The sequence below is a fragment of the Sciurus carolinensis genome, chromosome 3, assembly GCF_902686445.1.
Source record: "Sciurus carolinensis chromosome 3, mSciCar1.2, whole genome shotgun sequence".
NCBI classification, from domain to species: domain Eukaryota; kingdom Metazoa; phylum Chordata; class Mammalia; order Rodentia; family Sciuridae; genus Sciurus; species Sciurus carolinensis.
In genome coordinates this window covers 182,618,459-182,690,547 of record NC_062215.1, presented here as the reverse complement: position 1 = coordinate 182,690,547, position 72,089 = coordinate 182,618,459, and the positions used below count along the sequence as shown (strand labels likewise).

Here is a 72,089-nt window from a genome sequence, read left to right as displayed (position 1 = left end):
CCTGCCTCCCACATTTCGTTCTAATATGTCATTGGTCCATCAGTCAGTCTGTAATAATTCTCCTCCACGATTGGTTCCTCCCTGTGAAATTCCAAAATCTGAGAAGAAACCATGCGCCATGCTCTCTTTTCTTTCCTTTTCCCCAAGCGGATGTGAATCATCTGCATAAAATAAAAGTTCCTCGTGTGAGACCTGTGTCTGCGGAGCGTTTTTCTGGGAGCTATCCAAACCATAACTGCCCCTAACAATAATAGCACACATTAATGGGAATAATGTCCCAGGCCCTGGATTGGTCTCCTGCGACATCTGCTCCGCTTGATGCATCAGATTCTTCATATCTCCCCATGTTATGGCATGATGTCTTCTGGAGCGTGGGCATCTTGTTCATTATATCAGTCCCGGTGTGGATCGAGCATCTTCACCCTCAATCTTCAACTGCTCCATCTGTCTTGTTGGCGGTGTTGTCTGCTTTTGTTGTTGTGGCTGGTCTGACATTTCTTGCCAGTACCCAGATGGGCAGTGTTGCCGATTCTGGAAAGACACAAGCAAAACCTCGACCTTGGGTTGGAAGAGGAGGAGGACCGTTCCATTCATTTGTCAAGGGATCCTTCCGTCTGGCCAATGGTAATGGTGATGGAGATGACAGAAGTGATCCCCAGTGTTTATAGGCAGGGGATATTCCATGTGAATTGAAAGTTAAAAAATTTAGGGTAAATAGGGAAGATATTAATATTTCTCCAGGGGAGGATGAGTTCCCCCTTTCCTTTTGTATCTGAGCTTTTAAAGAATGATTTGAACGTTCTATGATTGCCTGTCCTCGCGGGTTATGAGGAATACCAGTAAGATGACGAATGTTCCATGATATACAAAATTGTTTAAATTGAGAACTAACAAAACATGGCCCGTTACCTGTCTTTAAGGACCAAGGTATTCCCATTATCAAGAATGCTTGCTTTAATGCCTGAATGGCATGTTTTGTTTTCTCACCACTAAAGCAGTAGCATAAGTGTAACTCAAATATGTATCTATAATTACATGAACAGATTTTAATTTTTCAAAAGAAGGTACATGAGTGACGCCCATTTGCCATGACTTATTTGGTTGTAGACCTCTAGGATTTTCACCTTGAAATTGAAGAGGTCCTAAAAGCAACAAGGGTGCACATTTAGCACATGTTCGGAACAAATGTTTGCATGAGGAAATAGTTAGATCTGGATATAAACGATGTAGAGACTGAGCAGACATGTGAAATCTAGCATGTAGCTCTTTTACTTGTTGAATTGGAAAAGAATCTATGTACATTATCAATTTATCAATAATTTCATTGCCTTTAGTTAGAGGTCCTGGTAAGTTAGTATGAGATCTTATATATTGAATAAACCAAGGATTAGTTCGATTTTCTATTAGAAGCTTTAATGTGTCCATTGCCTGATCTAGCGGGCACAAAGAAGGTCTAAAAGTAGAGTATGGGAGAATTTTGCCACTCGAGTTTCATAAGCGCTCTCAGAAAAGAGATTAAAAGATTCTGGCAAACCTCAAAAGCCTTAATGATTCCTAATAACTCCCCTAATCATGGCGATTCAATAACGTTTTCCTTTATTACTCTTCATTTTTTGTAGGTCATATGATTAATATTCCCCAAAAAGTTTTATTTGCATCTGTAAAAATTACTGTGGCTTCGGCAAAGGTTTAGACTGAGGAAAAACTTGTTGAGTATCAATAGATAAAATGTTCAAAGTTTGAAGACGTTTGTCTTTAGGCAAATGGTTATCTATTTCTCTAGTAAATCCTTCCATCAATATTTGAAAATTTAAATTGTTATAGAGCTTCCTCATGTAAGGCACCGCAACAGCACCAGGCAAGCTACAGCCATGAGGTCTTTAGAGACCCCCAATATAGCTCTCCATACTCTTTCTTAAATGTTATCTTTTATAAGTTTAAAATTATCATTACAGTTTACTTTGGAGAACAGCAGCTTGATAAAAGCATTTTTTTTTCAAATTTTCTGCTTAGAAGACTTGTATACCTGGAAAATATGAACACATTTCATATACAAATAATGACCATTCCAAATACTTAAATACTTTATATTAACCAAATTCAGTTTTTAAAGAAAACTTTAGACTTTGTAACATAGTACAATACTCTAACAGTTTTTGTTTAACCATAATTGTATAAATCCCAACTTTTAAGACTAATTGCTCTAAAGAATATAACTTAACAGACGCAATGTTAAGAGTAAATTAGTGTTTTTGAAGAAATTCTTGTCATTTTAACATATAGATTAAACTTTGGTTTATATCAATATATTAGCATTTGACCTTAGGAAAAACCTCAAATAGCTTTAACTGATTGTCTCACATGCATATAACAAACTTAGTTACATGCAAACTTGTTGAAATTTGCCTTTACTTACACACAGACTTTCTTAGCACTTACTTAAACTCTCATGTTTACCACATAAGCATTTTTTTACCCAGAAACATTTTCTTTTCCCTTCTACTGAACATATTTCCATACTTAGAACCTTTTCTCTTTCATATCTGTTGACCCCATTTGTTCACATTTTGAAACAACCCTTATACAAAATTTTTGAATTTAGATATATTTCTCCACTTTAATAATATGAAATACTTTGTTATGTGCAGTATTCTAATTAAAACACAGTTGAAATTTTTGAACTCCTTTGTACATGGAATTGTACCTGTTAGGACTTAAGTCTTAGTTATCTTTGTGATGACACAAAGCAATTTTTTAAGAAGTTAGCATTTTAACTCTGTAAATTAATTAGATGCCTCTAAAAGTAAACCCATATATGTCAAATTTAATTTACTTGTTCTGTAAAAAACAAGATATTAGACAAGTGTACTGAACAATATTTGCTGTCTCCTTCCTGTTGAAGAAAAATCCTGTTGAAGAAAAGTCCTAGAAACAATTGGTATTAGACATTTTAAACATCAACATTTTATTAGTTTGACCACCTAGAGACTTGTGAGTTAATTTTAAAGACATTTTACTTTTTTTTTTGTTTACCCAATTTAAATTGAACCTTTTAAATCACGTGAATTAAAAGTATTTGTATCCATTTTTTAAATTTTAATTTTATGCGCACTTATTATTCATGTCAATTTTGTCAGGTACATACATAGACAACACATTAGACAATACGATATTCACATAACACAAAAGCGAAGGCCTTCTAACATTTATCTCCATTGCAATGTAACAGATGTTCAAAAATAACTCTAGAGTTGGATAAAAATATAACTGATCAAAAAATCATTAACCTAGGTATGTAGGATCAAAATTGTGAGCTCAAAAAATATACCATTTAAGAAAAACAAAACGAAACGATCCTAGAAAAAAATAACAATGACCATCAATTATAGCATAACAGTGAGGAAGAGGAAGATGGAGAGAAGGGGTGAGAGGGAGGGAGAGGGGAGAGACAGTGAGTTAGTTCTGTGTCACAGCCCAGGAGAAGTTTAAAATGGACACTTTTTTTCCCCTTCAGTCTCAGGTTGGTCCCCCGCTGAGGCTGCTGCGGTTTACATTCCAATGCAGGCTTCAGCAAGGCCAGGCAGGGGAAATTGCCTAGGATCTTTTAACCCTTTATCCTGGTTGAGAAATCAGGTTAGGTTTGGATGCAGAAATCATGAAACATTATCTCCCACTACTTTTGAGGAACAGAGCTGCTATATCATACTCCTTACTGCGACGTGCTGTTGGGCTGTTGGGCTGGTTAGGGTTATTTAGGGTGGGGAGGGGGCCATGAAGAATGTGGCTATGCAGGTTTCTCCACCTAGGTCTATTGCTGAGGAATGTCCTGTTCTCCAGGTACTTGCTGAGAACAAAGAGGAGTAGCTGGAGGGGGCTATCTTTTACTATCTCCGCGTGGTCCCCCACCATCTTCCCCAGGCTGAACTACAGGTTTTGTTTTACTTTCTTCTAAAATCCAACAGAGTAAACTTTCTGGATCTACATTATCTGTCAGAACTCCCTTTAAACAGGCATAAATTGCTGTCATTATAAGATAAAACAATGCTGGTGGGACTAAACCTTCTCTCACTTCTGCCTTCCTAGCAACATATAAAACTTTTCTCCAAACTTCAGGTTCCCAACATTAGCTGCAGAAACCCAAGGAACTGTCCTTTGAACCTTTTCCCAACGTGCTAATTGCTCCTTTTCCGACACCTTAACTCGCCTGCTTTGAAAGCATTCGCTTGAGGCTCCTTCTTTGAAGGAGGTAAATTGCCCATTATGGAGGGTCCCTCACCCGACCTGAAGTACACAGCAAAGAAGAATGTCATCAAATCCCTGTCTCGGGCGCCACTTGTAGATGTTCTGAGACGGGTTTGCTGAGGGTGAGGAAGACGATGCCTACTCTTACCCAGCACGCTTACCCAGGCATCAGAGATGGAGCTCTGAAGGCGTGGATCTAATTTTATTTAGGGATGCACAGGACATATATAGGCACATTATCCAATCAGGTTAACATGCTTGTTAAAGTATAACAGAGTCAGCCTATAGGTGAACTATATGTCAAGGGTCCAGGTAGTGTAAACAAACCAAGTGTGCCTAAGAAATTCTGCCCAGCAACAGGTCTGAGGCACAGGACTGGGGGAATGGCAAGCTCCTGCACACAGCATGAGGCAAGGCAGCGTGGGTGAGCTCACATCACAGCTTTCTGTGATGCATGTCAGAACGAGGCCTCCCCTCAGTTCAAACTCAGCCTCAACAGCTACAAAAACCATCATTCCACGGCGAGTCTTTACCATTACCTAGTTTCTCTGTTCAGACTGTTTGGTTTACTTTGACCATGGTGTCAGTGAATGCTGTCAGATAAGCTTAAGGAATGTTCCCTACAGAAGGATGGGTGGATGCATGAGGAAGGGTGGGTGGATGCATGAGGAAGGGTGGGTGGATGCATGAGGAAGGATGGGTGGATGCATGAGGAAGGATGGGTGGATGCATGAGGAAGGGTGGGTGGAGACATGAGGAAGGGTGGGTGGAGACATGAGGAAGGATGGGTGGATGCATGAGGAAGGATGGGTGGATGCATGAGGAAGGGTGGGTGGAGACATGAGGAATGATGGGTGGAGACATGAGGAAGGGTGGGTGAAGACATGAGGAAGGGTGGGTGAAGACATGAGGAAGGGTGGGTGGAGACATGAGGAAGGGTGGGTGGAGACATGAGGAAGGGTGGGTGGATGCATGAGGAAGGATGGGTGGATGCATGAGGAAGGATGGGTGGATGCATGAGGAAGGGTGGGTGGAGACATGAGGAAGGGTGGGTGGAGACATGAGGAAGGATGGGTGGATGCATGAGGAAGGATGGGTGGATGCATGAGGAAGGGTGGGTGGAGGCATGAGGAATGATGGGTGGAGACATGAGGAAGGGTGGGTGAAGACATGAGGAAGGGTGGGTGAAGACATGAGGAAGGGTGGGTGGAGACATGAGGAAGGGTGGGTGAAGACATGAGGAAGGGTGGGTGGAGACATGAGGAAGGATGGATGGAGACATGAGGAATGGTGGGTGGAGACATGAGGAAGGGTGGGTGGAGACATGAGGAAGGATGGGTGGATGCATGAGGAAGGATGGGTGGATGCATGAGGAAGGGTGGGTGGAGACATGAGGAATGATGGGTGGAGACATGAGGAAGGGTGGGTGAAGACATGAGGAAGGGTGGGTGAAGACATGAGGAAGGGTGGGTGGAGACATGAGGAAGGGTGGGTGGAGACATGAGGAAGGGAGGGTGGATGCATGAGGAAGGATGGGTGGAGACATGAGGAAGGGTGGGTGGAGACATGAGGAAGGATGGGTGGAGACATGAGGAAGGATGGATGGAGGCATGAGGAAGGATGGGTGGAGACATGAGGAATGATGGGTGGAGACATGAGGAAGGGTGGGTGGAGACATGAGGAAGGATGGGTGGATGCATGAGGAAGGATGGGTGGATGCATGAGGAAGGGTGGGTGGAGACATGAGGAATGATGGGTGGAGACATGAGGAAGGGTGGGTGAAGACATGAGGAAGGATGGGTGAAGACATGAGGAAGGGTGGGTGGAGACATGAGGAAGGGTGGGTGAAGACATGAGGAAGGGTGGGTGGAGACATGAGGAAGGATGGATGGAGACATGAGGAATGGTGGGTGGAGACATGAGGAAGGGTGGGTGGAGACATGAGGAAGGATGGATGGAGACATGAGGAAGGATGGGTGGAGGCATGAGGAAGGATGGGTGGAGACATGAGGAAGGGTGGGTGGAGACATGAGGAAGGATGGGTGGAGACATGAGGAAGGGTGGGTGGAGACATGAGGAAGGATGGGTGGAGACATGAGGAAGGATGGATGGAGGCATGAGGAAGGGTGGGTGGAGACATGAGGAAGGATGGGTGGATATCGCGTCCCCTGCCCGCAGAGAAACACAAAACCGGATCAGGGCAAGTTCTTTATTTTCTGCAGTCTGCTTCTTCTGGCTGGCCAGCAGCCGCGGGCCGCTCTTGCAAGCGCCTTACATTACATACAACAACCAATCAGCTTATAGATCACGAGGGGAAAGCATGGACAGTAATGGAGCACAATAGTGTGGATATAGCAATCATGCAGTGTCCACGAGGACCCATGGCCAATCACATTAACTTCCTCAAAATACGCCACTTGTTGGCAGAGAGTATTAGTCTGCTGGAGGTACCTGGTTTTGTTCTCAGCACTTCCTTGGCACCTTGCCAGGCGCCATCTTGGCCACGCCGAAGGGCTGGGGGTCCGCGGCACCCCGACAGCTCCCCCTTTTTTATTTATTAAAAGAATGCTGGCTTGGGATCGTGCCTGTCTTAGGCGGAGTGGTCAACCATCGTCCTTACCCGTCATCGGATAACTGCAGAGCATGCTACAGCTCCTGTCTTAGGTCGGTACGCGGTTACCTCCTTCCTTACCCGTCATTGACTACCGATCCAGCATGCTCAGCCAGACTTGAGGAGAGCTGCCAGCCTCTAAGGCCATCATGGCTTGATGGAAAATGATGCGATCTCTGGCATGAACTTGGCGTATATGCATAATAAAGCGTGTGAGGAAGATAATTGCAATAATCATAAACACACACAATGCTCCCATTCCTGCCCATTGCTTTACAAAACTGAAGGAAGAAGATAACCAATTTTGCATTTCAGATATAGGGGCTACATTAACTCTAGTAGAATTAAGGCTAACAATTTGTGATCTAAGAATGGCAGTAAGATTATCAAATTTATAAGACCAATTGGCACGTAGCTGAGTAGATATGATTTTAGACAAATTTGCTGCATAACTAAGATTATGATAAGCTACAGGTGTAATGCACAGTCCCGGCAGATGATAAATACACCCCACGCTTAACAGTTCTTGTAAAAGGTCCATTTGTTCTTGAAGTAAGTCCACACGCTGGTTCACCAAAAGTAGTCCTGCTTTTAGGTGTTGATCCACTGTTTGTTGAGTAGACAGAGCAGTAGCTGTCTGCTGGACCACTTCATTAAGCTTAGTTGGTGACTGTACTGATGTCGTCAAGGCTACAGCTGCTGCAGTGGCTGCTGCCGCTGATGCAACTATGGCGGTAATGACTGCCGTGGTGATTCCAAAGTCCCTCTTATTTCTGGAAAGCAATACTGGCAATTCATCATCTGTAACAGAGACTGGGACTGGTAGGAAGGTAGGAACACACATTAAGTCTGCCAGCAGGAACCTAGAAGCATTTTAACATTGAGAGATAGCACAAATCTGAAGTACAATTGAGAGAAGCAGTTGTTTTGTTACATAGTTGAACTGTTCCTCCTAAGAGACTAAAAAGAGGTTGTAAGTTAGTTTATTCCGTGGAAACACACAAACTGAGTCGCAGCTCCAGTAAAGCACCGGGTTACCCTTATTACCCAGAGTTAAAAAACCCCAAACAAAGAGACAAAGAGAAAGTTTATCTTTAGGGGACCTGAAGGTCTCCTCTATTCCCCCTTTTTGTTTATCATGGATAGAATCTTATATCCATTTGTCCATCCTGCCTCGGTTATCAGTTTGCTTAATCATTTGGTACTGTTGAGTAAGGACCATAGTTTGGATTGTTTAAAGGGAATAATACAGACTTCTCCCGGCAGGGAGAAAGCTGATATTTCGAAAGTCCCGAGAAGTGAGCGCACCCTACATCCCCTATAGGCAGGTAAATTTGGTAATCAATGGGCTCCGGAGATCCTTGACATTTGCAAAGGCAGATGGCTTCATGGCTTCATTTCCTCGAATTGACCCGATTCCCTATTTCTACACTAACTACCTGTCCTTAATTCTGGCTTCATTCTCCGCTTTAGCTATAGGAACTCCCAACTGCTTCAAGGAAAAGGGGGCGTCGGTCGTTCTGGCTGCTTCGAAGCTGAAAGGGGGCAGTGAGGGGCAAGCAGTTTGGAGTTCCTTTTTTAAAAATCGGGTCAATCGAGGGGTCCGAGGTAGAAGTCTGGTTGGGGAGGAGCAGGTTGTAAAGTCATCTGGGGGTGGGTGCTTCTATGATAGAAGAACAAAAAGACATGAGTACTGAAATGAAATTAGTACAAAGTAAATGTTGCAGCATCTGGAACATGCCACTGAGTATCATGAAAATGACAGAAGTCAATCTTTCACCAGGAGGTGGAAGAACTGAGAAATTGTTCCCATAACTAGACCTAGCAAAGGCTGGAAAGGACAAGGCCTTTATTTGGGAACTTTAACATAGTCCAGGTTATCAGGAATGTAAACACAACATTTAACTCTTAATGTCATAGATATCCCAAAAAATATAGTTAAGCTACTTAAGTCATCTGATTGTGTAAAATATCCCTTTATTGGTATAACCTGTGTTTAGTAGAGAGCTCTATATTTCTGTTACTTAGGGCTAGGTAATCATACGAGCAAACATAGATTAAGTCTACCTGTGTAGCTTAGGAAGATCTGCAGGCCTTAAACTGACTAAAAACTTCTGACTCTGGCAGTTTCTCTTGATTGTTATCAGGCACATTTGCTGAAGAATCTTTCTTTCATTTGTAGCTTCCAGTCTTTATTCTAGTGGACTAACATAAGTGTACATCTTAAGTTACATTTAATTATTATTTCTCTTAAATGCCCAAGAATGGCTATATTTTGGTTTTTACTGTTTTGCTGGGTGTCCAGGATCCTCTAGTCTCAACAATCTCCTTGATCAGGAGGTTGTGTGACCCAGAGTTGCAGCACTCCTTAGAGAAGTCCTCTTATTCCCTGGGTTCAGGCTGACTGAGGGCAAAAGATCCAAATACTGGCCTATCTTGCCTTCTGTATTTAATTCTAATCTCTAAGTTTGATCTTAATCATCCAGCAAGCCAGTTTTACCAGTCATAGAGTGAGAGTACTGGGCTTTAACTTTAATGTTCATAACTTTACAGTTATTTACCCTTTTATCTAACTGGAGTCTGTATTAGTTCTGGAAGTTACCACTATCTGTTCTATAGGTGATGGCTTATTATCATAAGTTACCTAGGTTGCGTGTTTTTGAAGCAGCTACTTTTGTAAAACATTAACAGGTAACAGTTTTACAAAATGAAATTAGCAAGAGTAAAAATATATTCTGCTTGTATAATAGCTATCTTGAATTTTGACTGAGAACCACATTATATTTCCTATTTGAGATCATAGTAATTTTACAACAAAAACCGATCTTTTGATTATAACTTTAAATAAGCTGAAGTCTGACTTATTTTGGAGTCACTCTAACATGCAGTAAGGTGGGAAGCAGAGCCTTATCTCAGGTAAGGCGTGACTCTTTATAGATCTTAAGTGTTCTAATTCTGATGTTGATCTTTGCTTCTTCCTTAAATATCATTAAGTAGTTTACATATACTGTTTCCTGAGTCTATACAAACTTTATAATTAACACAATTTAACATTGTATCTAAAACATGAATCAAAGAAAGGCTGAGAGAGCTTTTAACTTCCCTTTTGTGTGTCAAAGTGGCAAAATATTTTTATGTTTCACAAAATTAACCTTTAAACAAGTCAGGCTCTAATGTTTAGAAATACATTTACATTTGAAATTTTTTATCTCAGTGTAAAATATAACCAATTTACATATACCCTATTGATAACAGGTCCTCTAATAGAACACTAAATGATAGAAATTAATCCCCAATGAAATTTACTCTTTATAAGCTTAAAATTACCATTACAGACAAGTTTATCTGGAGAATAGCAGCTTGATAAATTTCCTGCTTTAAAACTTGTATACCTGAAAAATATGAACACATTTAATATACAACTAGAAACCATTTCACAATTACCTTGACACCCTTTTTCTTACCAAATTTAGTTTTTAAAGAAAAATTTAGACTCTGTAACACAGTATAATACTTTAACAGTTGTTTAACCATAATTGTATACACCCCAATTTTTAAGACTAATTGTTCTAAAGAATAAAACTTAAGAGTCACAAAGTTAAGAGTAAATTAGTGTTTCTAAGAAATCCTTGCCATGTTACCATGTCATTTTACCATATAGATTAAACTTTGGCTTATATTAGAACATTAGTATTTTACCTTAGGAAAAACCTTAAATAGCTTTAGCTGTTTTACATACATACAACCAACTTAGTTATACACAGACTTGTTGAAACTTGCCCTTTACTTACACACAGACTTTCTTACCCAGAAACATTTCCTTTTCCTTTTTATTAAATACATTTTAAACCCAGAACCTTTTATTTTGTCTTTTCTATCTGTTGACCCCTTTTTGTTCACATTCTGAAACAACTCTTATGAAATTTTTGAATTTAGATAAATCACTCTATTTTAATAAGATTAAATATTTTGTTGTTCATAGTACTCTTAATTGAAACACAGGTGAAACTTTTGGGACCCTTTATATATAGAATTCCACTTGTTAGGACATAACTTCTAATAACCTTGTTTTTAGTTTAGTGATGACACAAAGCAAGTTTAAACCCTTTTTATTTACCAACGTATGAAAACACCAATAATGTTTAAGTATGTTACCCCATGTACTTTAAGAAGTTAAAAGTACTTGATGTTATTTAACAATTAGCATTTTAACTTTGTAAATTAACCAGACGTCTCTACAAACACATTTGAGTAATCCCATACATGTTAACTCCAATTTATTTATTTTATAAAAACCAAGATATCAGACAAGTGTCCTGAACAGGATCCGTTGCCTCTTTCCTGCTGAAGAAAAGTCCTAAAAGCAATTGATATTAGACATTGTTTAACATTAACATTTCATTAGTTTGACCACCTGGAGACTTGCAAGTTATTTTCAAAGATATTTTACTTTTATTAGTTTACCCAATTTAAATTGAACCTTTTTAAATCACGTGAATAAAAGTATTTGGATCCATTTTTAAATTTTAATTTTAAGAGCGCTCAGTTTTGACAAAACGTGACATTAGACAGCACGACATACAGATAACATAAAATCAAAGGCCTTGTAACTTTATAGGTAAATGTTCATTGCAATGAAACAGATGTTTAAAAACTTCAGTTGAATAAAAATAGAACTGATCAAAAAGAAAAAAAATCATTAACCTAGGTATGTAGGATCAAAATTATGAGCTCAAAAATACAGCATTAAAGAAAAACAAAACAAACAAAGAATCCTAGAAAATAAGTTAGTTAAGTTTAAAACGGACACCTTTTTTTTTTTTTTTTCTTCAGGTTACCCCTCCTCCTTCCCGCTGAGACTGCTGTAATTTATATTCCATTGTAGGCTTTGACAAGGCCAGGCAGGGGGGAGGGAGGATCACCCAGGACTTTTTAACCCTTTTTTTACCTGGTTGAGAAATCAGATTAGGTTTGAATGCAGAAAATCATGAAACAATTATCTCTCAATACTTGTGGGGACTATGGCTACTATATTATGTTCCCACTCTTTCTGAAGTCTGAGAACATGATCGTTCCTCTTTAATTTCTTCTAAGATCTGACTTCCTTCTTCTAAAGGCCCCTTTAAATCCCTAAAAGGGTTTTTTGATTTACCTTGCTGCATCAAACAAGATTTAACAAGTGACCATATTGCCAGAGTTCCCACTGGCAAAGGCTCACGTCTCTCCGCGTTGTGCAGATCCTCTCCTAGCTGTTCCCACTGAGGAAGATTTAATAATCCCTCGTCTAAAAACCACGGAGAGACTTTCTCTACAGTATCTAGGAACTTGAAGGCCGTGTTTGCCTTCAATGGTGTTCCGTGATTTTTTAAAAGTTCTCTAAGAGGCCGTTGCATTCTAATCTTAGACAGATCCGTTCCCATGACTACGAGGTAGTTTACTAGTTTAAACACACAAACAAAAGACAGGCGCGCGCACGCACACACGCTCACTCACACACGCACACAGTTTGGTACCACTTGAATCGTCCCTCCCACGGGGAACCTTTTATGATGAATCGTCCCTCCTCTGGGGAACCTCCTGTGATGAATTGTCCCTCCTCTGGGGAACCTCTTATGATGAATTGTCCCTCCGCTGGGGAACCTCCTGTGATGAATTGTCGCTGCTCCGCGAACCTCGAGATGTCTCACCTTTTGAACTCTCAGACTAATTTTTCTTGATTTGAGAACTTATGTGAACTTACCCTTATATTTTTTCTCGTTCCCGGGTGTTTCGGCACCATCTATCGCGTCCCCTGCCCGCAGAGAAACACGAAACCGGATCAGGGCAAGTTCTTTATTTTCTGCAGTCTGCTTCTTCTGGCTGGCCAGCAGCCGCGGGCCGCTCTTGCAAGCGCTTTACATTACATACAACAACCAATCAGCTTATAGATCACGAGGGGAAAGCATGGACAGTAATGGAGCACAATAGTGTGGATATAGCAATCATGCAGTGTCCACGAGGACCCATGGCCAATCACATTAACTTCCTCAAAATACGCCACTTGTTGGCAGAGAGTATTAGTCTGCTGGAGGTACCTGGTTTTGTTCTCAGCACTTCCTTGGCACCTTGCCAGGCGCCATCTTGGCCACGCCGAAGGGCTGGGGGTCCGCGGCACCCCGACAGGTGGAGACATGAGGAAGGATGGATGGAGGCATGAGGAAGGGTGGGTGGAGACATGAGGAAGGGTGGGTGGAGACATGAGGAAGGATGGGTGGAGACATGAGGAAGGGTGGGTGGAGACATGAGGAAGGGTGGGTGGAGACATGAGGAATGATGGGTGGAGACATGAGGAAGGGTGGGTGAAGACATGAGGAAGGATGGGTGGAGACATGAGGAAGGATGGATGGAGGCATGAGGAAGGGTGGGTGGAGACATGAGGAATGATGGGTGGAGACATGAGGAAGGGTGGGTGAAGACATGAGGAAGGATGGGTGGAGACATGAGGAAGGATGGATGGAGTCATGAGGAAGGGTGGGTGGAGACATGAGGAAGGGTGGGTGGAGACATGAGGAAGGATGGGTGGAGACATGAGGAAGGGTGGGTGGAGACATGAGGAAGGGTGGGTGGAGACATGAGGAAGGATGGATGGAGACATGAGGAATGGTGGGTGGAGACATGAGGAAGGATGGGTGGAGACATGAGGAAGGGTGGGTGGAGACATGAGGAAGGATGGGTGGAGACATGAGGAAGGATGGATGGAGGCATGAGGAAGGGTGGGTGAAGACATGAGGAAGGGTGGGTGGAGACATGAGGAAGGATGGGTGGAGACATGAGGAAGGGTGGGTGGAGACATGAGGAAGGGTGGGTGAAGACATGAGGAAGGGTGGGTGGAGACATGAGGAAGGATGGGTGGAGACATGAGGAAGGATGGATGGAGGCATGAGGAAGGATGGGTGGATGCATGAGGAAGGGTGGATGGAGACATGAGGAAGGATGGGTGGAGACATGAGGAAGGATGGGTGGAGGCATGAGGAAGGATGGGTGGAGACATGAGGAAGGATGGGTGGAGACATGAGGAAGGATGGGTGGAGACATGAGGAAGGGTGGGTGGAGACATGAGGAAGGATGGATGGAGACATGAGGAAGGATGGATGGAGGCATGAGGAAGGATGGGTGGAGACATGAGGAAGGATGGGTGGAGGCATGAGGAAGGATGGGTGGAGACATGAGGAAGGATGACTGGAGGCATGAGGAAGGATGGGTGGATGCATGAGGAAGGGTGGATGGAGACATGAGGAAGGATGGGTGGAGACATGAGGAAGGATGGGTGGAGGCATGAGGAAGGATGGGTGGAGACATGAGGAAGGATGGGTGGAGACATGAGGAAGGATGGGTGGAGGCATGAGGAAGGATGGGTGGACGCATGAGGAAGGATGGGTGGAGACATGAGGAAGGATGGGTGGAGACATGAGGAAGGATGGGTGCATACATGAGGAAGCGTGGGTGGATGCTTGAAGTATGAATTGGTGGACTAAATGATCAGTGAATGGATGCAGGGATCGTTGATATATAGATGGACAAGCCATGGCCAAGTGATGAGACTAGTAACATTGGACTTGATGTCATGGGCACGTGAAGTTGCAGCGGCCAGGAAATAGAAATTGTAGAAACCTGCATGTTCTGAGGCTGATTGGTGTCAATATTAAATGCAGTCAATATATTCTCAGAAGAAACAAGGAAAGTATTTTTTAAACAGAAAAAAATTAAGATTCCAAGTATACTTAAGGAATGACAATTCCTAGGATCCTTAGAACTGAAACATATTCATAAAGTCAAGTGTTTTTAAACACAACTTTTCATTTCCCATGCGACTTAAGTGTGTTATTGACATCTTAAAATAACTTGCTGAAGAGAACTCTTTGTGGAGGATCTGCCACGGAATGGACCTGTCTGGACCCGGGGATGTATAACAGCTCCAGTGAGAGGTACTGTGTAAGTCTTGTTGGATCAGGGAAGGGGGTGCCACGTCTGCACATATAGAGATTATTTGATGATTTAACACAGGTATGCACCTGTGAAACCGAAAACTGGAACAAGAATACCTCACCCATCCGAGCCTTTCGGTCTGTGCCTCCTGCCCTTCCTGCCTCCGGGGGAATGTGGATCCTGCTTTCTTTCACCATACCTTGATTCTCACCTTCTAGAGTTGTATATAGATGAACTCACACAGTATGGATGAGGGGTCTGGATCTTTTCACTAAGTGTGATTATTTAAACACTTTCCAGAGGTGAGGCTTAGCACCTTACATTGCAGACACCGATGGCTTGTTCTTTTGTATTCGTGAGTATATTTAATCATGTGGAGGGACCACAGCTATCCATTCATTTACTGATGGAAAGATGGATTGTGTCCAATTTTTGACTAATAAACAGAATGCCTATATACATCTTGCAAGGACAAACATTTTCATTTGTTTCTGTACGTTTCTGTAGAATGACAGGATCATACAGTAGGTGAACGTTCAGCTTTTACAGAAACTGTTTGGAGACCAGGAATCCATAGCACGTGCAGCCATGTCTGTAAGGCCTGGCTCACCTGAGTGTGGAGGCTGAGCACCCTGGAGACCTGGCGTCTCAGGCCCCTGGCCTCGCTCTGTCAAGCTGAAGGCCTGAGAGGCAGAAGCACCAGGATCCCAGGGCAGGGAGGGGAGTGGCAGTCCAGGCGGAGGGAGGGGCTCCCCGTCCCCTGCCTCACTCCACGCAGGACCCGGGTCGTGTGGGTGCCTGGTATTTTGTTCACCAATTTGAACGTCGCTCTCCTCCGGAAACACCCTCACAGACACGCCCAGAACCTCTTTAGCCTAGTCAGGTGGACACGTAAAACCAGCCATCACACTGCCAGACCATTCACCAAGGCGGCACTGCTGGGCCCGCAGGAACCAGCATGGCCGTTGCCTGCATCCTCGCCAGCACTGACCCAGCCCGAGCTTCCCTCCAGGACATGGTGCCAGGTGCCTGCAATGACCAGGGCCAGCCCCTCACTGGGCCTCCATGCTGTGTGAGCTCCTTCCAAGGCGTTTGTGAACCTGCTAGAACTGGGACCATCCCCCACTCTCCAGCTTACACTGCCCACCACGATCACATGCCGTGAGATCAGTATTGTTTTCAGGGAGGAGACTTGCGTCCACCCCGTCACTTGCTTTGGTTTGATGCAGAAGTCCCACTTTTCAGACCCATTACGATCTCCGAAATCTGTCTTATAGTTTGCATCTTTGATTCAGCACAGACCCCACAGCCTGTCTTGTTCAGTAAGATCCATCCGTAGCTCCTTTTCTCTGCAGACTTCAAGTTTTCCTCTAAGTTGGTATTGCAACATTGATAGAAAATGGAAACGGTTCCAAATCATATATCCTGCGCCCCTGCACCTCTCTCTCTCTCTCTCTTTCTCTTCTTGGTACCAGGGACTGAACCCAAGGGGTGCTTCACCACTGAGCAACATTCCATGCCCTTTTGTAATTATTTTTTTTTTATTTTGAGACAGGGTCTCACTAAGTTGTTTAGGGCCTCACTATGTTGTTGAGGCTGCTTTGAATTTGTGATCCTCCTGTCTCAGCCTCCCACGCTGCTGGGATTACTGGCTGGATGAGAGGCGTGTCCTTCCGCGGCCCCAGTACTGCACCCCGCCTGCTGAGGGAGGCATCCGCTGCGGCAGGAGCAGCGACAGCTCCCTTGTGGCTTGTCTGCAGCCCCAGGCAGCCGCTGTGCCCGAGTCCACGCGGAAGCCGCTTTCTGCAGACACCAGCAGCCGGCCCTGGTGCCCAGGGTGAGCACGGAGCTGGTCCTTCAAGGTGACGCTGCCTGGACCTTCGCCCTGGCCGCTCTCACGGCTCGCTCAGCTGGGCTGGACCAGGGGATGCTGGTACTTTGTGCACCAATTCGAACATCGCTCTCCTCCGGAAACACCCTCACAGACACCTCTTTAGCCATAGGGCCATGAGACCCCATGCCCCCTTCCTTTATAGGTGACACAGCTATGCTTCTCCTACTTTTCCAGCGTGAAGCTCAGCTGTTGAGCCCTCCATAACCAGTCTTGTGACTCTCCAGACACCAATGGGGTGTCCTGCAACTCAACTGCAGGGAATCAACGCAGACCCGCAGGTGGGTCCTCGCTACCTGCACGTCCTCTGACCAGGTCCACATGCGGGTTCTGCTGGTGCTGGGACGGTTCGCAGAACTCAGGGGAGTGCTGTGCTTGCTCTTGCTGAGTTATGAAGGGACGACTCAGGAAGGACAGGGGGAGCGGATGCGCAGGTCCAGGTGTGTGTGTGTGTGTGTGTGTGTGTGTGTGTGTATGCAATGGCTGTACCCGGGCGCTCAGGGCAGGGTCCTCACAGCCCCTGCCTGCGCTGGCCCGGAGGTCTCCAATGCCCGCTGTTCAGGGAGTTTGTGAGGTTCCATTACGTGGTCATGGTTGGCAAATCACTGCTGGTGACTGAATGAAGCCTCCAGACCCTCTTCCCTGCCCAGGGGCCCTGGCCCTCAAATCACAACCTGGTCTCCTGGTGACCAGCCCGGTCCTGAAGTGTCCAGGGACCACCCAGGACCACTGTTTCATTAGCACACTAGGGACATTGCACAGGTCTTAGGAGCTACAGGCCAGGAACTGGGGACAAAGCACAAGCCTAGGTCTCTGTTGTGCATCTCGTCGCAGAAGCCCTGATGTGGTCTGGGTGAGGACATCTTCCGCAGGACTCTTCCCGCATGGCTCCTGTGGATCCTGTGCATTGAGACCGTTAAAGCTGGAGAGAGGTGAAGGGGCAAGCGTGCGGTGGCCAGGTGTGCTCGGCGTCTCTCCTGTCTGCAGAACCTCACTGCACGGTCTCTGCCTGCTGTGGGGTCCTGATGGCCGCCTTCCTTTCTACCCTCAGCAAAAACTAGTGCTGGCTAAGGAGCATGCGGGCTGCTGGTGACCCTTACCAGGGTGGGAAGAGCGTGGAAGTGCCCTCGCCAGGTCTGAGGGAGCGTGGCCCAGTTGGCACCTTGATTTCAGGGTTCTCACCTCCAGACGGTGGGTCAATACATCTGTCTTAAGACACACAGTCGTAGAACTGTTACGCAGCCCTAGGCTGACGCATGGCTGAGTCTGCACTAAAGATACTAAAGACCGTTTTTCCCAATCCATCTTGCTAACCACATCGGCATTCAAAAGACTACCCCAGATTTGGAGATGAAGAGGAATCATGGAGAAATAATGGTACAGTTTGGATCTGAAGTGTCCGCCAATATACTGGAGGCTTGGTCCTTATTGTGATGTGACTGGGAAGTGGTGGGGCTTTTGGGTGGCAGCACGCATGCCCTGGGAGGGGATTATGGGACCCCAGTCTCTTCTTTCTCTTCCACCTTCCAGCCATGAGGTGAACAGTTTTGGCCCACCATTTCCTTCTGCCTTGATGTATTATGCCAAAGCAATGGGCCAGCTGATCGTGGACTGAACCCTCTGAAACTGTGAGCCAGAATGAGCTTTTCTCTTTAAAAGTTGATCACTTTAGGCATTTTTTATAGTGATGGGGAGCTGACTAACACAATACTGACTTTGATCTGGGTAAGGAGCCAAGGAACATAGGTGGGGCATCTGGAGGGCTGAGCTGGAAGATCACAGGGGAGCCAGGAGCTGAGGATTGACTTAATCTTGAGTACCCAGCTCCCTGGAGTCTGGACCCTTTGTGACCATGCCCTGGGGACATTTCAGTCTGACAGCCCTGCTGTCTCCTCAGGGATGAGCATCACATCTGAGGCCCCCAGCAAAGTCAATGCCCCATGCCTCGGGCATGGCCCCGTCTCACACACTAGTGCTCAGTGTCTGAGGGAAACCGCAGCACATTCCAGTCCTGCTTCTGCTGGGAGGAAAGGCCTGATTACAGTCCCCTCCAGCAGCCCAGGAAGGGGTGTGATGGCAGGGAAGGAAGGGGCCTTCCAAGAACCCTGGCTGCAGGGGTGGCCCCTTGATCTTCCCTGGGCTGGGCTGGCTATCAACGGAGTGTGTGGATTTTATTAAGAATATCAGTCACTTCATTTATTTATGAAAAACTTTTTTAAAAGTTTGCTTTCTTTTTGCATTTTTGTTGCCTGTAGGAGGAGGGTGAGGATCTTGATTCCACTGGAGGAAGAGTATGCATTCCTTCTTTGAATTGTATGTTGAGTATACCCGCACCTCACATGCACACGCAAACACATGTACCCACAGTGTGCGTTACATACACACCCATCTGGTTTTCACCTCTAAGGCTCCAGAGGTTGGAGGGAACCAGGAGAGGAGCCAGGAGAGGCCAAGCCTGGAGCCAGGAGTGTGGCAGCAAAGGGGAAAGAAGCTGCCTCACTGCCCAGGAGACCAGGACCCAACTCTGATCCAACTTTGCCTCAAACTCCACATTTCTCTCCCTGAACCCAACTAATGATTCTCCAATAATTTAACTAGAGTGATCCCAACTGTATGAGTTGGAAATAAGAGTTCCCTGAGGCCTTCCTGGACTCTTCTGTTTTCAGTGACAAGGTGTGAATAAAGTACATGGCTCGGGCTTCTCATCGTGTGGACACAAAATTTATTAGAATGGGAGGCCAAAAGAACATGGAAGAGGTCAGCATGGGAAAAAAACCATGAGTGAACATCCCCGGAACACTTGAGGAATCTTTCACTGATTTTCTACTTCATGTCTTGTCAAGAAAGTGGAGAATTTGTTTAATCAGCTATTTACACTCTCAGGCATTACGTGGTGTCAGTATCCTTCCTCTCAGGACCCCTCAGAGCTGGGCTGTGCAGATGTGTACTGGCTACATTTGTCTTCCTCTGGCTGTTGAAATGTGGCTTTATTGCTAATGACCTACTCACCCTTCCTGAAAACATAGGGCTTCTCCCCTGTGTGTGTCCTCTGGTGCCGGATGAGGTGTGACTTCTGTGTAAAGCCTCGCCCACACTCCCTGCATACATAGGGCTTCTCCCCAGTGTGTGTCCTCTGGTGCTGGATGAGGTGTGACTTACAGCTGAAGCCTCGCCCACACTCCCTGCATACATAGGGCTTCTCCCCTGTGTGTGTCCTCTGGTGCTGGATGAGGACTGACTTACAGCTGAAGCCTCGCCCACACTCCCTGCATACATAGGGCTTCTCCCCTGTGTGTGTCCTCTGGTGCTGGATGAGGTGTGACTTACAGCTGAAGCCTCGCCCACACTCCCTGCATACATAGGGCTTCTCCCCTGTGTGTGTCCTCTGGTGCTGGATGAGGACTGACTTACGGCTGAAGCCTCGCCCACACTCCCTGCATACATAGGGCTTCTCCCCTGTGTGTGTCCTCTGGTGCTGGATGAGGACTGACTTACAGCTGAAGCCTCGCCCACACTCCCTGCATACATAGGGCTTCTCCCCTGTGTGTGTCCTCTGGTGCTTGATGAGGTCTGACTTCTGTGTAAAGCCTTGCCCACACTCCCTGCATACATAGGGCTTCTCCCCTGTGTGTGTCCTCTGGTGCTGGATGAGGACTGACTTACGGCTGAAGCCTCGCCCACACTCCCTGCATACATAGGGCTTCTCCCCTGTGTGTGTCCTCTGGTGCTGGATGAGGTGTGACTTACAGCTGAAGCCTCGCCCACACTCCCTGCATACATAGGGCTTCTCCCCTGTGTGTGTCCTCTGGTGCTGGATGAGGTGTGACTTACAGCTGAAGCCTCGCCCACACTCCCTGCATACATAGGGCTTCTCCCCTGTGTGTGTCCTCTGGTGCTGGATGAGGTCTGACTTCTGTGTAAAGCCTCGCCCACACTCCCTGCATACATAGGGCTTCTCCCCTGTGTGTGTCCTCTGGTGCTGGATGAGGTGTGACTTACGGCTGAAGCCTCGCCCACACTCCCTGCATACATAGGGCTTCTCCCCTGTGTGTGTCCTCTGGTGCTGGATGAGGTGTGACTTACAGCTGAAGCCTCGCCCACACTCCCTGCATACATAGGGCTTCTCCCCTGTGTGTGTCCTCTGGTGTCGGATGAGGTGTGACTTACAGCTGAAGCCTCGCCCACACTCCCTGCATACATAGGGCTTCTCCCCTGTGTGTGTCCTCTGGTGCTGGATGAGGTGTGACTTACAGCTGAAGCCTCGCCCACACTCCCTGCATACATAGGGCTTCTCCCCTGTGTGTGTCCTCTGGTGCTTGATGAGGTCTGACTTACAGCTGAAGCCTCGCCCACACTCCCTGCATACATAGGGCTTCTCCCCTGTGTGTGTCCTCTGGTGCTTGATGAGGTCTGACTTCTGTGTAAAGCCTCGCCCACACTCCCTGCATACATAGGGCTTCTCCCCTGTGTGTGTCCTCTGGTGCCGGATGAGGACTGACTTATGGCTGAAGCCTCGCCCACACTCCCTGCATACATAGGGCTTCTCCCCTGTGTGTGTCCTCTGGTGCTGGATGAAATTTGAGACATCACCGAAGCCTTGCCCATACTTTCCATTTTTGACTCTTGCAGTTCCTGAGATTTCTACCCCCACAAATATTTTGCCTTTGTCCTTTGGATTCATTTCCTGGCCTGCTTTGAGGGCATCCTTCATCATTCTTTCACTCTCCTCTGATCTCTCCATTTGTCCTTTGGGTGAGCTGGAAAAGGCCCTTGAAATCCCCTTCTGCCTTGTCTTTTTATGTCTGGGTTTTGAACTTCCTTTGACTTCTTGACCTCCAGTTTCGTCATTCCAGCTGTGTGGATCAGGATGATGCTGTTCTTGAAGAGGATCCCTTGGATAGGAATCCTCTAGTTTGAGGTTTTTTCTTGCAGATGTTCCTGGGAAGATCTGAGAGGGGTGACTGCGATCCACATGTTGACTGAGGAATTTCTGACTGGAGAAGGCCAGAGAGCATGAGGGACAAGGATGGATCTCTGACTTTGGTTTTGCTGAAAGAGGAAGTCATTGGTCAGGGCAGATGTAGACAAGCTGTCTGAGCTGACTGCTTTGCTGTGTGGCAAGGTCTGCATCATTACTCACTCCTCATGTGCTAAGAACACATGGTCTCCTACCACGTCTTCCCTTATAGTATTTTTCTATTCCATTTTTATTCACTATATGCTTGGAAATTCAGAAAAACCATGTCAAGGGTCTTTTCTGCCTGTCAGCTAGACCAGGACCTTCCAGTAGCATCAGGGGCAGCTTCTCTCCTGGAGAGATGGCGCTGCGGTGACCACGCCCCACATGCCACTACTATCTTATGAGACATGCCAGTCTCCCCGGTCATCCTTTGCCACACCCACACCCTTGTATATAGATCCCTGCACACCTTTCCTGATATTCTATCTGCAGCAATTTCATTCTCTTCAGAAATAACACTTGAAGAATTAAGTGGAACTTTCCTCAGTGACTTTTCCTATAAGGGGAAAAGGATCTGTTTATTGTTGGAGTCCTTTTATCCTGGAGATCTGCCACTGTGGGAGTCCATGTAGAGTTGTGTCAATCAGTCTGAATTTGAGCCATCCAATCAAAAAAAGATGTAATGGAGGACTGTTATGTGCCTGACTCTCCATGAGGAGCAGGTTCATGCTGGATGAGACACTGAGGCCCAGGACCCACTGACTAAGGGACTCTGACTCTTGCTGCACAATAGCCATGATGCTCCACAAATCATTAAATGAAAATATGCCCTTCCTCAAACCTTACAGCAAGTGTTCATCTTTGACCTGTTTAATTCAATCTTAGCCCATTACAAACATAAGAAGTCCTGTTTCAAAATAGAGCCTAATCAGTCGTCTTCCCTCTCTGACTCCCACCTTCTCCAGCCTCCCACCCTCCTGCCTGAAGACTGAAGTAGCCTCTGAAGGCATTCACACTGCCCTCGTGAGTCAACCACAGCATTATCTTAGAACAGAGAACCATCTTACAATACCGCAGTGGTCACCATCTCCGGGGGCTTGGCACAGGTCATGGGCTCCAAGTTCCTAGGCCTGTGCTTCCTTCACCTGAGTGGTCTCAGCCAGTCACCAAATGCCAAACCTTTCCTGCCTTGGGCCATTGCAGGGCCTGCTCCTTCTGTGTGAATCCTTTGTCCACAGGTATTTGCACTTCTCAAATGTCACCGCCTGGGAGAACCCTTCCCTGACTGTATCTGCTATGCTACCCTCCCCTCACGTGGATTCCTAAGCACTTTCCGTGGGTTAGTTTTCTTCAAATGACTTGCAAGAGAATGTGTTTCTCTAATCCATGTGTCTGCTGCCTGAGAGCAGTCATTCTCACCGTCTGGTTCCATTTGTATTTTCAGTTCTGGGCACAGAGCAGGCTCTCACGACCACAAGCTGACATAATGAATGAGTGGCAACACAAGCACGTAATTTACAGATCTGAAGGAAGCCAAAAGGAAACAACTGAAAGGACCAGGAGACACTGGCAGTGAGAGAGCACGCAGGTGCTTGAGAACGTGCTTAGTCTCTAAGCCTTTGAGCACACCATGGCCTTGTATGTTACATGCATAAAGCACTTGAACAATAAAAATGATATTTTAAAATAAAGATGGTTCCTAAGAGTCAAAGGCATATGAGAGGGATCTTTGATTTCTGAATACCTGTTTGAGATTTTACTGGCTTTAGACTGCACGTGACTCTACTTGAGAGTTGGAATATGAAAATTCTCAGGGGGAATGATTTCTCTCCTTTGTTCAAGGAACCACAGTGGTGCCACCTTTCCCTGCTGAGAGCTCCTTCTTCCACCTGCTGCCCCACTTGATGCCCAGCTCCTGGCCGTACTCGTCCCCGTACCACACCAGCAGCTCACAGCCAGGTCTGACAACCTTGCAGGTTCGGTAGAAGATCTGCCTGTGGTACTGAAAGGCTACCAGGTTCTGCTCCTCGTCATCCCGGGCACAGTTCACATACCTGGCATTGAGGCAGGAAAGGAAAGGAAATGCCAGGTGGTCAGCGGCTCTCCCTGTCGGGTCTGTGTCCAGCCCTTCACCGGGAGGGCACCACCTCTGTACTCTGGTGATGTCACCCCATCCACCTCCTCAGGAACCTTCTGTTCTCGCCCACGTCTCTTTCTCAAGGTCATAAGCTCCAGTCCTGCTCACAGTGCTCACCTGGCCTAGAAGTCTTTCCCCTCACCTAAACCAGTTTCCAGGCTTCCCTCCATCTTGATGGACACACTACGCAGTGACCTGCAGCTTCTCTGAATGCTCACGGCTTTCTGGCTTACACCACAGAACCTGGTGCTGGTCAGGTGCTCTGACTCTAGGGTAAGCCCATCGTCTCTGGAGACAGAGGCCTGTCCTCGGCCTGCCCCAGGTTCCCATAGGAACTCAGAGTCTCTCTGTGTCAGTGATAACAGACAGTGACACTATTCATACGCTCTATCCTCTGGTAAAACAAGAGCCTGCATGGTAAAGGGACCCTGGGCCCTGCAGGCCCACCTCTTATCAGGCTCAGACCCAGTGTTAATGTCTGAGTCATCAAGATTTCTTGCCTTGCAGATTTAAGGTCCCTTGCAGGTTGTTCTGGCACTGTGAACTTTTCAAAATAAAACAGTATCAAAAACAAAACAGAAAATCCCAGGAAAAGCACAGTTAAATATTCCTATGATAAAATGCCTCATGTTTGTTTGCAGTATGTCCACACATAGACATGGGTATGTTCAAGTAACAAAGTCCATTTTTTGAACTGGAACACAGTAAGTGCTTAATAACTGTTGAACAAAGTATTAATGCAGTGTTTCCAATGAATCTAAGCTACTCGGGCTTCATTTCAGTGTCCCAATTTTGTCTTGCATGGAGCTTTGTGTTTTGATAAAAAATAAATTATGGTATTTATATTTTATTCTTTTGTCCCGAATGTTCATGATTTGAGAGAACAACGTGTAGTAAACTGAGGCGCAGAGGCATGAGAACCACCAAGTGGGCCTGAGGAGGAGAGGAGTGGCCCTCAGCAGGCCCAGAACCTCCCGGCCTTACCTCATCCAGTTGGCCTGAGATTCATCCTTCCCATCCACATACTCATAGCAGTTTCTCCCCTTGGTGATCTGGGTTTCAGGAAAACAAGTTAAAGCTCCAGGAAGTGATAACCCACACAATCATGCCACTCTGTTCTTGGAGGCTGCACAGACCCGGCCATGCCTTGGGACCACCCAGCACACTGCCCAGCCACCATCCACACAGCCATGAGCTGTCCAGACAGGGCAGAGGCCCCACAGGGTGGAGGCACGCAGCTGTCTCCGCACTGCTTTGCTCCCACTCACCCTCTCATCTGAGGGCTTCCATGTTCATGCAAAGACCATTAAGCACACAGAGCTAACCAGGCTGCCCTGTGCCCGTCCTCGCAAGTCACACCACAGCAGGAGACGGGGACGGGAGGCGCTCTCACCAGCCAGGAGTACCCGCTGTTGGCTGCCTCTTCATCCTCTGTGATCTGGCCCCTGTAGGGGCCAAAGTGCAGACCCAGTGGCAGACTGGATGCCTCATTCCATACACCTAGCCCAGCTTCCGGGATGCTCGAAGGTCCAATTCTCAGCCCGGGGGGCAGGCTGAGGGCTGAGTGGTTGGAATGGCCCTTCTCTATTACATTGTCCTTTACGAAGGTAGGGGGCCCATGAGCAGCACAGCTGTCGATGAAGAAGTTCTGGCACTTATCACAATCTGAGATGAGAGCAGCAGCTGTTAGGAGAGGCACCTGTACATTCCTGGATATAAAGAGCTTCAGAAAGAGCCCAGCACCACGCTCTCCCCCTCAGGCCTGCACTCGGGGTCAGCAGAGGAAGGGAGGTTGTGGGGCTGAGTGGCAGGGCGGGTCGCTGCACCAGGACTCAGCAGCTTCTGCGCAAGCGGGCCGAGGGGGCACTTACAGAGGTAGTCGTCATCCTGGGGCTCGCTGACCTCTTCGTAGGCACGGTCCTTCCTTTCTCGCAGGCTGTACATCTTCACTTCGACCTCCTTTCTCCTGAGTTCTAAGTTGAGAACAGTAGGTGAGTGAAGTTGGGAATTTTTCCCTGTTTCTCCAGGAAATGTGGTCTCTCCTACCATCAAATCATCCTTTCTTTCCACATACTCTGTCCCCACTTAACTACTGGTACAGAGAAACCAAGGTTCCACACTCACACTGACTACAGATGCCTACACCAATTTTAATGTCTAGCTGTTCCCAATTTCATATTTAATTTCTACTTGCCAAACTTTCTACCTATAAAAGGGTTCATTCAATGTATGCACTCATTCACAAAATATCAGTAGAGGGCACATTGCACAAAGGCGAGGACGCAACACTAAGGAAGTGTGGTCCCACGGTGGATTTACTGGACCCCTTGCATTTATCAGCAGCTTTACTGAATGCTTTCAAGCAACATATGAATTATGTACCCTTATCCTCATTTTTCAGATTAGCACTTAGAATCTTAGAAGGTTTATAAGACAGAAGCAAGGTCCCAGTGTCTCCATGTGAACACTAACCCACACACTAGACTTCAGAGTCAATGTTCATACATGCTGCTGAATACTGTACCCGATGTCCGGTCCCTCAGCCTAGTCCAACCTAACTCCTGGCCTCTCCAAAGTCTGCCTCACATATCCAGACCATCCATCACATCAACCTTTCTAGAGGACCTGGAAAGACTAAAGTCCCCATATTATTTTCTCTTACCCAATTTTTGTCTGGAGTGCTGTCCAGAGGTAGTTACTTCTCTGTGAGGGGACACTGGTTTCTGGACATGTTCTGAGCCACTTGTGTTCAGTAAATTTGTTGTTCCTGACAATTCTTTCAAATTAGATTCATTACTTAACAGCACCCCAGGCATTCCCTTCAACGAGAGTCACATATGAAAACACAACACACGTTTCTTTAGTTCTTTAGGTCTTGTGACATGTTTTCTTATGTATGACTTTGGTTAATGCTTCAGTAACCTTGGGACTCCCTGAGGTGTCTGCATACTGAGTGTTTGAATACTGAGGGGAAATGAAGAGCCTACGTAGGCTGTGACTCTGGACTGGTCCCATGTCCCCAGGCCCTTTCCCTTCAGCTTCCTCTCAGATCCATACACATGAGACTGATGAAGGGAGAGTACCTGGGAAGACCAGCTGGAGAACCACCATGGTCTGTGAATGAAGGGCTAAGGTTGTAGAGAAAAAGAGGTCATCATTGAAATCTGTCATTAAGATAACATCAAAGGGCCTGGGATTTCTGAGAAAGGCCAGTGTGGACCAGTCTCTCCCAGAGCTCATATGCAAAGGCAGCAGGCTGAACAAATGCTTCCAGACAACACGAGGGTCATCTAACCAGAGCCCAGAGGAAGGTACCAGCTCCCGCCCACAGAGCAAGCATCTGAAATCAGTTCCAAAAGATACTTTTCTACCAAATAGTGTGTGACCCATATGGAGTCCCCAGTCATTTTCTCATTTATTGTTTCTCAAACATCAAACCTGAAAGTTCTCAGGCCTGGGAGCTGCTTCTTTTGAAAAGATGGGTCTCCTTCTGCATCTGGGCTTCCCCAGTATGAATTCCCTGCATATCTGTAAGCTTTCTTTAGAGAGCCTTAGCACATCTCTCATTAGGCATAGCAGAGAGCTGAGGTTGGAATCAGTCAGAGCAAAGAGGTGAAGAGAGGATCAAGACAGCACAAAATTTACAATGCTATCAAAGTTCTGATGAGCTTTAAAACCATTCTGAGAAGGAGTTTGGATCAGCCTGCACCCCCTCCAGCTGCGGTCTCAGGCATATGGGATCACATATTCCTGTACTTCAGTCTCCTCATCTGTGAAGTAGGTATGGATTTTATACCACTTCATAGGGTTGTGGGGAGGTTCAAGTGGTTTATTCACATGAAATGCTTAAATATAGTCTGAAACATAGTGAAAACAAAACAAGTGTCAACAATTACTGTTACTGTTCTTATTATCTTTTAAAATGATGATGGTGAGGAACACTGTCATGTGATCAGGGAAGGGTGTTTTGTGTTTTCTTCTCTTACCTGTGTTTGCATCTGTGAGGAACATTTTCTGGCCAACAGGATTTAGGAAACACTCACCTTCTGGTGTTTATTTTGTTCTATTCTGGAGGCCACCCAAGGAGGTTTGACTAAAAGGCAATGAGAAATCAGTGTTTTTGTTGGAAAACATTTCCAAACTCTGGAGATTCTGATGAGGGACAGAAAACACTACACCAAGGATGATCCAAAGATGATATGCAAATGGTTCTGAAGTTTCATTCAAGACTTTCCTTCTACTAGGGACATCATCAACTTTTTTGAATTTTTTTTTTTTTTTTTTTTTTTGGTACCAGGATTGAACCCAGGGGAACTTAACCAATGAGCCACATCACCAGCCCTTTTTATTTTTTATTTTGAAACAGGGTCTTGCTAAGTTGCTTAGGTTCTCACTAAGTTGCTGAGACTGGCTTTGAACTTGCAATCCTCCTGCCTCTGCCTCCTGAGCCACTGGGATTGGAGGCATGTGTCACCATGCCTGGCTCTTTGCATGTCTTTAAAAATATGCAAATCTCATCTGATTTATCCTATGTTCATAAATATCTGATATTTAAAAAAATTGGACTTTTATGACAAAAAAGAAGAGCCTAAGTAGAATTCAAGGATATGGAACCTACAAATATGAAGATACAACTGTATAACAAGCCAGGAATTGAAGGAAATCACCTCCACATGAAAGGTCACATAAGATGTCACCGTTTAGATGAGGGCAGTCCCAAAAAGCTCAAGTGTGAGACAATGCAAGAAGGCTTAGATATCAGTCATTCAAGTCTAGGTTTCACTCTCCTGCTTCAGAGTCCCAGTTTGCTATGCTGTGCAGTGGCTGAAGATCCCTAGGGACAAAGACTGGCTCCTGATCACCAGAAAATGGATCTGTTGACATTCAGAGATGTGACCATTGATTTCACTGAAGAGGAGTGGGAATACCTTCAGCCAGCTCAACAAAACTTATATAGAGATGTGATGTTTGAGAATTACAGAAACTTGGTCTTCCTGACAATAACTTGTCAGGGTACCCAAGAATTTTCACCAGACCACAGCATAAGACAAAAACTGATTAAGAAAAAAATATGGAAATTGTGACCTTGACAATTTACAACAGAGGAAAATATGGAAAACTTTAAATGAGAGTGAACATCACAAATCATATTATCAGAAGGCAGACCTAATTCACTGGAAGAGAATTTATACTGGAGAGAAGCCCTACAAAAGTATAGCATATGACAAAGGTTTTAATGCAAAATCACACCTCATTTGCCATCAGAGTGTTCATATGGGAGAGAAACTCTACCAATGTAAAGAATGTGGCAGAAGTTTTAATCAGAGATCACATCTTACTCAACACCAGAGAATTCATACTGGAGAGAAGCCCTACAAATGTAAAGTATGTGGCAAAAGTTTTAATCGGAGATCATGCCTTACTCAACACCAGAGAATTCATACTGAGAGAAACCCTACAAGGTACAACATGCCAACAAGCCATTTGTAGAAATCAGACCTTATTATTCATCAGAGAATTCATACTGGAGAGAAGTCCTACAAATGTAAAGAATGTGGCAAAGCTTTTAATCAGAAATCACACCTTAGTCCAACACCAGAGAATTCATACTGGAGAGAAGCCCTATGAATGTAAAGAATGTGGCAAAGCTTTTATTCAGAGGGCAGGCCTTGCCTCAACACCAGAGAGTTCATACTGGACAGAAACCCTACCAATGTAAAGAATGTGGCAAAGCTTTTAATCAGAGATCACATTTTACTGGACATTAGAAAATTTATTCTGGAGAGAAGTCATACAAACGTAAAGTGAGTCAAAGCCTTTAATTCACAATCAAGTCTTATTCAACACCATGGAATTCATAGTGGAGAGAAAACCTACAAATGTACAGAATATGACAAAGCTTTTATTGAACATCATACCTTATTCAACATGAGTAAATTGCATGCTGGTGAGAAGTCTTAAGAATGTGCAGGCTGTTACATAAGTTTTAATAAAAAAGGATGCCAAATCCATCACCAGAAAAATCATAGTGTAGAGAAGCTCTGCAAATGCAAAAATGTGACAAAACTTCTAATGGAAAAGTTTCCTTTCTCACTAGCAGAGAAATTATACTGGAAAGAAGTCCTATAAATAAAAATAATGTGGCAAACAAACAAACAAAAAAAAAAAAAAAGAAGGCTTAGCGGTGAAATGACTGATGTACATATTGACCCACTGATAGGGATTGGTGGAGAGGTAATTGCAGGTGGGTGGGGTGTGGCTGGAGGAGGTCGTTCACTGGGGTGTGCCTTTGGGTTTATATTTTAATCCCTGGTGAGCAGAGAGCTCTCTCTCTCTCTCATCGTCATCCGTCTCTCTCTCTCTCTCGCTCTCTCTCTCTCTCTCTCTCTCCTTCCTGGTGGCCATTCATGAGCCACTTTCCTCCACCACACATTTCTGCCATGATTTTTACTTCACCTTGGGGCCGGAATATGGAGTTGGCCATCTATGGACTGGGACCTCTGAAACCATGAGCACCAAATAAAACGTTTCCTCCTTGTTCTTGTCAGGTCCTTTGGTGACAGTGATGAAAAAGTTGACTTAAAACCTAGGAGAAACTCACATCTAAGGTGTTCAGTGGTAAAAACACTGGAAGCCTGTTCTCTAAGATCAGGAGGAGGCATTAATTTCCCCCTCATCACCTCTACTCGTCTACAAAAGCATAAAAACAAGTATTTAGGACACACTTAGCCAAGGGTGCAAAAGTCTTAAACACTGAAAACTATGACATATAGCTGAAAGAAATTAAAGAAGATAGAAACAAATGGATCAGAAAACTAATATTATAGAATTTTCATACTACCCAAAATGGTCTACAGATCTAGTGTCATCCTATCTAAATACTAATGCCATTTTTATAGAAAATTTAAAATAAAAAAATTATATGGAATCTCAAGTGACCCAGAATAGCCAAAACAATCTTGAAAAGAAGAACAAAATTGAAAATCTCATACTTCTTGATTATAAAATCAAAGTGTGATACTGACATAAAGACAGAGATATAGAACAAAGGAATAGAATGGGACAGGTTAAAATAACCCTGCATATGTGGTTAAATTGATGTTTGACAAAGGGTGCGAAGACGCCACAATGGGAAAAATAATCTCTTCAAGAAGCAGAATTGGGAAAACCTGACATCAATATGCAAAGGAATGACGAATGGTCTTTGTCTTAAAAAGTTTACAGTTGTATCTTCATATTTGTGGGTTCCACACCCTTGAATTCAACAAACCATAAGTAAAAAAAAAAAAAAAATTGAAGAAAGCTGGTATGGTGGCTATGCTTCCATTCCAGTGGCTCTAGAGGCTGAGGCAAGGAGGACTGCAGGTTCAAAATCAGTCTCAGCAACTTAGCAAGGGCCTAACAACTTAGTGAGCCCTACTTCAGTGCTTAAGTGCCCTGGGTTCAATCCTTAGTACCAAAAGATCTGTAGATGATTTTTCTTTTGTTATTCCCTGAACAACACACTATTTCATTGCATTTACATATTATTAGGTATTATAAGTCATCTAGAGATGATTTAAAGTGGTTGGAAGGATTATATAGGTTACATGAAACCACTACAGTATTGATTCTTTAGCATCCTCATGTTTTGGTATTATTGGTGGAGTGGGGAGTAGTTCCTGGGAACCAATTTCCCATGGATAGGGACAAAACAAAAAAAATTAACTCAAAATGGATTAAATAACTAAGTATTTAACTTGAAACCATAAGGCTATTAGAAGAAAACAAGGGAAAATCAATGAACCTGGAAGACATTTTGCTAAGTAAAATATGTCAGTTTTCAAAAGACAAATGCTACATGATTACACTTATACGAAGTATCTAAAGCAATCAAATCATAGAAACATAAGGAGAATTGTGCTTGTCAGAGTTAAGGGGAAGAGAAAATGGGGTGTTGTTGGTCAATGACTGCAGAGTTTCAACTACACACAATGTGTATATAGCTAACAATATTGTATACTTAAACATTTTCAGAATGGTAATTTTATGTTGTGTGATTTCTTGTCATCATATATAAAAGGATGCATTGATTAGGTTAAAGATTTACCTGGGTCCAGAGAGCAGGTACAGAGGTCTGTTGAATCATGGGGAATGCATTCTCCATGAAAAATGTCCTGTTATCTCAATACCTTTGCAGACAATCAAACATTGGGCCTTTAAAGGTCTTATATAACTTTTAAGAGCCTAAAGCACCTAAAATTCATGAGAAATTCAGACCTAATTCATGTGCTTTCTCTAGGTTAGGCATACTGCATCTTCTTTTAAACTCTCCTGTCCAAGTAGTAGAAGAATGAACTTTTCCTATTTCAGAATGATTGTACATCACTTTTTTTATCTGATGCTTGCTCTGCTCACTGACATGAGGGGAAGATCAGGGAAACTAAATAGCTACCTCAAACCTTTCCCAGATTTAAGACAAGTAATCAGGCTCATTTAGGACCACGAGGATCACGTGGTATGATTAATATGCATAAGAAAATATGTACCTTTACATAATATGTAATAATTTTCTCTTCTAAGATATTTAATCCAAATACCAAACTACTAGATTAGTGTTAAGAAGCTTTGGGGGGAGGTTTGGAGTTTAATTAAGCTGTTTTTAACTGTCTTTTGATTAATAGGTTTAGCAAAAATTATTCTTAAAATAAATTCAAAACTTGTAAGTATAGAGAATGATCCTGCAGACCCTATTCATCCTTCATGATTCAGATCTGATCTCAGTATTTTGCCACATTCTGAAGATTCTTCAGATCTTTTTATCTATTTCAAAATTCAAACACAAGAATAAAAAGAAAAAAAAAAATAAATTAACCAAGCCACCTGACAGAACTTCCTCTCTCTCCTGTGAAGTTAATTGTCCTGGACTTGATATTTCATATTTGCATATGAAATGTGCAATATTCATATTTTAATCATATTTCCCCCTTATGGTGTGTACATGTACACACACACAATACACAGTTTTTTCACACATTTAAAAACTTTATGGGAATGTCTTCTTACTGTATTTGGTGATGCCTCTTGCTTCATTTGCTGACATTTGTTTTTGAGGAAATCTGGTTTCTTAGTACCTTCTGAGACCTGACCTGGTGTGGGTTCAGGAAGTGACCTCTAAATCTTCCTGGCCTCTTCACCTTGTTGCCTAGGTGTCCATTCTTCATCAGAATCCCTCAGTGTCATCCATCTGCAATTTGATGGTTTGCCCTTTGGTGACACATGAAAGCTGGTCGAGGGGCTCTGAGACCTGGAAAGAAGCAAAATTCCTGGAAAAAAGGAATTCAAGGAAAAAGGTTGATGACAAGGAAAGGTTGGGAGAGTTAAACTGGGATTGCCTGCATGACCAGTGCTGCATTCAGGCCTGCACGTGACACAAAAGGACATTCCTTCCAGACTTGTCTCCAAACAGAAGGAACCTATAGGCAGCTCTAGCCACCTACGGAGGGGCTAGCATGGCACAGGGACTAGAGATCTGTATTTTGTTTCCTAGGCCCATCTTATTACCTATGGATATCAGCATATTATAGTTCCTTTTCACATTCCTATAGCGAATTTTCTCCCACTCTCCCATCTCTGGCCCATTCTTCCTTGGAGAAGTAAATGGAAATGTCTTTGAAAGCATCTTTAACCTGGAGGAAAGGAAAAGAGATTCCAGTGATGCAGCCACATCAATGTTTACAGCAGTTCAATTCCTGATAGCAAAACTATGGAACCAACCTAGATGCCCTTTAACGGATGAATAGATAAAGAAACTGTGGTAACGTATGTACAAGTGGAAATTTATTCAGCTTTGAAGAAGAATGACATTATGACATTTGCAGGTAAATTTTACAACTGGAGAATATCTTGCTAAGGGAAATAAGCCAATTCCAAAAACCGAAGGCCAAATGTTTTCTCTGATAATCGGATGCTGATCGATAGTTGGTGGGTGGGTAGGGAAGAATGAAAGAACTTTGTATTGTACAGAAGGGAATGAGGGAGGAGGTGGGTGTGAATGTGAAGGATGATAGATCGAGACAGACATTATAATACATGTATGGAAACAATTTTAAATAAAAACGTTTTAATACCAAAGAGAGAGAGAGGGAGAGAGGGGTTCCCTGTGATGTGAAAGCACACATCAGGACACTGACGCTTCATGCCTTTTCTGTCACTGGGCATGCAGGGAATAGACCGCGGCTCTGGGTGGTCCCTGTGACGATGCAGCAGATGCCTCTTTAACAGAATAAACACTGGTCACTGTCCTAGCTCTCCCAGGAGCAGTTGCTGGTATGCGCCTCCCGCTCCTTCCCATGCCGCTGCACCCACCATTGCCAGCCCACCTACCTTCACTGGCAGGGCCACCGGTGTGCATGCCACCAGGTCTGTGCTCCCCAGGTGGCTGCCGCTGGCTCCCTGCCCTCCCGCACCACAGAGGCTGCCTGGGTTCGCCTTGCCCCTAGCATTCTACCTTGGGCTTCCGCTCAGGTCTCCCTGCATCTCCTCTGGTGCTCTCATCTGGGACAGTCAGGGGCACTCATGGTGCCGCACAGGGCCCTCCGGGAAGACTCAGCCTCTGTGGAGAAGAAGGAGCTGAGGGGCTGCACTCTCCACCACCGACTGAGGGAGGTGGCATGAGGAGAAGACCTGCAATTGGGATCCACAGGCAGCCAGGCTGTTTCTCTGTCCTGGCTCAGGACAAGGAAGCCCAGGTGCCTGCAGGACTGGAGGGGAGTCCAGAGGCCGGCCTTGACCACCATCCCTGACCCACAAGCAGGACATGATGACCCTCACAGCCAAGCGGGGGATCCCAGGAGTTGAGTTCTCCACCCAGGAACCCCAGCCTGAGGGAGCAGAGCATGTAAGCCCTGGGGGACAGTTAAGGGGTTCTGAGGTCAAGGACATCCAGGGGCCCTCAGGCTGAAGGACCTGGGGTTTCTTAGGTGGGGTAGATTTGGGGTCCCTAAGGTGGAGGAGACAAAGGACCCCTCAGGCTGAAGCAGTCTGCATTAGGGAGACCAGGGCTTCTCCAGTAGGGGAGATTCAGGGTCCCTTGGGTGAAGGAGATAGGGCACTCTCAGGCTGAGGTAATCTGCACCGAGGAGACTGAGCTTCCTTGGTTAGGGGAGATTTGGGGTCCCTCAGGTGGAGATTTGGGGTTCCTCAGGCAGAGGATATTTGGCTCACTCAGTGGAGGAGGCAGGGGACACCTCAGGCTGAAGTAATCTGTGCTGAGGAGATTGGGGTCCCTGCGTGGAGGAGACTGGGACCCTCAGCTGAGGTAATGTGCGCTGAGGAGATTGGGGTCCCTGCGTGGAGGAGACTGGGACCCTCAGCTGAGGTAATGTGCGCTGAGATTGGGGTCCCTGCGTGGAGGAGACTGGGACCCTCAGCTGAGGTAATCTATGCTGAGGAGATTGGGGTCCCTGCGTGGAGGAGATTGGGGTCCCTGCGTGGAGGAGACTGGGACCCTCAGCTGAGGTAATCTATGCTGAGGAGATTGGGGTCCCTGCGTGGAGGAGACTGGGACCCTCAGCTGAGGTAATCTGCGCTGAGGAGATTGGGGTCCCTGCGTGGAGGAGACTGGGACCCTCAGCTGAGGTAATGTGCGCTGAGGAGATTGGGGTCCCTGCGTGGAGGAGACTGGGACCCTCAGCTGAGGTAATGTGCGCTGAGGAGATTGGGGTCCCTGCGTGGAGGAGACTGGGACCCTCAGCTGAGGTAATGTGCGCTGAGGAGATTGGGGTCCCTGCGTGGAGGAGACTGGGACCCTCAGCTGAGGTAATCTGCGCTGAGGTGATTGGGGTCCCTGCGTGGAGGAGACTGGGACCCTCAGCTGAGGTAATCTACGCTGAGGAGATTGGGGTCCCTGCGTGGAGGAGACTGGGACCCTCAGCTGAGGTAATGTGCGCTGAGGAGATTGGGGTCCCTGCGTGGAGGAGACCGGGGACCCTCAGGTGCAGGAGATTGGTGTCCTGCGGGTGGGGAAGATTGGGGCCACTTGGGCGGGGGAGACAGGTGACCCTCAGCAAGGTAATCTGCGCTGAGGAGACAGGGGTCCCTCGGGTGGAGGATACTGGGGTCCCTCGGGTGGAGGAGATTGGGGTCCCTCGGGCGGGGGAGACCGACTGGGACCCCCGGTCCGCTGGGGAGAGCCTCGGGGCACCTGGGGCTCCTGGACGGACGCCCTGCAGGCCGGGTGCTGGGGGACGAGGGGCCAGGCGGAGGCCGCCTAGGGAGAGACGCGCCCACGCACAGCCGCCGCCGCCTCCGCTGTCGCCGCCGCAGCAGCCGCCGCCGCAGCCGCAGCCAAGCGCTGCGCTTCAGCCACCACGTCTGAGCCAGGACGGAGTCGGCGGGTGCAGGCTGTCATACAGCCGCCAATCAGCGCTGCGGATACTGCCGTCCAGCCAATCGGCGCTCCGCAGGGCGGAAGGGCGGGGCGGAGGGCGGAGCCGTGTCTGTCAGTCACGGCGCCGCAGTTCTGGGCGGGGGCCTGAGCCGACTCCCTCCAGGGAGTCTATCCAGAAGCCTAGGGCGGCGGAGGCGCATTTCCCTGTGCCTGCCCCGGTGGCTCCGCAGGCCGGGGTCTCTGCACTGTGGCCTGTGACAGAAGGCCTTCATCTAGAGGGTTTTAAGCCTCAGGATTGCAGGGGCGTGGGGTTTCTGTCAGGGCCCCATAATAGGGTCCCGTCGGGTAACGGTGGTACTAGGAGCCCCGGGGTTGGGAGGCTGCAAACCGTGGGTGGGCTGTGACGGAGAAAGCCACCAGGGCTCCTTCTGTAGCATGCCACAGGTAGTGCAGTGGGATCTGGCCACGAGTGCAGACCCTCCCCAAGCTGTTTCTAGTCCTGGAAGGGATTCTCAGCCCGTCCTCTGCATAAACCAGCGGACGCGCTTGAAACTGTGCTCAGACCGGTGCCGCTGGACCCCAGACCCCGGAAGTCAGTTTGTGAGCTCATGTCCCGCCAAGGGAACAGCCGCCCCTGAAGACAGATGGTCCCCGTGAGAGGGCAGGCCTGGCCTGGATGGCAGTGTGGGTCCTGGGGGCCAGGACCTTGTGGTTGGAGAGATCAGCGCTACCACTGTTTGTTGAGCCCAAGATTTGTGTTTGATATTGGGTGTATCCCTACAATGTACCCCAACTTCTGGGGTATTTTCAATGTTATTTTTTGATTAATTGATTTTTTTTTTTTTTTTTTTTTTTTTTTGCTGGTGCATTTACACACACACCTGTGTAGGAACATATACAGATTAATATACACATAGGTTCTCAAACCAGAGCCAGAAATCAATACAGTCGGACAACCTGCATTTATCATTCAATATATTTTGGATCTCTATCATCTGTGTATCTATTTATTCTTTACCTTTCAAACAGCATATTATGTTATAAAAGGAAGCTCAATAAGTGCTTAACGTTCTGTGGGTAACTTGCTCCAAGATATCTACTCTGAGCCATCCACGCTATTGAACATTCTTTATCCATAAATAACTCTTCACATATAAAATTATGTCATTGATAGGGTCTCACAATTGGAATAACCAATTCAAAAGACACAAAAAACTTAAAGCTGTGGATAGATATAAATCATTTAATAATTTTGATTAAAATTGGTTTTTTGTATAGTGAACAGTCAGTGTCTCACACTCATGTGTGTGTACCAGTGTCCTCCTAGAGTAGCCCCTGGCCTGCCTATCTGTTGGGATTTAAGTCTTGCTGTGGGCCTAGGAGGCAGTAAGGGGAGTGTCACATCATGAAAACCATGCACTATCTGTAAAGTACCTTCCCTGGGGGCTATTCTTACTGACTTTTAAGCAAGAGAAGACAAATTTTAACAGAGAGGAAGAGGGATCGTTTTCTCCCGTAAGAAACTTAGGGGAATTCAGGGTGAAAAGTTCTCAGCTCCATTCAAGTCTGATATGTTAACATCTTATATCATCTGTTACAATGAGTAAATACGGATATGCTATTTTGTTTGGATTCTCTTAGTTTTACCTTTTCCTGTTCCGGGGTCCCATCTAGGACCTCATGCAACATGTAGTCATTAGTCCCCACAGGCTCTTTGGGTGACAATTTCTCTGACCTTCCTTGTTCTGATGACCTTGACAATGTTGAGGAGGAGCATCAGGTATTTTCAGATTGTTCTTCATTGGGGTTTCCTTGGAGAGATTGCAGGTTGCTACACAATAAGAACCATACTTTTGGCCTCCACCCCCACTTCCTGGTGCAGAACTCCCCAAGTCTTATTTCCTGAGGGATGGAGTGTTAGGAGCTTCTTTTGTTCTAGTATTTGCTCCTTGCACAGAGCTCCTGAATCCATCAGACTCTTCCAGGTGATAGGAGGCTCTTTTGCTGTCATAAAGATTTTGGTGGGCTCTAGGGCAGCTTTAGGATGGAGGATGGGCATGAGAAAGACCTGCAATGACTAAAAGCTTGGAACTTTCAGTCCCCGCTCCCATCCTCTGGGGAAAGAAGTCTATGTCCATCATGCATACGTGATTAAGTCTCCACAGAGGTCTCTACGAGAAGTGGCTCAGGGATTTTCTGAGTTGCTGAACCCACCCAGGGTGGTGCACCTAACTCCATGTGGGCAGAGCCTCCTGGGCTGGAGATGTTCCTGAACCTCATTCTGTGCATCTCTTCAGACTGTTCAGGTCTATCCTTTATAACAAACAAGTGTCTTAACTCTTTCAGGCTGCTATAACAAAATACTTTAGGCTGGTGATTTATAAACAACAGAAATGTATTGTTTACAGCTCTGGGAAGTCCAAGACCTAGGCACTAGGGCCTGCACTTCATAGATGGTGTCTTCTAGTCATGTCCCATAGGCAGAATGTAGAAACAGACTCCCTTAAAAAGTCTTAATAGGGATCTTTCCCATCCTTCTCATTTCCAAATGAACGACTTCTGCATCCTTTGCCTACATGGATTTAGTTAGTTTCCTTCTCGTGTTCTCTATTCCATCCCTGGGTATCACCAAATCCTAAATAACGTGTAGAGTGTTTCCCATAGGTTTTCTCAAATGCATAGTGGCAAGTGACCTCCATCGAAGTGCCATAGAGAATGCTGCAAACCCTACCCACTGTCACCACTGGTCTGCTTATCATCTCTGTAATGTCATCTTTTCTAGAATGTCGTAATAAGTGGGTCACTCAGGGAGCAGACTCTTCAGCCTGGCTTATTTTACTTGGCAACGTGAGGGTGGGATCCATCTGTGTCTTTGCACAGGTTGGTGGGCATTCCCTTCTCTTCTGTGTTGCTGAACTTGTTCTGCTGCGTGCATGCACCCTGATTTCTTATGCATTCAGCTATGGAAGGACATTGAGTTCAGATCTGGCTGGCCTCAGCAGAACTGCTGTGCATAATCACATGCTGGTTTTATTTGGACATGTTTTTTCAAAGCATTTGTCTAAATGCAGATAATTTTTAGGCACACTGTTGGGTCATAGGTTACACTTATTTTGCTTTGGGAAGAATTGGCACACTGAGCTCCAGAGTGGCAGTGCCATGTGTTCTCCCGGCAATGCCTGAGGGTACCGATGTCCCGCATCCTGCAGCTTGTAGAGTGTGGCCGTCCTGGGAGAAGTGCCCTGCTACCTCGGTACTGTTTTAATTTGACATTCCCTAATGATATGAGGTGCTGGGTATTATTTTGTATAACTATTTACCATCTTTATGTTTTCTTTGGTCATGTGTTCAGATATTTACCTATTTTATTTGGGTTTTTAGTTGTTGGTTTTTAAGAATTCATTGTATATTTGAATACAAATTCCTTTTTCTGAAAGTTGCTTTGTAAATAATTTATCTCAGTCCATGAGTTATTTCTTTGTTCTCTCTTTCACAGAGTAGCAAATTTAATATTAATGTATGGTGCTAGGAATTGAACCCAGGGTCTCACACATGCTGGGCGAGTGCTTTGACATTGAGCTACATCCCCAGATCCTTCTTTTATTTTATTTTGAGACAGGGTCTTGTTAAGTTTCCCAGGCTGGCCTTGAAGTTGTGATCTTCCTGTCTCAGCTTCCTGAGTAGCTGGGATTACAGGCTTGCAGCACTGTACTTAATGAAAATTTAATTTTATTAAGTCTATGTTGCTAACACTTTTTATTCTATAAATTGCCTTTTGGTGTTTGTGTTAAAACTCACCAGCAAGGGCTAGGGATGTAGCTCAAGTACTGGAATGCTAACTGTGTGTGAAGCCCTGTGTTCAATCCCCAGAACCACAGCCTGTGTGTGTGTGCCCACACCCACACACACAGCCTCACCACCAAGTCTATAGTTACACAGATTGTCTTTTGTTTCTTTCTAGGATTTTGTTTTAGTTTTGTTTCTCAAATTTCAGTGATGGACTCTTTTGAGTAAGTTTTTGTAGGAGTTTCAGTTTGTGTCTCCATTCACTTAATACAGATTCCAAATACTAGTTTCATCACCTTTAAAAAAAAATAAAACCCACAGGTAATGAGGTTTATTTCTGCTTGCATTTCCAAAGTTCTGATGTTGAACAATCTGAAGGCAGTAGGGGACAGGTGTGCATGACTGAACTGCAGCATCCTGACAGAGGGCAGGTGATGCCATCCTGATCCCAGGGTGCCCAGGGGGCAGGGAGTCCAGGAATGACAGGGCCCCACCTCAGGACCAACTGATGGAGGGGGCATTGCGTATACCTGCAACTGAAGGAAAGATTGCTGTCCACTTCTGGGGGGCAGGGAAGGAGACTAGTAGAGGAAGGGTCTCATGTGAAAGTGCAATTCACAGTGACCACTATGTCTGCTGACCCTGGACATGCCTGTCCACTATATGAGGTCCACACAGGGCATTATGGGGTGCAACTTAAGAACAGACCAATCACCACTGAGAAGTCCAATTTGAGAGTCTTTATTAAGCCGGCCAGCGACTGTCTCACACAATGCCCAAAAAAATGGCTATTGGGAGAACAGGGTTGTAGGGGTTCTTATACCAAAAATCACATCAATCATAAGTGTCTGTTGCTATGATTTGAAATTACAAACCAACATCATGAGATCATCAACAGAGGGGGAAGTGGGTCAAAATGACCCTTCCTAGGTACAAACTAAAGAATGGTTGCTAACATCCACACAATTACCATTTGCATGGTACATTGGTTAAGAGCAATAGGAATCAAAAGAGAGCAATTCTTTACTACATAGGAGTTGCCATTGTATATTATTCAACATGTCACACCAAGTAACTGATGATGGGCACAGAGGTGGGGTGTTCCCATGGGAAAAGCTTATTTCCTACATAACATGGAGTCTTAGAGCAAAATGGAGTCTGTTTAGTCATTTCCCTTAGAGTCTGGCCTATAACATTCTCATGGAGCCAGATCTGTCAACCCATCACATTCCCCACTGCTTTTTTGCACATAATCAAATCATTGATTCATTAGTAGTGTAAGAGAAAAACATGATTAACATTTTTTTCAGTCTTATCTTTAGACAGTATTTGGGGTCTTGTCCCGACCCGCAGGACTGCAACGGGAACCTGGAGTGGGGAGCGGGGATTGAGAGAGACAAGAGACACAAGAAATGGAGACAAGACAAAAGCCTGATCAAGTCTCATTTATTGGGGGAATAAACCCAGTTAATATCAAGTACAAAAGCCAATCAGGGGAAAGCGCGTGAAGGCAAAACTTGTCCGTGCACCAGAGCTCGACCAAGGGAGCATAGTAGGCCAGTCATGAAGCACCACGCAATCTAGCCTGATACACACCTGGTATTGTCTGACAGTTACGTGTGCAGGAGAGGCATGCCCTGCCAACATCTGGCAGGTGCCATCTTAGCGCAACATGTGGCAAGGTGGGGGCGTGGCCTGACGGCCCCGGACAGGTCCCCCTTTTTTATTTTATAGAGCTGGAGTGACAATCCCTCGGGAACTGTGCCTGTCTTAGGTTGTCCGTGACAGAGCAACATCCTTACCCATCATTGGATAATGAGGCTCTAGCCCTCATTTCCTGTCTTAGGTTGGTATGAGCTCTCATGAATCTTACCCGTCATTGGCTGTCCAGTTCAGCTCATGGGGGTGGTGGTCTTTTAGGATCTATTATTGACCAAATGTTGCACCATCACAATCCATCATCTCCAGTCGATGGTAATAAACCTGAATAGGTTTTGCCTGTATAGCCTCAATTTGAGCTTTAATAAAAGTCATAATCTTGTTGAATATCACAGGACCTATAGATATTACGAGCAGCAAGCAAAGGAGGGGACCTAAGAGGGGAAGGAGATAAGGAAGGAGTCTACTGAATCCAGTCCATAGTGGATTATCAGCCAGTGCTTGTCGGTGTTTTTCTAGGTCTTCTTGCAGTTGTTTGATCTTGTCCTTAACAATTCCTGATTTGTTGGCATAGAAACAACATTTCTCCTGTAAAGCCAAACAAATGCCTCCCTGTTTGGCAGTTAGAAGGTCTAAACCTCTTCTGTTTTGTAGGACCACTTCTGCCAAGGAATCTACTTGATCTTGAAGATCTTGTATGGTGCTTGAGAGTATCTGTACATCAGAGATCAATTGTCTGGATAATTTAGTATATTGAGTAAGAGAGACCCCCAGACCAGCAGTACCTGAGGCCACTGCTGTAGTCATTCCAAGTCCTGCAAGTAGAGGAATGAAAGTGACAGCGCCTTTAGGTCGCCCTGTAATGTAATCAATTGTTGGTATAGGGACAGGCTCATCTCCTGGAATAATGTCTACGTCTGGGAGCAAGGCAGCTAAGACACATAGTCCAGTCCAGTTGATTGGCAGTTGAGTAAAAGCCTTATTACCTCCACAAACAAATACAGTGCCATTAGGGGGGCACAAAGGCTGTGAAAGATTGAATGTCTCAGAGCAATCACTAAATGTTATAGTCCCTACATCTAAATCCCAGGTATTATTATGGCCAGGTGAGAAAAAGCAAGTAGTATTGGAGTACATGAATGGCTGTACTAGAAATGGTGGAGTCGGTAAGCAATTTCCACCAGTAAAACTGGACCATGACACATCAAGATTGGTCATAGTCTTATAACTTATCATTGTGAGGTTGGTAACAGAGTTATTTCTATAATCAATTGGGATAGCTAGTGGAACAGGATATCCTTGCTGCAGGCAAAGCCAACAATCAAGGGAAAGTTAGACTGATTAAGCAAGGCATGAGTGGCTTCAAGGATATCATAAGTGGCAGGGTCTATCTCAGAAGGTCTGTGGTTAGGTAATGCTAGTGGGTGATATAAGAGACTGGGATGCAGTTCCTTGTACATCCGTTGAATTTTTTCGTGGACTTGTTTGGCTCTATTAGAATCTTAGGGACCTCCTCCACCAGACACATGTAGGGGGGCCATAGTAGACCAGCAAACTGTTTTCCCCACTAGGTCTGCAGGACATGAGGCAACACTTAATTTTCCAGAGTTATTAGACCAATCCCCTCCAGTTGATCCTGGATGGGACTTTATTAAGGTAGTAGTAAAATAGGTTTTGTTCCCTGAAGAACAGGTTTGAGTTGAGGAATAACAAGAGCTATGGAAAGAAGTGTGAAAGGTCATGCAAGAACAGGGTGCAGATTTGCCATTAACTGGGGGATTAATTTGTGGTTTTTCAATACAGTACCACTGAGTACTTGTCTCCCAAAATGCAATGTGAGTGCCGCAATCTACGTGTAAGCGTTGCGGGTGATTGGGGTCTGCTGGCTTGTTATTTAACATATATCCTCCTTCACACTGACAAGGTTTATTTTTGAGTTTCAGTAAATACTCATGAGCCTTAGCAGGGTCCTCAAACCCTGCATGGCTGTAGGAGAGCAGCGAACAGGCAGCCATTATCCAGAGAAGCAATGTTTTGTTCATACCTGTGGAAGGAGAAGAAAAGACTCTCAGGGATGATTTTTGTCCCTGGAGGAGGTAACTTCATTAACTTGGCACACAAGGCCCTCTGGCAGCCATCTGGCTGCATCAGCTTTTTGAGAGAAGATGCAGACTGAGCCTCGACCCCAGATCAAGAGTGGGTCTGGGCCATGCCATGAATCATCCAATGGATCTTTCCATTTTACCATGGCAAAATGCTTTTGAGATTCCAGGTGCCAGAAACGATCAGTGGCAGATTTCCCATGATCATCCATTAAAAAAAAATGAGAATGAGTAAAGCATGATTGAGTATATTACGGGGAGAACCCTTGATTGGGTACCATTCACCCTTTTTTATTTTATCAATAGTAGTTTTAAGAGAGAGATGTGCTCTCTCGACCATCCCTTGGCCTTGAGGATTATAAGGAATTCCGGTAACAGGTTGAATTTATAATTTTTCACAAAATTTTTGGAGGGTTTTGGCTGTATATCCAGGTCTGTTATCTGTTTTAATTTGTTTAGGTATGCCCAAGACTGAGAAGCAATGTAATAGATGGGCAATTACATGTTTCATTGCTTCTCCAGCCTGAAGTGTAGCCAATATAAACCCACTAAATGTATCTATGCAGACATGAATATATTTTAGATTACGAAACTCTAAGAAATGGGTAACATCCATTTGCCACACCATGTTAGGAACAAGGCCTTTAGGATTAACTCCTAAATGTGGAACTGGTAGATGAGTAGCACACGTGGTACAACCTTTTACTATTTGTCTTGCTTGTTCTCTAGTGATTTTATAGAGTAACCTAAGAGAGCAGGCATTTAAATGATGTAGGTTATGAGTGTCTTGAACTTGCCTAATATTATCTGAAAAGGCTACTGCAACCACTTTGGTGGCTGTGTCAGCAATTTTATTGCTTTTAACCAATGGCCCCGGAAGGCCAGAGTGAGCTCTGATGTGTCCAATAAACAAAGGCTCCCCTCTGTTATGGATAAGTGTCTGACATTGAAGGAACAGTGATGCTGTTTTAGAAACATGTCTGATCTGAGAGACAGTTTCAAGGAGTGGCACCAAGTGCGCTAAGTAGGCACTGTCTGTGTAGATATTAAGGGGTTGATTGGGAACGGCAGATAAAGCTGCAATAAGAGCCTGTAATTCAACAAGTTGGGCAGATGTGCATTTCATCTGGAAAGTGACAGTTCTATCAAGGAAGGTGTAAGCAGCTGTTCCTGTGGATGACCCATCAGTAAAGACAACAAAAGCGTTGTGTAAGGGCTCCCTTCTAATAATACGAGGGAACACAAAAGGATGTAGTTTGCAAAATTGAACCAATTTATTTGGTGGATAATGATTATCTATATCACCTGTGAATGAGGCACAAGCTATAGGCCACATGTCAGTATTTTGTAACAACCAATTGACCTGAGATCGGGTGTAGGGTTGAATAATCTTATATGGTTCTATTCCAAAATATTTTCTAGAATCTTTTCTCCCCATGATAATCAGATCAGCTACTGCATCATAATAAGGCAATAGCCCCTTTTTGGGTGAGGAAGGAAGATGAATCCACATAATAGGATTATCTTGCCAGAAAAGACCCATTGGAGTGATGGAATATTAAATATGATGAGTATCAAGGGGTGAGAATAATCAATATTGGTAACAAATTGACCTGCAATAGCATCCTCCACCCTTTTAAGAGCAGCTAATGCGTCAGGAGATATAGCCCTGGATGATTGTGGATTAGGGTCTCCTTTTAATATCTCGAACAATGGTTTTAACTCCCCTGTGGTTAATTTAAGGTATGGTCGAAGCCAATTTGTATGACCTAGAAGCTTCTGAAAGTCATTAAGGGTATTTAAATGATCTCTCCTGATGGTTGCCTTTTGATTAATAATCCTAGGACCATTGAGCAGGAAACCTAGGTAAGTATAAGGGTCTTGTAGCTGAACTTTTTCTGGAGCAATTTGTAATCCTACTGCAGTCAGCTGCTGTTTAAACTGTGTGAGACATAGTAATACCTGTTCTCCTGATTGTCCTGCTATGAGTATATCATCCATATGATGAATAATACACATTTGTTTCCAAGAATCTCTAATTGGTTGTAAGGCACGTGCGACAAATTTTTGGCACAAGGTTGGACTATTAGCCATCCCTTGTGGCAATACTTTCCACTGATATCTTTTCATAGGTTCTCTAAAATTTATTGATGGTAGACTAAAAGCAAATATTTTTTAATCATCTACATGTAGAGGGATAGTGAAAAAACAATCTTTGAGGTCAATAACTACCTTAAAATATCCCTGAGGGATGGCTACTGGAGATGGCAGCCCTGGTTGTAGGGCTCCCATGAGCACCACAGTGACATTGACAGCACTTAAGTCCTGTAGTAATCTCCATTTACCAGATTTTTTCTTAATTACAAATATAGGAGTATTCCAAGGAGAGTTACTCTCTATGATATGTCTGGCTGTTAGCTGTTCCTGCACTAATATTTGAGCAGCTTCAAGTTTTTCAGAAGTTAGTGGCCATTGATCAACCCAAACTGGTTCATTTGATTTCCAAGTTATTGGATCTGCACACAGTTGGGGTGCAGGCATGTCAATGGCTGAAATCAAAGATTTCCCAAGCCTTTTCTGTCTATCTGTCCTACATTGGGAATTGGATATAAAATACCATTTTTGGCCTTTCCTAGCCCTTTGCCTGGTGTATATCCCTGAGATAGCATTTGAGCAGCAACCGTTTCATTGGGGCTGTACATGATTACTTTCATCTGAGACAGTAGGTCTCTTCCCCACAAATTAACAGGCAAATGAGATATGATATAAGGCTTAATGAAACCTGTGTTGTTTTCTTTTCTCTCCAAGTGAGGTATTTAGAACTCTGCTTGGGGTTTGTACTTTGACCAATACCCCGAAGATTGGTCATAGTTTCTGTGGTAGCCAAGAAGAAGGCCAGTCCTCTTGTTTAATTATGGTCACATCTGCTCCGTATCTATTAGACCTGTAAAGGATTTGCCATCTAGCCACAAGGTCAAAGAAGGTTTTTGATCAGTTATGTGTTGTACCCAATATACATTAGAGGATCCAAAACCTTTGTTTCCTCTCCTAGGATTTTGAACTGGGTGTTTGGTCAGAACCAATGGTAACAGTATCAGCTGTGCTATTCTTTCTCCCTGAGTGACAGTAACAATGTTGTTCTCTGTTTTAGCCATGATCTTAATTTCTCCCAAGAAATCTTGATCTACAACTCCTGGGAGTACTTGTAAACCTTTCATGGTGGAGCTACTTCTTCCTAAAATTAAGCCAAAATAACCTGGGGGCAATGGGCCAAGAATTCCAGTACTCAAGGCTTGAGGGTCCATGTCAGGAGTTAATACAACATGGGAGGTGGAACTGAGGTCCAATCCTGCGCTCCCTGGGGTTGGTCTGCTGAGGTCTGAAATGGATTGTTGTTGCTGCTGTTGGCTGGAATGAAACTGATTGCCCCATATGCTTGTTTCGGGGCCTGAGACTGGCCCCTCCTCCCGTTTCCCTGCTGTGGTGGGAGGGGATTTCCCTGATCGTCTCTTTTGGACTTGCACTCATTAGCCCAATGTTTTCCTCTTTTGCATCTAGGGCAGAGACCAGGTATCTTGGCCTCAGAAGTTTTTTGTAAGTCTGATCTGCAGTCTTTGGCAAAGTGTCCACCCTTGCCACACTTAAAGCAGGCCCTTTTGTTTTTGTCTTTATTATTAAGAAAGTCTCTCACTGTCTGTCCACTAAAAGCAGCCACCATTGCTAAGCCCTGTTGATAAGAAGGTCCTATATCTGAGCACAGATGAATATATCCGGTTAAATCTGTTTTCTTTCTGTATGGTCTTATAGCAGCTTGGCATGTGGGATTGGCATTTTCATAAGCAAGTTACTTGACATAATCAAGACCTGCATCAGAACTGCCAAAAATATGGCCAGCCGTTGTTATAAGTCTATGAACAAAGTCAGCAAAGGGCTCATCGGGGCCTTGTTGACTCCTGTAAGGGACATGCTGATGTCTCCCTTAACAGGCAATTTAAGTGGCCTTAGTGGCTGCCGCCTGTATCTGAGCATACGCTCCAGGGTCATCCTGCATCTGATTGTCTGTGGTTTCATAATCACCTACTCCAGTGAGCATATCAAAAGTCCACCCATTTCCCACTTGTTGATTTCTTTTAGCTGTCTCTTTGCAATTTTCAAAATATTCAGACTTCCAAAGCAAGAAGTCACCTCCAGTCAGGGTGGCTCTGACTAAAGTATTCCAATCCTGTGGTGTTAACCAATTTTCTGCTCTGGAGTCTAAAATAGCAAGGGTGTATGGCGCTGTAGCCCTGTACTGAGAAACAGCAGTTTTTAATTCTTTTATGACAGTAAAATGAAAGCCAGTGTGGTGCCTCCAGGGTTGTCCCTGATTATACCTTGTCTCAGTAACAGAGAAAGCACTTAGAGGAAGGGGTTTAAAATCTCTGTTGATTAAGGGAACTCCTCCTCTTGGACACTGTTGTCCAGGTAGAATTTGGGGGCGAATACACCTTTTAAATCCATCAGGACTGGGTGCTGACTCATTGCCCGTCTTTAATTTTTGTAACCTTGTAATCAGACCTTGATATTGTTCGTCTAGTTTTATTTGTTCCTCTAAATGTTTAATTTTCTCTTTGAGGTCTTCCTTTGGACCTATCACCGGCATTGCCATAGGAGCAGAGGGTGTGCGATAGGGAGGTGGATATGAGAAAACGGACAGTCCTTGTTTAAGCGACCAGTCAGGATTATGATATTTTGAGGCTTCCTCATTTATGAGGTCCCAATCAACTTCCTCATTATCTATTTTATTCTCGTTTGAAGGGTCTTTAAAATGAGTCAATGAAGGATAAATTTTAGGTGGAGCTTCATTCTGATGTTGAGTTTTCTTTTAAACATCTGTGCTGCCTGCATCTGGGAAAGGACTTGTAACTACCTCATCCTCACTCTCAAGGGAAATAAGATCTACCTCCCCCTTATCCTCAGAGGACTCTCCCTGAAGATCCTGTTTTGATGCTGCTTTTAAAATGTCCTCTGTCTGAGTAACCGCTGCTGCTGTATCAGAATCATTTGTTGTATGTTCTAAAAGCTCCTTTATGAGACTCCAGTAAGTAAAAGCTGTAATAGGAACTTTATCTGGGCCAAATGTTCTATGAAAGTCCCCCAAGGCATCCCCTACCCTATTCCAACTTCTTATATTAATGCTTCCTTTTTGTGGGAACCATGGACAGGTGTCCTTAATAAGGTCAAAAAACTTAAAAAGATCATTACTCTTAACCTTTACTCTCCATGTCTTTAAGGCTTCTTTTAATTGCTTAACAAAAACTTTATGCTTACCTAATTCTTGTCCCATAATTAGTCATTACTGTACCTTTAAGAGCGACGTGGCAGGCTCCTGCAGTGATCTTTCTTGAACTGACTTCTGCTTTGTTCGGCGGAATGATTAAACGCCTCTTCCCTTGTGAATTCCCCTGTATCTGAGGCCCCGCGTTGGGCGCCAACTGTCCCAACCCGCAGGACTGCAACGGGAACCTGGAGGGGGGAGTGGGGATTGGGAGAGACAAGAGACACGAGAAATGGAGACAAGACAAAAGTCTGATCAAGTCTCGTTTATTGGGGGAATAAACCCAGTTAATATCAAGTACAAAAGCCAATCAGGGGAAAGAGCGCGAAGGCAAAACTTGTCCGTGCACCAGAGCTCAACCAAGGGAGCATAGTAGGCCAGTCATGAAGCACTACGCAATCCAACCTGATACACACCTGGTATTGTCTGACGGTAACGTGTGCAGGAGAGGCACGCCCTGCCAACATCTGGCAGGCACCATCTTAGTTCAACATGTGGTGAGGCGGGAGCATGGCCTGATGGCCCTGGACAGGGTCTCTGAGGGCTGTCCATTTTTCTGTTGTCTTAACTCAGATGTGATGAGTCCATGTTGTGAGTACGGACCCTTCCATTTCAGCCAGGTGTTAGTCCTTTCCGGAACAATTTGATGTAGACATAGTCTTCTGACTGAAATGAGTATTGGAAATCAGTGGTCTTTTGGGGCTGGTTCTTTCATAAGTTGAACCTGTTGGAGAGACTTAACAACAGGTTAGAACAGGAACAGGTTCTTGGTAAGGGTGGAGGGAGAGCTCTGGAAGCATTAACATTTTAATCTCTCAGAGGTCATTTGCTTCCAACTTTCTGGTCCCAAACTGGCCCTTATTTTTGTGATTTAACACAACTTACCTATCTATATTGATTGTCTTTTTAAGATTTTTATTATTACCCCTCTAATTTTAGGGACTTTTTACTGCTGTAAGGAAAAAGGGCGATGACTGCTCTTGCTGCTTTGAGCTAAGAGGGGGCGATGTGGGGTGGGGCAAGCAGTAAAAAGTTCCTTTTTAGGAATTGGATCTTTCTAGGGGTAAAAGTCTTATTTTATGAAAGAAAAAAAACCCGTAAGTACAAAATAAATAGCATCTGGAATATGTCAATGAATATCACAAAGAAGATAGGAATCAATAATCTCTTACCAGGAGGTGGAAGAGCTGAGATGTTGTTCCCATAAAAAGGCCTAACAAAGTCTAACAAGGCTGGAGAGGATAAGGCTTCAATTGTAAATGTTAACACTGTCAGAGTTATCAGGAATGTAAGCACAACATTTAGTTAAGTTACTTAATGTCACCTCATTTTTGTAAAATATCTTTTTACTGGCATGACCTTTTTGTTTAGTAGAGATCCCTTTATTTTTGTTACCTAAGGCTAGAGAATCATACTAGCAAACATGATTAAGTCTACCTATATCAGGTTAGGATGATCTGCAGGTCTTAGACTACCTGAAAACTTATAACTCTGGCAGTTTCTCTCGATAGTTATCAGGCACTTTTGTCTAAGAATATTTTTTGCAACCTCTAGTTTTACTTAAAATGTCCAGGAATGACTGTGTTTTAGTTTTAACTGTTTTTGCTAGGTGTTTAAGATCAAGCTAGTCAAATTGACCTTGTTCTTATCTGCTGTTAAGTCAGCTGACTTCCCACAGGGGTCACTCTTGGGGAACTTGAGAGCAACTTCTTAGCTCCTTTAGTGCCATTCCCCTGGTAGGGTCTCCTTGATGAGGTGGCTTCCTTTGGAAGCATAGGGATATCTCCCTTTCCCAAGGACCTTCCTCTGTAGCAGGTGCACTGATTGGCTTCTTATCCTCTAGTGGTCTCATTAATCTCCCTGATTGGAAGGTTGTGTGGCCCAGAGTTGCAAAACTCCTTAGAGAAGTTCTCTTGTTCCCTGGATTTAGGCTGACTCTGAGGGCAAGAGCCAAATATTGATTCTCTTGACCCCTTCATTTTAATCTCAATTTTTAAGTTTTGATCTTAAACATCCAGCAAGTCAGTTTCACCAGTCATACAGTAAGAGTACTGGGTTTCAACTTTAATGTCTATGACTTTATATTTACCAACTTTTATTAAACTGGGGTATATATTATCTGTCCTATAGGTGATGGCTTATTATTTCAAATTAATTTAGATTGTTCTTGAAGCAGTACCTTGTAAAACATTAATCAGTCAATAGTTACAGAGTTTACAAGGAAAATACAAAAATGGAATTAACAACAGTAAAAACATATTTAGTTGTGTAATAGCTATCTTAAATTTTGACTGAGCTATATATTATATCCCCTGTTTGAGATTACAGTAGTTTTACAGCAAAAACAAAACAAAAAAAAAAAAAAACAAAAAACAAAAACAATCTTTTGAATATAACTTTAAGTGAACTGAAGTCTGACTTATTTTGGAGCCACTGTAACATGTAGTAAGGTGGGAGGCAGAAACTTATCTCAGGTAAGGCAGGGCTCTTCATAAATATATGAATGTTAGTTAGCACAGTATGATATTATACCTAAAGTATGAATCAAAGAAAGCTGAGAGAGTTTTAATTTTCCTTTTGTGTAGTAAAGTGGCAAAATGTTTTTCCTGTTTCATGATATTAACCTTTAAACAGATTAGACTCTCATTATCTTTTAACATAAGGTTCAGGTCCAGTTACAGAACACTAAATGATATAAATAAATCCCCAATAAAATTTCTTATTCTGGTAAGTTTAAAATTACCATTACAACTTTAGGTTGGAGAACACCAGCTTGATAAAATGTTCTTTTAAACCTTTTAAAGACTTGTATACCTGCAAGATATGAACACATGTAATATATAAATAAGAGTAATAGAATCATATTTACATTGATGTTTTTATATTAACCATGTTTAACTTTTAAAGAAAATTTAGACTTTGTAATGTAGTACTATACTCTAACAGTTGCTGTTTAACCAGAGTTGTATACCCCCCCCCCAATTTTTAAGACTAGTTGCTCTAGAGAATAATACTTAACAGACACAATGTTAAGAGTAAATTAATATTTAAAAAGTATTGGTCATTTCAGCATATAGACTGAACTTTGGTTGTATCAGTACATTAATATTTGACCTTAGGAAAAACCTTGAATAATTTTAACTGTTGTGTTACTTACATATACACGTAAACCTTTTAAATGTACTCTTAATTTACACTTTTAAAATCTCTTAATTAGACCCTCTTGCTGTTCACTTAACTGTATTATGGCTTTATTTTATCACATAAAGACATTTTTATCTAGAAACATTTTATTAAATATATTTTTATATTTAAAACCTTGTAATGTTTTAATCTGTTGATCCCCTTTTTAAAATTTATATTTTGAAACAACCCTTATAAATATCTGAATTCAGATAAATTAGTCCATTTTAATCTGATGAAATATTTTGTTACTTATAGAACTCTATTTAAATATAGTTGAAACTTTTGGACCCTTTATATAGAATAATACCTGTTAAGACTTTTAGTAATCATGTTTCTAGTGATAACATGAAGTAAATTTAAACCCTTTTTTAAATTTACCAATTTATGAAAACACCAAAAATGTTTTAAGTATGTTATCCTGTGGAATTTAAGGAGTTAAGAGTATTTGTTATATTTAACAGTAAGCATTTTAACTTTCTAAACCAATCAGATGTCTCTAACAAACACATCCATGATCAATCCCATATGTTAAATCTAATTTAGTTACTTTTTAAAAGCCAAGATATCAGAGAATTGTATTGAGCCATATCAGTCATTTCTTTCCTGTTGAAGAAAAACCTAGAAACAATGGATATTAGACATTTTATAAAAATAACATTTTATTATTTTTGACTACCTAGAAACAAAACTGTATTGGTAACTTGAAAACCATATTTTTGTTTACCCAATTTAAAAACCTTTTAAATCATGTAAATCAAAAGCATTTGGATCCATTTTTTAAAATTTTAATTTATGAGCTCATATGTCAATTTTGGTACCGAATATATGTAGACATGACAATACACCAGTGTACATATACATAAAATAAACAGATGGACAAAGACCTTATAGCTTATTTTTTAAAACCCATTAGATTGAGAGTTAATCCTTGTAGACTGGACTCTGAATGAAACAGAGCATTAAGAAAACTTTATATTTGGATAAAATAGGTCTGATCAAAAATTAACCTAAGCACACCAGATCAAAATTATGAACTCAAAAAGATAGAATTTAAAAGTCTTTTTGGCCTCTATCCTGATGTGGTTCCTCTCATCAGAGATGAAAAGGATTAAGAGAATATAGACAAGGGTTATGCCCTATCCCTCCCTGAAGGAGTTTCCCAAAGAGACAGCAAGGGAGTTGCTTCCATTGGTCACCTGGGAGAGCCCCCTCAGGTTGGGGTCTTGTTCTAAACTGGTTTTTCTGGTCTCCTGAATAGCAGCCATCAAAATTTTAGCCTGGCATTTTGGTGGACCAACTCCAAGAGTTGGAAGTTCCTATTGGCAGCAGTTTACATTTTAATGTAAGCTTTAGTGAATATGGTTAAAAACCTTTTTAACCATTTTTTTTTTTACCCAAATTTGACTATAAAACATTTGATCAGGATGTTCAGGCTTCCCAAAGACAATTTGGTGGACCCCTGAGGGGGCCATCTGACCTCAAAAGTTGGCCATTCTCTCTCACAGAATTTAGAGAAAGACATTGCAGCAAGTTTCATAGCCATTGGCTCTCTTCTGGAATTCCTGGAAATTAGTTAACATGCACTGGAGGGGAGCACATGACTGACGTGAGGGAGACTGACCCATGCTTACACTTAAGGGTAACAACAACAACAACAACAACAACAAAAAACAGAAAAGGACAACAAACACAGAACAGATAAAACACCAAAGACACAGACAAGTGGCCACTCCAGATCCCAGACCAGGGGAACTGAGCAAGGTCCTGCCAGTCCCGGACTCAGGAAGTAATGCATCCAGCCTTCCTCAGAGTCCCCAGATGCGGATTCACCAGAAACAGACTTACCGGTCCCCAGGGGTGCAGAAACAGGTGACTCTCTCGGAGAACTTAGTTCAGTCCTGGGGCGGGGCTCCACAGACTCTGCAGCCTGGGGCTGAGGAACGTCTCTCAGAGGCCTTCCCCTAAGAGCAATGCTGTGGCCTCTCCCCTCCGCAGGAGTTTCCAGGTTAGTGGTGAGCAGTGGTTGCCTACCAGGCAGTGAGGATCTCACTGGGGCCTCCAGATGTTATGGGCGCAACATAAGAACAGACCAACCACCACTGAGAAGTCCAATTTGAGAGTCTTTATTAAGCCGGCCAGCGACTGTCTCACACAATGCCCAAAAAAATGGCTATTGGGAGAACAGCCTCAACCACAGGGTTGTAGGGGTTCTTATACCAAAAATCACATCAATCATAAATGTCTGTTGCTATGATTCGAAATTACAAACCAACATCATGAGATCATCAACAGAGGGGGAAGTGGGTCAAACTGACCCTTACCTAAGTACAAACTAAAGAATGGTTGCTAACATCCACACAATTACCATTTACATGGTACATTGGTTAAGAGCAATAGGAATCAAAAGAGAGCAATTCTTTACTACATAGGAGTTGCCATTGTATATTATTCAACATGTCACACCAAGTAACTGATGATGGGCACAGAGGCGGGGTGTTCCCATGGGAGAAACTTATTTCCTACATAACATGGAGTCTTAGAGCAAAATGGAGTCTGTTTAGTCATTTCCCTTAGAGTCTGGCCTATAACATTCTCATGGAGCCAGATCTGTCAGCCCATCACAAGGGTTCCTTAATACTCTTAGCCATATGTGGCCACTAATACTAATATGATACCTATACAATGGGCATTGATACTAATCTGTCCATATGTGAACATAGTAGCACTATCCATATAGTGACCACAACACTAACACTACCAGTGGCTTTTAATATTTGTGTAATGTCTACACTGTGTGCTCTGTGCTGATGTGATGTCCACACTGTGCACTCTGCACTAACATGATGTCCAACTATGTGCTCTACACTAATGTGATTTCCAACTGTGTGCTTTACACTAATGTGATGTCCTACTGTGTGGTCTACACTAATGTGATGTCCTACTGCAGCTCTGTGCTGATATGATGTCCACACTGTGCACTCTACACTAATGTGATATCCTACTGTGTGCTCTTTGCTGATATGATGTCCACATTGTGCACTTTACACTAATGTAATGTGTAACTGTGTGCTCTACACTCATGTGATACCCTACTGTGCACTCTACACTCATGTGATGTACAACTGCAGTCTGCGCTGATATGATGCCCACACTGTGCACTTTACAGTAATGTGATGTCCATCTGTGCGCTCTATACTCCTGTGATGTCCTACTGTGTGCTCTACACTCATGTGACATCCAACTGCAGCTCTGTGCTGATATGATGCCCACACTAAACCTGCTGTCTGGGTCTCCTGGACCTTGGAAATCGATTCCTTCTATATCACCTGGATGTTGGAAACCAGTTCCATCTGTGTCTCCTGCATCCTGGAAGTTGTCTTCAATCTCACCTGGTTCCTGGGAAACTTCCTCTACACCTCCAGAGTCGTGGACCACCACAGCTCTGAAAGTCATTCCCTGCCTGGTTGCCTGGGCACTGTAAAGCAGGTCTGCCCTGCCTCCTGAGCATCACAGACCAGGCCCACTGCCACAGCACACACAGCTGAACCCTAAAGGCCAGTGAGGAGTGATGGGATTAGGAAAGACACACAAACATTTTTCTAGATTTTTTTATTTGTTGTAGTTGTACATGACAGTAGAATGCATTTAAACATTTTGATAGATCATACATAAATGGAGTGTAACTTTTCATTTTTCTGATTATACATGTTGTAGGATCACTTTGGTTATGCGGTCATACATGTACAGGAGGTAATAATGTCTATTTTGCTCTATTGTCCTTCCTACTCCCATACCCTCTCCCCTCCCTTCACTCCCCTCTATCTAATATAAAATAACTCTATTCTTCCCTTCCCCCCATTGTTAATTATTATCTACATATCAGAGAAAATATTTGGCCCTTGGTTTTTTTGGATTTGGCTTATTTCACTTAGCATGATATTCTCCAGCTTCATCCATTTATCATCAAATGCCATAATTTATTCTTCTTTAAGCTGAGTAGTATTTCATTGTATACACACACACACACACACACACACACACACACACCACATTTTCTTTATACATTCATCTGTTGAAGGGCATCTAGGTGGTTCCATAGTTCAACTATTGTGAGTTGTGTAATGTATAAAGCTGCTCCCCCGCCCACAAGGTACAGCCATTTTGCCCGCCTCCCAACCACTTGTCAATCTGTGAACATCCTAGCTAGCTATTGGTTCATCAGTCAGCTTGCAAGTATCCTTCTCTGATATTGGTCCCCTCCCTGTTAGCCCAGCAGAATTCAACTGTTTTACTGTAGCTTCCCTGCCATCTTTTTCCTTTCTTCTGTCTGTCCTACACACTTTTCTCTATCCTCCTGGCTTTCCACTCTCTCTAGCATGTGCCCTTTTCTTTCCTTTCTCTTTTCCTCTCATTTTCTTCTTACCCTGCAGGGAGACACTGTTTGCTTAATAAATTCCCTTATGTGATTTCCTGTGTACAGCGTGATTCCATAGACATTCCTTACAAGTTGAGCTGCTATAAACATTGATGTGACTGTGTCACTGTAATTTGCTGATTTTAAGTCCTTTGGGTATAAACTAAGGAGTGGGATAACTGGGTCAAATGGTGGTTCCATTCCAAGTTTTCTGAGGAATCTCCATACTGCTTTCCAGAGTGGTTGCACCATTTTGCAATCCCACCAGCAATGTATGAGTGTGCCTTTTTCCCCCACATCCTCACCAACATTTACTGTTGTTTGTATTCTTGATAATTGCCATTCTGACTAGAGTGAGATGAAATCTTAGAGTAGTTTTGATTTGCATTTCTCTAATTTCTAGAGATGATGAACAGTTTTTCATACGTTTGTTGATAGATAATATTTTTTTCTTCTGTGAAGTGTCTGTTCAGTTCCTTTGCCCATTTATTGATTGGGTTATTTTTTTTTGTGTGTGTGTGTGTGTGTGTGTTCAGTTTCTGAGTTCTTTGTATACCCTGGAGATTAATGCTGTATCTGAGGTGCATGTGGCAAAGATTTGTTCCAATCTGTAGGCTCTCTCTTCACATTATTGATTGTTTCTTTTGCTGAGAAGCTTTTTATAACAGGACCCCTAAAGTGTGAGAAGCTAAATCAAGAATTGTCGGGGTCTTAAGCCCCCTTGCTCTTCTCGACCAGTGACAAGGGAAGGGGACACTCCCCAACAAGGTCAGACTGGGATAGGTAGGGCCAACCGGCTGCACACATACAGCCCTCTGCACGCAGCCCTCCAGGCGGAGGACAATCAGACATGTCAGGGAGACCAGTCACAGCAGGAACTCGTTTATTGAGGAAATCACACAGCTTTTATGTAGGGTGGGGGCTAAGCAGGAACCAATTAACTTAAAGGTCAGCAAGGCACATGGGGTACATGCAGGCGAGAGTCCCATAGGACTATATGGCAAGCATGAGTTGATCATGTTCGCAGAACTGTTGTAAACCAATCCCTGATGGTGGTCCGATTTATCATCATTAACAATTGAAACCACCTTTGAGGTCTTGATCTTGCTCACTCGCCGGGGAGTAAGGAGTCAGCCTGAGTTAGTTAATGTGTCCTTAGTCCCAACAAAGAATCAATAAGTGGGATGAAGACACACAAACACTTACAAAGAGAAAGCTGGGAGCAGGTAGGTGCAGACCTCTGAGGAGGAAAGTGACCCAGAGCTAGCACAGCATGCTTATTATATAGGTTTTGTCATCAAAAGCTTATTTGTGGGAAAGCTTCTGCAAAGCAGGCAGCCTTGATGGCTGCAGTGCTTGCAAGATATTGTGGTTATCTTGTTATGCTCAGAATTCTGTGTCCCCCACAGCTGGTGTCTGGGCTCAAGGTCAAGACTGCTACTGTTCTGTACCTTTGCACAGAACTTCCCCAGGCAGGGCACTTCCACAGCTCCTGGGTAATCTCTTTTGGCACCTTTGCACAGAAAGTTCCCAGGGCAGAGCACAGCCACAGCTCAGAGGCAGTCAAAGACAATTGTCTAAGGTGACACTCCACAGCCCACCACTGTCCCCCAGAGATCTGTAGCCCAGCAGGCTCTCCAGAGCTCAAGAAATCCTCAGGGTGACCAGTCACCAGACCTTTGGAAGCTTTCTTCTTACCAGTGGAAAACTTCTCCTGCTTCACTTGATTTTTCTGTGTCCCAGAAAAATTCCATGGTGGTTCTCCTGATCTCTGGAAGTCTTCCTTTGTCATGGAACTCAGAAGCATGCTGTCTTTCCTGAGACCCAGAAGCCAGGTCCTTCTGAGTCATCTGAGTCCTCAAGAGCAGCTTTGGATATCTGGAAGCCTGTCCTTTCTATTGATGCTGAGTCTTGAAAGTCTGCACTGTTTCCTGAGCCCACCAGGGCAGCCCCTCCTGCTTTTCCTGGGTCACAGAAACGTGTTCTTTTCCCAGAGCACTGGAAGCATGCCCTGTTCCCTGAACTGCCCATCTGTTGTGTTCTCGGAAGCTCAGAAAGCAGCAGAAGTTGGCAATGAACTACAGGTAGATGCCACAGAGGACCAAGTGTGATCTTTTGGCTCAGGAAGAGCTTCTGGCCACTTCTAAGAAACTCTTGGAAGATGCCCTGTTCTCTTCCTCCAAGAAGCTCAAGAAGGACAGCCAGGAGGGCTCAGATGCTGAGCTGAGCAGCAGCAAATTCCTCAGAACAGACCTGGATGCCATAGACATGAAGGGTCAGGAGTCAAGCAGTGATCAAGAGCAGGTAGATATGGAATCTATTGATTTTTTGGTAAAGAGAACATAATGGACATGACAAGTCCAGAGCAATCCGAAAGGTGCTACAGTTCACTGAAGAAAAAGAAGTATTCATTTCAAGAGGAGATTGCAAAATACATGAAGCACAGGAAGGGAAAGTATTACTGCAAGATCTGTTGCTGTCCCACTATGAAGAAGGTGCTGTTTTGCATTATTTGGTTAATAAACACAATGTCCACAGTCCTTACAAGTGCACAAAATGTGGAAAAGTCTTTCTTCTGGAATGTCTCCTTAAGAATCACGTAGCAGCTCATGGGCAAAGTTTACTTAAATGTCCATGTTGTAATTTTGAATCAAATTTCCCAAGAGGTTTTATGAAATATCTACTCATTGTCAAAGCAGGCATAATGAAGAGGCAAATAATGGAAGTTCTTGAGTCCCCCTTGGAGGAGCCGCAGATCTGAACACTTGATGTACAGTGCTGTCTGTGGAAACTGTAGCTTGTTACCTGACCTGGTTGGGCCAGTAGATGGTAATGTGCAGTGCGTACTGTGTGTGATCGTCTCACTAGTGTTGAAAGGATAAGTACTTGGTATTCTCCTACTCTGTTATGCGGCTGTTTTGTAAATGAATACATTTCTACTGTATATTTCAGATGGATAAATCTCATTTTTTTAAGTACATTTATTAACATGTATTTTGTTGGCAATTGATCTTTACTTTGTTTGTTTGTATGTAGTGCTGAGAACTGAAGCCAAGCCCTGGCACAGGCTAGCAGGTGCTCTACCACTGAGCTACAGTCCCAGCCCTCTTTTAAGTACATTTAAATAATAGCACAGAGAAGTAGGCATTCCATGTAGTAAATGAGCAAGTTCTGTGCCCTTGTTAAAATATGTCTGTGTGAGTGTGAAAACCAGTGTCACACAGTAGAGGTCGTTGGGTAGAGGGCTGGGGTGCTGCTTAGTGGTAGAGCACTTGCCTAGCCTGAGCCAGGCCCTGGGTTAAGTCCCTGGGCATATATTTTGTGCCTGTTCTCTCTCTCAAACTGATATAATAGCTGCCCGGTGGCCTATAATTTTAATGTAATATCCACACTATAGCAACTTAAATTAATGTTTAGCTACACTCTGACCTTAAAAAGTAATATAACATACATAATCTAACATCTTAAACTGAAGAAATAGGTGCTTGTAGCCTTTATTACTGATGTAATATCCATAGTAAAGAATCTAAAACTAAAATAATAGCTGCTCTATAGCCTCTATTACTATTATGGTATCCAACTATAGCATCTAAAACCAATTTTATAGTGGCCATTTGGCTTTTAATTTTAATATAACATCCATATTGTGGCTTCTAAAACTGATACAATAGTTTTCTTATAGCCTTTAATGCTAATATGATATACATTCTATAACATCAAGAACTAGCTCTTCCCTGGCTTTTCATATTAACATGTCACCCACAGCTTAATGCCTAACACTGCCATTATAGCCGTCTCGCAGCTTTTAATGTTTTCATGATATCCATATGTAGCATGGGGAGCTAAAATAAGAGCTGCTTCGTACCTTTATTATTAAAGTGATATCTATGCGATGCCATCTAAAACTGGCAAACAACTACCTTGCTGGGCTTGGTGGTGCATGCCTGTAAGGCCAGTGACCCAGGAGGCCTTAGGCAGGAGAATTATGAGTTCAAAACCAGCTCAGCAACTTAGTGAGTCCCTAGGAGCAAGACCTTGTCTCAAAAAGGAAAAATAAAAGAGGGTCTGGGGGATGTGGCTCAGGGGTACATGTCCTAGTACCAAAAAGAAAAGAAAAGTTGACCTGCTCTCTCTCATTATATATATTTAATATAACATCCATACTACAGCATCTCATTATATATATTAATATAACATCCACACTATAGCATCTAAAACTGATATAATGGCTTCCCTGATGCCAGAACACTAATATGATATCCAAACTCTATCGAGTAAACTGATGCAATATCTGCCCGAGGCCTTTCATACTATATGATATCCATACTCTAGCATCTAAAACTAATATAATAGTTGCCTGGGGCCTTTTTTCATTAATATAATATTCCTGAGGTCTCTGAAATAATAGTTGTCCTGTGGCCTTTTAATACTAATATTTATCCATACTATTGCATTAAAAACTGATATAATAACTCTCCTATGGACTTTAATACTACCATAAACCAATATTCTAAAATCTATGTGATATAAATGCTGCCATGTGGCTTTTAATATTTACATTATTTCTAACTATTGTACCTGAAATTGATATAATAGCTGCCCTGTGGCCATTATACTAATGTAATATCCATAGAATATGACATGTAATATCCATAGAATCTAAAGCTAATATTATAGCAGAAAATTGACCTTTACCATCAATGTGATATCAATACTGTAGCTAATATAATAGCTTCCTTGTGGCATTTAATACTAATATAATATCCTAGTACAGTATGTAAAATAAATATACTACAGCCCTTAATACTGATGTAATATCCATACTATAGAATCTTATTCTAATATATTAGCTTTTCTGTGGGCTTCATACCAATATGAGGTTCATATTATAGCATATAATGCTAATGTAAAATATGGTGACCTTTAATGCTAATGTAATACCCATATTGTAGCATCTAAGACTCAACATAGTATCTGTCCAGTGAATTCCAGTAATAATAAAGTCTCCAGAGGAGAGCATCTAAACCTGGTTTGATAGCTGTTTGTGTCTTTCATACTAATAAGATATTATAATATACAATCTAAAAGTAATATAGTAGCTGACCTTTGGATACTATTGTAATATGCATACTATAGCATCTTAAATTACTATGGCAGCTGCCCTGTGCTCTTTAATACTAATATGATATCCATATTATAGCATGTAAATCCAATATAATACCTGAATTTGGTCTTTACTACTAATATAATATTCATACTATTACATCTAAAACTGATAAAATAGGTACCCTGTGGCCTATAAAATCATATATCCATACTGTCGCATCTAAAACTAGTATAATAGCTGCCCTGTAGCCTTTGACTTTAGTATAATATCAATATGTGGCCTCTGGAACTAACAGAATAACTGTCCTGTGGCCTTTTAATGTTAATTGTATCCATACTAGCACCAATAACTGATATTATGGTTTCACTGTGGCCTTTCATACTAATATAATATCCATACTATAGACTCTAAAAGGAATAAAGTAGCTTCCCTGTGACCTTCAGACCAATGATATACACTATGGTACCTAGAAAATATAATAGCTATCCTGTGATCTTTAATACTAATGATATCCATACTGTAGAACCTAAGACTCGTAGGTGCCCTGTGATGTTAACATTAAAGATGGCCATACTATACCCTCTAAATTAATAGCTGCCCTGTAACCTTTAATATTAACATAATATTCATACTTCAGCATATAAAACTAATATAATAGCTGCCCTGTGACCTTTAATATTAATATAAAAACTGTGTCCTCAGAAATTAATGTAATAGCTGTCATGTGACTTTTTAATACTGATAGTGTAAACATACTATAGATTAAAAAACTGACATTATAGTACCTTGTAGAATTTAATAGTAATATAATATTCATAACGTAGAATCTAAAATAGCCGAACTATTGCTTTAATGTTAATAAATATCCATACTGTAGCACTAAATCGGATAAAATAGTTGCTCTGTAGTCTACAATAACCATATAATATCTATACCACAGCATCTAAAACTAGCATAATAGTGCTCCCTGGCCTTCAATGCTAATAAGTATGCAGACTATAGCATCTAGAGCTGATACAATTGCTGCACTGTGGTCTTCCGTATCAAAGCCTTGTCAGCATTATAGCATATTGAAACTAATATAGCAACTTCCCTATGGCATTATCACTAATGTGATATTCATACTGCAGCATCTAATGCTAACATAATAGCTGATCTGTACACTTTAACACTAATGCGCTATCCATTCTACAGCCTCTAAAACTGATATAATAGCTAATATAACATCTAAAACTAATATAGTAGTTGCTCTGTAGCTTAAAGCTATTACAATTTTCATTGTATAGCATTAAAAACTAATATAATAGCTTTGCTATGGCTTTTATGTTAATATGTCTGTGCTACAGTATCCAATACTAATAAATTGTGGCACTGTGGCCTTTAATATTGATGTACTATCCATTCTATCCACATCTTATATAATATATAAGCTGAGTTGTGGTCTTTCATACTAATATGATATATAAAATACATATCTAAAAATAATATAACTTCCTTGTGATTTAAAACTATTATAATATCCATACTATCATATCTAAAATTGATATAATAGCTGTCCCAACCCCTATATTAATATGATATCCAAACTATAACATCCAATTACTAATATAATAGCTGCCTGTGGTCTTTTACAGTAATATGATATTCACACTACAGCATCTCACTCTCACATAATAGCTGCCCTGTGACCTTTAATAGTAATATGATGTACACTGTAGTCTAGTATAGTCTAACCTAATCTAATTGATGCCCTGCATCTTTAATATTAATGTAATATCCATATGTAACATTTTAAACTATATATGTATTTTCACCTCTAATACAAAAGCACCTAATATTAACAAAATAGCTGACCTGGACATTTTAAATACTAACATGATATACATATGATAGCCTCTACAACTGATATAATAACTGAAAAGTGACCTTAATATTGATTTATATTCATACTATAGAAGTTAGACTAATTTATTAGTTGCCTGTGGCCTTTTTACAATAATATGATATCTACAGTATAGCATCTAAAACTAATATACTAGCTGCCCTGTGGCTTTAAAACTATTAAAAATTTTTTATAATATAGCATCAAAAATTAATATAATAGCTTCCTTATGGCTTTTATATTAATTTGATATCTGTGCTACAATACTAATAAAATAGTGGCACTGTTGCCTTAAATACTATATATGATATCCATACCGCACCTCAAGCTAACATAATAGATGCCTTGTGTCCTTTAATCTTAATGTAATATCCATATGATAGCATGTCTAACATAATAGGTGACTCATGGTCTTAAATATTAATATGATATCCATAATATAGCATCTTAAATTATGTATGTCTTGTGTCCTAGAACTAATATTATATCCATACTATAGGATTTAAAACTAGTATAAGTTCTTTTCCTTCTTCCCTTTCCCCCAAATGGATGTGAATTGTCCGCATAAAATAAAGTTCCTCGTGTGGGACCTGTGTCTGCAGAGCGTTTTTCTGGGAGTTATTGACGAACCAAAACTGCCCCTAACATCTGGCCTAACATCTGGTGCCGTGAAAACCCAGGATGGGTTTTTTTCCGCTGACTAAGCAAGCGGAATCCCATCCGAGGGCTCCTGCACCCGCAGATTCAGGCTCACCTTCCATTTACCTGGATGCCCAGTTTTCTGCATACAACACCGGACTCCAAAATTGGTGAGTTCCCCTTAGGCAGGCCCCTGACCACTTAAACACATCTCAGCCACCCGCAGCTCCCACCGCAGTCCCCTCCTTATTTGAGAAGCAGCCATCCCCACAGTTCCCTCCGCCGGCTTGTGGCTCTCGCCGCTTGCCCGTGCTTCCTTCTCGCGGCCTTCCGCTGCTCACCTCATGACTCCCTCTCGCCACCCCTCGGCTTCCCCCTTGCGGCTCCCGCAGCTCAACTGCCGAGGTGTGGGGGTACCTTCTTGGTCCTCATAGTTGGTCTTATTTGTTGGGTGGATGCCTGAATTTTATGGTGCTGAGTTTCTTTCTCAGGGTTTGAAGCTCGCTCTCTTATTTCCCGCTGTGTCTCGCTCGAAATCCTGGCCAGGTCTCAAATTCTCTCGGCTGTTTGCCCGGTTAAACATTGGTTTCAGGTGACAACCAACCTCTCTTGCCTGCACTGTGGTTCTTGGGAGCCAATCCATAGCCAGGTGGGTCCTCAGATTACCATGGGATTTGGGATATCCAGCCCAGCAAACTCACCCCCTGAGATGCTTATTAAATCATCTCAAACCCCTTCACCTATTCCCTGAATCAGAGCCAAATTGTCCTTTAGATAGTAAGTCAGAAGGTCTAGTTATGACACCCTAAATTCTAGCTTTATACTAGGTAAAATTATATACCTAATTATACTACTTATAATTAAGTACATATGTGGCAACCTGGTGATGGAAAGGAACTTTTCCCCTTCGTGTTTTTCCTTTCTTCTTGCTAAACCTCTCTTGGCTTCTTCCTCCCCCTTTAATCCTTTCTCTGAGTTTAATCCAGCAGGTCTCCTACTACAGAAGACTGTCCATTCTTCTTCTTTGCCTCATTCTGTTTCTCCTTCTGCTCCTCCATTCAGCCCACCAAGTCCCCCCAACCATGCGGTCTCGTACACACATTCTAGCTCCTTTACTGGAGGTGGCTGACATGGAGGGAGTAAAACCTAAACACATTCTCTTGGCTAATTCCTTATTTTCAAATCTTTTCTTCTTAACTCTCCCTGCAGGCTCAAGAAATTAAAAGGACCTAAGCATCAAGTCTCTGCTAGAACATATTAGCCCCTTTCAGATTCAGATCTCAGTCAAGGGTTACATTGAAATGTAAATGAAGAAAGGCTCAGTAGAAGACCAGGTTCAAACCCAAGAAAAAAAAGTGTCCATTTTAAATTTCTCCTGGGCTACAACTCAGAATACTTTTCTCCCTTTCAACTTTTCTCTCCTTTTCATCTTCTCATGCTTTAATTAATAACCATTATCATTTTTCTTCTAGGATTTTGTTTTTCTTAAATGCTGTATTTTTGAGCTCACAATTTTGATCCTACAGACATAGGTTAATGATTTTTTGATCAGTTCTTTTATCCACTCTAGAGTTATTTTTGAACATCCATTACATTGCAATGAAGATAAATATTACAAGGCCTTTGCTTTTGTGTTAAATATAAATGCACATAAAAATTAAATTAAAAAAAATTGGATCCAAATATCTTTTAATTCACACGATTTAATGAGGTTTCAATTTAAATTGGGTAAACTAATAAAAGTAAAATGTCCTTAAAATTAACTCACAAGCTCTAAGTGGTCAAACTAATAAAATATAAATGTTTATAAAATGTCTAACATCAATTTTTCTAGGAATTTTCTTCAACAGGAAAGAGATGGCAAATACCAAATACTGTTGGTACACTTGTCTGATATCTTGGTTTTTCTACAATAAGATGAGTGAATTGGAATCGACATGTATGGGATTACTCAAATGTGTTTGTTAGAGACATCTGATTAATTTATAAGGTTATTCATGGAGAAACATACTTACAAACATTATTCTTTGTATATTAAATGTGTTCATATTTTCCAGGTATACAAGCCTTTAAAGCAGAAAATTTATCAAGCTGCTGTTCTCCAAATTAAAATTGTCTGTAATGGTAAACCTATCATTTAATATTCTATTATAGGACCTGTCATCAATAGGGTATATGTAAAATAACATTTAAGAAAGAGTGTAATATGCAGTAACAAAAAGGGAACTCAGCTAAAATTCAAGATAGCTATTGCACAAACTGAATGTTTTACTGTTGGTAATTCCATTTGTATTTTCCTTGTAAACTCTAATTGTTGCCTGATCAATATTTGCAGAAGTACTACTTCAAGAGCGAACACCGTAAATTAACTTGGAATAGTAAGCCATCACCTACAGAATAGATAATGTAAACCCCAATTAGATAAAAAGGGGGTAAATAACTGTAAAGTTATAGACATTAAAGCTAAAGCCCAGTACTCTTACTTTACGACTGGTGAGACTGACTTGCTTGATGGTTAAGATCAAACTTAGAGATAGAGATTAAATACAGAGGTCAAGAAAAGCCCATATTTGGGTCTTGCCCTCAAGTCAGCCTGAACCCAGGGAACAAGAGGACTTCTCCAAGGAGCTTTGCAACTCTGGGTCACACAACCTCCTGAGCAAGGAGATTGATGAGACTGCTAGAGAAAAAGCCACTCAGTGCATCTGCTGCAGAGGAGGGTCATGGAAAAAGGGAGACATTCCTGGCACTTTCAAGGAAAGCCACGTCATCGAGAAGACCCTGCCTAACCAAATGGCACTAATGGAGCTGAGAAGCTGCTCTTAAGTTCTCTATGAGTGACCCCTGTGGAAACTTAGCTGACACTTTAACAGACAGGAACAGGTCACTTTGACCAGTTTGATCTTAAACACCTAGCAAATCAGTTAAAACCAAAGTATAGCCTTTCGAAGAATGAACTTTTTACATCTCACCTGCAAAACCAACCCCAGTCACCTAGGCAGGAAAGAGAGAGAAGGCTTCAAAAAGAACTGGAGAGCAGGATTTTTTACTTTTTTATAAAAAAAAAAAATGGGGGAATGTAAGAAATCTGGCCTCCCAACCACCCATCAATCTGCGTTACACCCGCCTCTCCTGTTAACAGGAACTCAGCCTCCCAACCACCCGTCAATCTGTGCTACGCCCGCCTCTCCCGTTACAGGAATTTCCGGCTTACATTGCCGTAACCCTCCTGCCTCCCACATTACGTTCTAATATGTCATTGGTCCATCAGTCAGTCTGTAATAATTCTCCATGCCTGGTTCCTCCCAGCCCACGAAATTCCAATAACTGAGGAGAAACCCTGCGCCATCTTCTTCTTTTCCTTCTTCCCTTTCCCCCAAGCGGATGTGAATTGTCCGCATAAAATAAGTTCCTCGTGTGGGAAAAAAATAAATAAATAAATTAAAAAAAAAAAACTAGTATAATAGATGCCTTGTGGACTTTAATACTAATATGCTATCCATACTGTAGCTTCTAAATCTAATATAATAACTGCCTAGGTACTTTAATATAATATGCCATACAATAAACATATTGTGCTCTTTAAAACTAAAGTAATAGCTGCTCCATGGTCTTTAATGCTAATTTAATATTCATAATATACCATGTAAAACCAATGTAATAACTTCCCTGTGTCCTTTCATATTAATATAATATCCATAGTATACCATCTAAAACTAATATAATAGCTGCCTTGTAGACTTTAATATTATAATAGTCATACTGTAACCTCTAAATTAGTATAATAGCTGTGTTGTGGCCTTTATTACTGATATGATATCCATACTACAGCATGGAAAACTGATAAAATAACTGCTCTGTGACCTTTAATATTAATATGTTTCCATATTACAGCATAAAAAACTGGTACCAGAGACCTTTAATACTAATAGATGCAAACTATAGTATCTAAAACAAGCATAGTAGCTGTGCAATGGCATTTAATGCTGACATCCATCTAAAGCATTTTAAACTAATATAATAGCTCCCCTGTAGCTTTTCACACTATTATAGCCTCCAAAACTGATGTAGTAGATGTCCTGTGACTTTTATTTTAATATTAATTTTTAATTTGTTCTAATTAGTTATACATGACAGTAGAATACATTATACATTTGATAGATCATACACAAATGAAGTGTAATTTCTCATTTTTCTGATTGTACATATTTGTAGGATCACATCAGTCATGCAGTCATATATATATACATGAGGTAGTAATGTCTGTTTCACTCTACTATCATTCCTACCACCATACCCCTTCCCCTCTCTTCACTCCCCTCTACCTAATATAAAGTAACTCTATTCTTCCCTAGTGTCCCCTCCTTATTGTGAATTAACATCCTCATAGCAGAGAAAACATTCAGCCTTTCGTGTTTGGGGCTTTGGTTTATTTTGATATTCTCTAGCTCCATCCATTCACCAACAATGCCATAATTTCATTCTTTTTAAAGGCTGAGTAATATTCCATTGTGTATATATACCACATTTTTCTTCATCTACTCATCTGTTGAAGGGCATCTACTCTAGTTTAGCTATTGTGAATTGAGCTACTATAACGTTGATCTGGCTGCATCAGTGTAATATGTTGATTTTAAGTTCTTTGGGTATAAACCAAGGAGTGGGTAATTGGGTCAAGTGGTGGTTCCATTCCAACTTTTCTGAGGAATCTCTATACTGCTTTCCACAATGGTTGCACCATTTGCATTCCCACCAGCAATGTGTGAGTGTAACCTTTTCCCCACATCCTCACCAGAATTTATTGTTGTTAGTATTCTGGATATTGCCATTCTGACTGGAGTGAGATGAAATCTTAGAGTAGTTTTGATTTGCATTTCTCTAATTGCTAGCGATGTTGAACATTTTTCATGTATTTGTTGATCGATTGTATATCTTCTTCTGTAAAGTGTCTGTTCAGTTCCTTAGCTCATTTATTGATTGGGATTTTTGTTTTTCTGGTGTTAAGTTTTTTGAGTTCTTTACATATATTAAAGATCAATGCTTTATCTGAGGTCAAGATTTTGTCCCAATCTGTAGGCCCTCTCTTCACATTATTGATTGTTTTCTTTGCTGAGAAGAAGTTTTTAGTTTGAATCCAGAATTGATATTGTGAAAATGGCCATACTACCAAAAGTGTTATACAAATTTAATGCAATTACTATTAAAATCCCAATGACATTCTTCATAGAGCTAGAAAAAGAAATCATGAAATTCATTTGGAAAAATAAGAGACCCAGAATAGCCAAAGCAATCCTTAGCAAGAAAAGTGAAGCAGGAGGCATCACAATATCAGACCTCAAACTATACTACAGAGTTATAATAATAAAAACAGCATGGTATTGGCACCAAACAGATACATAAACCAATGGTTCATAATAGAAGACAGAGACAAACCCACTTAAGTACAGTTATCTCATACTAGACAAAGGTGCCAAAAACATTCACTGGGGAAAAGATAGCCTCTTCAATAATGGTGCTGGGAAAATAGGAAGCCATATGTAACAATATGAAATTAAAACTTTCTCTCTCACCCTGCATGAAACTCAACTCAAAGTAGATCAAAGACTTAGTAGGCACTAGAACAGAGAACCTGCACCTACTAGCAGAAAAAGTAGGCCCAAATATTCACCATGTTGGCTTAGGATCTGACTTCCTTAACAAGACCCCTTAAAGTACAAGAAGTTAAATCAAGAATCATAAGTGGGATGGACTCAAAGTAAAAATCTCCTGTGTCCTTTAATATTAATGTAACATCCTTCCTATAACCTGTGAAACCAATTTAATAAATTTCTTATGAAATTTAATATTCATTTAATATCCACACTATAAATCTCAAACTGATAAATAGGTGATCTGTGTCCTTTAGTATTAATCTGATATTTATATTATAGTGCCTTAAACTAATAGATGTCAACTTTGTGGCCATTAAACTAATATGACAGTCATACTATCATACTAAAAATCAATATACTGCCATGTTGACTTTACTACTAACATGATATCCATGTTACTTTACTTTACTACTTTACTACTAACATGATATTTTAGTACTATCATACTAAAATCAATATACTGCCATGTTGACTTTATTACTAACATGATATCCATACTTGAGCATCTAAAAGTGACATAATTTTTAACCTGGGGTCTTTAATACTAATATGATATTCATATTGGAACATCTAAAACTTATGCAGTAAGTGGCCTTTGATATTTATATGATATCCATCCTATAGTATCCAAAGTTAATATAATAGCTACCTTTAATATTACCATAATATTCATACTGCAGCATTTAAAATAATAGATGCATTGTGGCCTTAATATAAATGTTATGGTTGGATATGCAATGTCCCCCAAAACTCATGTGTGAGGCAATGTAAGAAAATTTAAAGGTGAAATGATGGGTTATGAAAGTCTTAACCCAATCAGTTAATTATTCCCTGATGGGGATTAACTGAGTGGTAACTTCAGGTTGATAGGGTATGTTTGGAAGAGATGGGTCATTGGGGTGTGTCTTTGGGGTTCATATTTGGTGAGCTGAGCTTAGATTCTCTCTCTGCTTCCTGATCATGTCCTGAGCCACTTTCCTCCCCAACACCCTTCTGCCATGATGTTCTGCCTCACCTGGAGCCCCAACCATGTATCAACTGAGATCTCTGAAACCATGAGCCCTAAATAAACTTTTTCCTTCTTTAAAATTGTTCTTTTCAGGTCCTTTGGTCAAAGCAGCAAAAGAGATGACTGAAACAATAAAATACCTGTTATAGATCTAAAACAAATACAATAGTTGCCCTGATGCTTTTAGTGCTAATATGATATGAACAGTGTAACATCTAAATTGATCTATAATAGCTGCCCTGTGACCTTTAATACAAATAAAATGTACATACTCTATCAACTAAAATGGATATAATATTTGTCCTGAGACCCTTAATACTAATATATTATCCATGCTACAGATGTGCTGAGGCCATTAGTGCTAAGACAATTACACTATTATAGCATCTAAAACTGATAAGATAGCTGCCCTGTGGCCTTTAATATTAGTAAAAATCTATAACATAACATCTAAACCTAATATAATAGCTGCCAGATGGAGTTTAATACAGATATGGCATCTGTCTGGACTTTAGCATCTAAAACTAATATGATCAAAAACTTTGGCCTTAAATATCAATATAATATGTATACTATAGCATCTTAAAGTACAGAACTGTAAGAGCTGCCCTGTTGCATTTGGTATTAATATTATATCCATACGGTGGCCTCTTAACATAAACTCTCCTGTGGCTTTTCATATTAATGAAATATCCATACTACAGAATCTAAGCTAATATAATAACTGCCCTGTGACCTTTAATATTAATATAGTATTACAAATAAAAATAATAACTGCCATGTGATTTTAATACTATTAAGATATTCATAGTACATTTAAAATTAATATAGTAGCTTCCCCATGATCTTAATGTTGATATAATATTCCTGCAATAACATCCCAAACTAATATAATAGCCTCCCTGTAGCCTTTTATACTAAAGTAATATGTATACTATAGCATTTCAAGCTAATATAATATTTTCCTTGTGGCCTTTAAAGCTAAGGTAATATCCATAATATTGAATCTAAAACTGATAAAATATCTTCTCTGTGTCCTTTAATATCTATAGACATCCTAAGTATAGCATCTTAAATTGATATGATAGCTGCTTTGTGGCCTTAATATTAACATGATACTCATAATATAGCATCTAATATTGATAAAATATCAGTCCTGTG

At 42.6% G+C, this 72,089-nt stretch overlaps 1 protein-coding gene and 1 pseudogene across 1 annotated transcript; one reads left to right on the top strand and one right to left on the bottom strand.

Annotated features, from left to right (window-relative positions):
- Positions 1-17,474: 17,474 nt before the first annotated feature.
- Positions 17,475-37,865, bottom strand: LOC124979563 (histone-lysine N-methyltransferase PRDM7-like). Its single transcript, XM_047543919.1, is given in 16 exon segments — positions 17,475-17,609; positions 21,525-21,758; positions 23,430-23,527; positions 23,530-23,723; positions 24,791-24,858; positions 25,200-25,471; positions 25,678-25,779; positions 26,469-26,625; positions 27,850-27,899; positions 32,983-33,016; positions 33,018-33,050; positions 33,052-33,092; positions 33,350-33,419; positions 33,421-33,474; positions 36,077-36,190; positions 37,824-37,865. Coding segments are annotated over 16 exon segments (1,698 nt in total).
- Positions 37,866-55,488: 17,623 nt separating this feature from the next.
- On the top strand, positions 55,489-59,401 carry LOC124979562 (chromosome alignment-maintaining phosphoprotein 1-like; annotated as a pseudogene).
- The last annotated feature ends 12,688 nt before the right edge of the window (positions 59,402-72,089 follow it).